Source organism: Tachysurus fulvidraco, chromosome 17 (genome assembly GCF_022655615.1).
Source record: "Tachysurus fulvidraco isolate hzauxx_2018 chromosome 17, HZAU_PFXX_2.0, whole genome shotgun sequence".
Classification (NCBI taxonomy): Eukaryota; Metazoa; Chordata; class Actinopteri; order Siluriformes; family Bagridae; genus Tachysurus; species Tachysurus fulvidraco.
In genome coordinates, this window is record NC_062534.1 from 17,646,142 (window position 1) to 17,715,756 (window position 69,615).

Below are 69,615 nucleotides of genomic sequence, written 5' to 3' on the forward strand. Positions count from 1 at the left end.
CTGTTTTGTCGAATGAACCCGAAGCCAGTCTTTTTCCATCACAGCTCCAAGCGACAGAGTGAACTTTCGCACTGTGTGCCGGGAACTCACGACTTTTGCTGTTGTTTTTGAAATTCTCGTGCATTTCATGATAATAAGAGGACGCCATACTGCCACCCGCTAGTCTGTAGTCAGTGTTCGGAAGGTTTAAATATAAACGTAAAGAAACAAAGACGCCACCTAGTGTCTAGGAGGACCGTGTAAAGCCTCCATACACGAGGCAGAGAGATTTACCTGAGCATCCTGTCACAGGTGAGGCATGTAAAGGTGACCTTACCTGCTCTGAAAACAAGGACATTTAGGACCTTTAGGAATCTGGCTCCTAGTAATTCACACACGAATTAAACAAAAATGATCTGACAATATATATGTCAAACATTTCAAACATGAAATTTCTAAACAAAAAAAAAATCGAGTACCACCCATACTAAATTGATGCTTCATAACAATAACCATGTTATTGTGTTTGTGTATCTCGTCTCATTCTAATTTGAACAAAGTATAAATCTGTGTAAACATCCAGAGAATTATTTCAGTGTTGAACAGACATGAATGTTCATCTTTTTTTCTTTTCTTTTTTTTTTTTTTACAAGACAGGAGCATTTTGTAGAATGATTCTGACCTTGTTTTTAGTTGTAGCCATTAAATGATGAAAATGACAAAAGAAAGAAAACAAGTACACTGTCATCTTTTATTTATCTTTAATAAATTGTATACTTATACTGAGTAGTGGGATAAGTAGGATAAGTAGGAGTAGGATGAAACCTTTCGGTCGCTTACTTAAATGCTCTCAGAAATGTTTCTTTGGGGTCCACTAAATAACTCCATAAACGAGTTCTTCCTTCTAACAGGGAATATGCTATTGTAGGGTTGAAGTGTTCGAGATTTGACACCCCCCGCAATTTGCATGTAGAATTGCATAGAAGCCTTTATTATCGCCACATATACATTACAGCGGAATTCTTTTCTTCACACATCCTAAATGAGGAGGTTGGGGTCAGAGTGGGTTAAGGGACTTGCTCAAGGGCCCAAAGTGGCAGCTTGGCAGTGCTGGGGCTTGAACACTGATCCTCTGATCAACAACACAGAGTCTTAACCACTTGAGCCACCACTGTACAGAAATAATTCCATTTTTGGGCAAAGCACTTGCCTATTTATTGCTTTCTGCAATCAACTGTCTACACACCATAACATCATCCTGCATTACTGTGAATCTACAGCCACTACAAGCTACACACCACAGCTTTAAACACTTTGCAGTGTTTTAGTTTTCATATTTGATCTGTTCATGCTAGAATAAACTTTTTAGTTTGACTCATTCCAGAAAAAGTATACTGATAGGTGGAGAGCCTGTAATCAGAAAAAGCCTGTAGTCACTTTTTCTAATACACATCAAATCTGGTTTAATGCTAGAATAGAAACATTTCAATTCACAAATGGTCTATATCAAACTATTATCATTTTATGAAGCTTTATTGATTTCTTTAACTTAAAAAATGTGCTGGCACATTTATCATGATCTGAGTCAAGTCATTTCATACTGTATTAAAAAAGCCTTCTCAGTGTATCTTCATTTTTATTCAGTCTTGTTTAAATGTTACAGTGCAGAATGACATAGTTTCAGATGAAAAGGTGCACTCGTTTTAAAAATACACACACGCACACACACGTTATATAATCACAACAGTCAGATAATCTAAATTCCTTGTATCCTACAAAGTTAAACCAATAAGGCTGAAGAGGAACAAATGGTGTTCACAATAAGGCCAATAAACATTCCAAAGGTACTGACTAATTACTAGGTCAGTTCATTTATCCAGAAGAATGTAACCTATAATGGTTTGAGAGCAATGTTTTACTCTGCAATATATATTAGGGTTAGTTTTCAAAGGGTGTAGAAACAAAGACAAAAGTCCAACAGGCAACTTATTTTACACATGATACAGTAACAATTTTCAAGGATTAATATCTTGAGGATGGGTCACAGACTAAACCACAGTGCCTCTGATGGAAAAAAAGTGACTCAAGGTGCATTAGGTCCAGTGCACACCAATACAATTTGCAGATGTTACTGCATTGTCTGTGGAGGCTACAAACCTCAGCACACCTAGCTCTACCTTTAAACTGTATTAAAGCATAACTGTTCAAATACAGTACCCTTTTAACAGTACGTCCATTACAGTGCAAAAAGTTGGATGGCACAGGTGGAAGACATAAGAGGAAACCACTTCGGTCCTTGAGGGTGTTTGCGTTTTGTGATGTAGAGAAGCTGTACAATTAAAGATAGCTAGGAGGTGAGTTTGTCCTATAGGAGGTAGAGTGAACGGACCTTCACTTTTCTCCTTCATGCTTATCCACATCAGAGTGAGCTCTTACATGGCTTATGTTTGCATCTCAAGAGGGTAGTTCACAGAGTGAACCAAAAAACCTCAGAAAGGAAAACAAAAGTGTCTTGATGTGCAGTATTGTTCTCAGACTGGTTCAGAATTTAGTGCATTGTAATCAATGATCTTTCCTGTTCACTTTTCCAATATAGCACTGTTGTTGTTCATGACAAAGCCTGTGAAAGCCTGAGAAACCAGTTATGGTCACAGATGGTTTTATGTGTTTTTTTTTCAGTGTGTAGTGTTTATCAGGACAAATATCATTACAGTCAAAATCACAATATTATTTTCGGATTATTTTATATTGTGCAGCACTAATTAAACTGGTTTTGGGGAAAGAAGAAGTTTTGTTGTATGACCAAAAATAAGATCAATTTCAACTCATAATAAAATAATAAAAATAATAACTCATAATAAAATCGCTTAAATGTCCCCAAACACTCTACTGATGTAGATTCAGGAGAATTAATGTTCCCTATGAAATGAAATTGCTTAGGAATGCATTTCATATGTTGTTTTTTTTTAAGAAATTGTTCATTGTACTCATTGTGGCTGTTCCTAGGTTGCAAATATAATTACAATTGTATCAAATGAAAATATCAGAACAGGAAATAAGCCTGTTCCCGGTTATGTCTCAAAATGCAATTCTAACAAAAGGGTAAATATTGATGCATTCCATAAGTGGACAGAAAGTAACTAGAACTAAAGAACATATCTGGACTTTGGAATAAAAAAACTGGGAAAAAACAAAAAAACAAGATTCTGTGCAAATGTTGCAGATGTCCTGCTAGTGCCATTCAGTGCTGTTAACACTCAGCATCCATGCTGCTGTTTGCTGCGTCGTTATTGTCTGCCGAGGAGCTGATGGTCACCTGTGGGTCCTCATGCTGCGCTGGGTGGCTAAGGCCACTGTGCTGTTTACTTTTCTCCTGCTCTTCATCCTTAAGCTCTCTGAAACACATGAAAGGCCATGGAAAGGTTCAGTGTGGATCTAACTGCAGAGTGAAACCCCTGCTTGCTTATTAATAACTGGGCACACAGGGCTTATATACAAGTAAGATGTCAGTTTAGGAAAGGGTTTTAGGTTTGTTTGGTGCACTTAAACCCATAACCAGGACTCATACTGGAAATCTCTGCACTCAGAGGTGTGAGCTCCACCACCATCAAAGAGGCAGGAAAAACAAAAGAAAGACACCAAAATGGTGTTGACAAAATTTATGAATAGGGCACATATAAAACACCAAAATGGAAAAATGGTTAAAAAATAATGGCTGCCACAGCTGAGTATCACTAGACACATTTATTTTTCAAAAATACTTTTTATTTGTTAGTTCCCGCATTTTTTCTGCTGTCATGACTTTGTCTCATTTCTTTTTCATTAGTAACTTTGTTTTATCATTACATATTGCTTTCTAATTCTTTTTCATTTTCATTAGTTTATTTTCCTTTTACAGCTACCTCTGAACTCCTGACATACCACAACCCTCTACAAAGGTGCACCAAAGTGCTGCACTAAAGGCTATCCTTAAGTATCCTTAAGATGGCTCTGTCCTGCTGCCCTCTATCTGTGAAGAGACATTATTTCACTTACAAAATACAGAAGATGTTGATCGTTGATATTTGTTGTTTGATAAAAGAGATCTGTGCCACCAAATCATTGTATTGTATTCTAAAAAGTGGCACAGAGTACTCTATGTACTGCAATTTCTATAATGACGGCATATACAGCTATATAGTGTGTATGAGTGTGTAAATATATCACCATTTTCCTCCAAATTACTGAAAACAAAAACAGCATCTTAAAGCTAAATTTTCTAAATGAAGCGATGACAGAATAAGTCACTTTACCGTGCAGAAGAGCCACTGATGACCAGTTCAGAGGGCTCATTCTCTGAGAGAGATGTACGAATAGCAGCAGTTTGCTTGCTAAGATTTGGTACAGTGCCCAAATCAGAACTGCTCCTGGGGCTGGAATCACTCCCTGAGAGAGAGCTGCTGCTTGGCCTGTCTGTGTCTTTTCCTGAGTCTGAACTGTGCCGGCCATTCAGACTATCAAACGAAGACACTTTGCTGATCTGACCTTCCACATCATCTGTAAAGGTATGAGAAAAGTTCGATTCAGCTTAAGGTTTATAAAAAATAATAAAAGGAAGCACATTTAAGAGTTCAAAGAGCAATGAAAAAAAAATAACATCAGACTAACCAGATGAAGATGGTTCACAGGCCTGTTTACGTCTCCTCCTGAGAATCACTTCCAGTTCACTGTCCTTCTTAAGAGGTAATGTTTCCTGGAAGCCACGACTTGGACTCTTTTTTACTGCATCCTGAGAAATCAAACAAAAACCTTCATGCATGTCCATGGTCATACATAATTGTATTAAAGTCATACAGAGTATAGGGAGAAAAGTACCAGGATGCCTTTTAGTTCCTCCATAGCACTCTCCTGGTGTTTCTCTTCACTAGCTGGGCTTGGCTGTTAAACAGAAAGTACATGGAGTACTGTATAGTACTTTTTAGAATACAATACAATACAATACAATTCAATACAATACAATGATTTGGTGGCACAGATCACTATTAGGTTATAAAACAACAAATATTCCCTAACGAAGTTTTCTATATTTTATAAATTACTGATATATAAGAACAACACAAAGTCTTTGGCACTTAAAACACTGAACATATTGTATATATGAAAATCCAGACCATGGGTCCAACCTACTGACCATGGGTCCAACCTACAATCCTTAGTGAGAAAGAGTGTTGTCATGGAGTCTTAGTCAATCAATGGCAAACACAGTCAGTTTACTCTCTCCATACGAGATGTCCACCCACAACATAAGCGCAATTGATTATTCCTCTGGGAGCATAATCAGATACTCGTTTTTTTATATGAGCTTCATTCATCAGTCTTACCACTTACCTTTGCAACAAATCTCTGCAGATGTGCCAATCGATTCAGCAGGACATATGCAGAACAAATATAAGATTGTGAATCATGGATCAGAACATACAGTCACAAACAAAGCATTGAACAACAATCCACATAACTAATACCAAGCATCACCTTTGTATCCTGTCCTTTAACAGGTCTAAGAACCACCCCATGTTTGATCCGTTCCATCATTTCATTCACAGCCTTTACTTTGACATCATCTGCAGCTTCTGGCACTGCACAGAAAGAAGAGAGTATTTGTCAGGTCAAGTCAGAACAAGACAAGTAAGGGCTACAAAGAATCTTGTGCTCTTTGGACTGCTGGAGTCAAACATAAAGTCACCTGGAGCCTGCTCTAATTTTGGAGAGCCTTTTCCAGACTTGGACGATTTCCTCATGATTGCAATGAGGGAGCTGTAAAGCAAGGAGTTTAGATTTGTGTCATCAAACCACCACTGAAATGTATGTTTATTACTAACACTGACAGAATAGAAATGAATAACCACTCACCATCCACTTTATAAGTACACCTGCTCATTTATGCCATTATCCATGTCTTTGGTTTTTGGATATTTTATACAGAAATATAGTAACTCTAGAGATGTGTGTTAAATTACCAGATCATCCATTTCTAAATCTACTATCAATAACAATGCCATGATCAAATTGATTTTTTTTCTTCATTCTAATGTTTGTTCTGAAACATTACACAAAGCTCTTGCTTGACCTTATGCACTAAGCTGCTGACACATGATTGGCTAATATGATAACTGCATGAATATACAAATGGACAATGGCTGTTCCTAATAACGTGGATGTTGAGAATAGTGTAATTTAAGCATGTTTGTGGACTAACAGCGATGAAGACTACAGTCTTTGTATGGCCCAGCCGAAACATTACCTGAGGGGGTTGCAGCGGGAGGGAGGTGGTGGAGGAGGAGGAGGAGGAGGAGGAGGAGGAGGAGGGGGAGGTGGAGGGGGCTGAGGAGGAGGAGCAGGGGGAGGTGCAGTCCCAGGAGATGGAGCTGGAGCTGATTCAGTTTTCCTCTGAGACTCCTGCAGCTCTTTCACTGCGGAAAACAGAAAGGCGTTACTGCAGCAGCTTTTTCCGAACACATTTGGACAGTGTTAAAAATAATGGTTCATGCTTCTCTGGTAGGTATACATCAAGACTCTGTTCTGTTCTGGCACCGAAGTGATGGAACGAACCTCCCCTAAGTGTCTGAACAACCGAGTTACTATCTTGAAACGACGAGTGAAGACCTGCCTCATCCTGAAACACGTAAACTAGCACTTATTTTCCCTGTCTGTAATCTATTGAACTAATCTTAATTTTAGAAAATACTACTCATACCTGGAGCAACAGCTGTATATAAAAACCGAGAATGTTGTGTGTAAAATTATATCATCCCAGATCCAACCAAAGATCCTCCTGTCTGTCATATGTCACTGTGCAATCTTAAAATACTAGTGCCTATAATCAGTCTATACTTATTTCCACTTCTGGATAAAAACTCTGGCTACAGAAATGCAACCTACATGAGTCAAGAATAAAGTAAATTCACTAAAATTGACAATAGTTATATGTTATATGGCAGCAAAACAACATTTACCGATTTTTATCTCATCTTCATAAACAACCTCGAGCTAGTAAGCCTGGTCTCTTCAGTTATCTCTAGCATGTCTCTGATGAAGAGGCGGCTATGTTCTATAGATATAAATGTTGTAATCTAACCATCAACCAGGCCTGATGATGGAGGGCCAATTGAAACTTGAAACTTACCTCTTCTCTCCAAGTCAGCACACTTTTTCACCTCCTGCTGGAGACGTTCTTCTGTGTCCTTTTTCTCCTCATCCAGTAACTCTAGCTGCTTCTGCAGCTCTTCTAGCTGCTTTCGCAAGGCACTCTCGTCCAGTTCAACCTCCAAAGCCTTCACCTACATAGAAAGATGAGAATGTAACATGTAGGAGCTACAAAGACATTTTGCTGGGAATCAAAGATTACAGTATTCCAGCTCCGACATGTCAACCTTTGGAAGATGTACAGTAACTAACAACAATCCATCAGCACATTCAGAATCAGATTATACAGTAAAGTAACTTATAGTGAACAAATCAAACCAACAACAAAACACTTTGTTAAGTGTACATTTACTATACAGCAAATTCTCAATGAATTATTTAGATAACACCCTCTTCAAAGCTTAACCTTTTTCAAAACCGCAGTTCTGTGGTTTAACATTGTAGGTGCTGTCATTATTGCAGAATATTGATTTAACCTTGCCCAAAATTTGCATGCAAGCCCTGGGCTGCTGCGGATTTATTGATGTCCCACAAGCTGTACTTCATCCTGCACCTGTCTGCTTGTAACCGCAGTTCTGTCAGCAATGCTGCAGTCCATCATTAAATTGGGTTCAGCAAATTAATTTTTTCTCATCAATGCATGTCACCTGGCCTACAACGCTTTAAACATGTGAGCAGGTTATGAGCTGCATCTGTGTCATTGCCAGTGGATTTCAGCACTTTCTGTATGCTTTTCTGTATATTACTGGAGGGATGCTGGACATCACCTCTGATCTGCTGGAGCTGTATTTAATGCAGTGCAGATGTGAAGGGAAGTCAAGCCTCTACCTTGCATCCACTTACAGTATTTGTTATTGCACCTCAAGGACATGATCAATCTGCTGACCCTGCAAACACAATGCGACTGAGGTTTTTCTGAAGCAAAATACTCTCAAACCAGGTCTAGAAGGCTTAGTGCGCATCTGGGACATTAATTCATTCATTCATTTATTTTCGACTGCTTATCCAAACTTCTCGGGTCACAGGAAGCCTGTGCCTATCTCAGGTGTCTTTGGGCATCAAGGCAGGATACACCCTAGACGAAGTGCCAACCCATCGCAGGGCACACACACACTCTCATTCACTCACACACTACGGACAATTTTCCAGAGATGCCAATCAACCTACCATGCATGTCTTTGGACCGGGGGAAGAAACCAGAGTACCCGGAGGAAACCCCCGAGGCACGGGGAGAACATGCAAACTCCACACACACAAGGCGGAGGCGGCGAATCAAACCCCACAACCCTGGAGGTATGAGGCAAACGTGCTAACCACTAAGCCACCGTGCCCCTGCATCTGGGACACTGTCTCTTAATTAATTTTTTTCAGTCCTTTGTTAAACTGTAGCTTTTTACTCTTCTAATTTACCGTACGATAGCACATGGAAATGATAAAGTTTATATATGTACCCCTTATTTAAGATTCACTCATGGTTGCACTTGTCAACATGGCAATATAATATTACAATCACAAGATATGACATCACAGTGTGCTTCTTGAACGAACTGTAGGTATCATCATCAGTACTTTTGCAACACTGACCATCTCTGTTGCCATGTTACTGTATGTAGTGAGTAACTAAATAAAACTTAAATAACTGTTTCCATTTTTGTTTCAGTTGCACAGTCTTTCCTTTTACTTTAAGTAGTATACTTTTTTAGATAACAGGGAGCATTTTAAATGAGACTCTGATATTTGCTAACCCTATATATTAAAAATACATATCATTGTGGGAGTGGAGGCATGGTCTAGTGCCACTTGTGAATAGAGGGCAGTCTGGGAGAAGGAGTAGGCAATTTCATGAATGAGCATACACCATGCTCTATTTATACGCTGTGTCTTGCAGTAAGACACTACAGTACATGCCAAGTAGAGAAAGCTGGTTTTGCACTGACACACAAATTCTCCCAACTGTGTCCTGCTGAGCCTGTGTGCATGTGTGAAATTTGAAAGTTTTTTGTTGTTGTTGTTGTTGTTGGTCAAAAGATTGAATGCTGAAAAGCACAGGCAGAAAACCCATAATAATAATGGTCTACCATAGTAATAATGGTCTACCTTTTCTTGGTGTTGCAGTCGTTCCTGCTCCAGGGTTTTGGTTATATTTGCTACATCCTCTAGTGCTTTGAGCAGCTGAACACTGGGGTCTGCCTGCTCCAGTAGAATCATACTCTGCCTGTTAGCTTCTTTTTGCTTCACCAACATCTAAAGGAGAAAAACAAGACCATTTGAGCTTAAACCGAAATCCAAAAAAACAATTGCGTTTATATAGAGACATCTGTCCTTAAAACATCGGATCAGTTACAACAAATAATGACAAAATCCATGGTGACAGAACTTATGACGTGTCTTATGTCTTATTTAGAGAATTTGTTCTATAATAGTAAATAATAAATCCTAATAAATACACAGTAATACTAGAGCTGAATGTACTAGATGTCGGAATATGACATCTTTTAGCATACTTCATGTGCATAGGTCTCTGCCTTCTGCCTCAGGCTCTGTTCCAGATCCAACTGTTCCTTCAGTCCTTCATATTCGTTAGCAGCCATCATGGACACTGAGAAGAGAAACATTATGTGAATGGTAACACAGTTTTGTTTTAAGTGCTGTACTGCTTTACTGTAGCTAATGGTTTTTATAATCAAAGTGAATACAAACACAGAGGGAGGGAGTTCAGAAGATATTTGATTCAATTACATTTCCCTAGTCAAAGCCAAAGGGATTTCCAGTGCTGGACCTCATCCTATTTAATTAAATCATGCTGTTTAATGGGGAAAAACAGGAAGCAAAACAACTCGCGCATGGTGATGTCATGCATAGAAAATTGAATGCGTGGCTCCACAGTATGAAAGAAAAGGCCACATAACTGACAGTACCTCATCATATTTAAATAGAACAGCATTAGTTATCTCATAATAATAAAAAACTGTGGGTACAAGAGTACAGCTCACCTCTGTTGAATCTCTTGATGGTCTTGCTTTGCTGTTCAGTGGTCTTATAAAGCTCCTTCATCTCTGCTTGCTCTTTTTCAGTCTAGTAAATGATAAAAAGTGTTTAAAACACATACCATACAGGTCACATAAAACAATATTAAAATTAAAAAATATATTCTGAAAATATTAAGTAACAAAATTCATTGAAATAGTATTTATGTCTCCCATATCACTTGTTGACAGATTCTGAAGGATACTATGAGGCTTCGTTACTAATTAATTTATTATTCAATAGGTTCAGGTATGTCAGGATCCCCAAGTCCCCCACACAGCTCTGTTAAGCACGAGTTAACTCGCTCTCTTATGACAAAACCAGTAGGTACTTACAAGCACTGTCAGCTCCTCGATTTGTCTTTGCTGCTCCTGTAACTGACAGGCTAACTGCTTTTTTTCCACAAGTAAAGTGCTGACTGTTTCCTGAAGATCTACAGAAACAAGTAGTGCTTGAAAATAAAGTGGTTCTCTTTATATATCCTAATTTAAGAGTTTTTTCTTACTGTGTACCTTTGACCTGCTGCTGGTACTGGGTGTAGGGGTCCGGGCTGTGCTCCTGGGGATCGCTTTCCTCCTCTAGAGAGATGCAGTCTGATATGCTGGGCAGGAGCTCATCCAGACACGGTCGAGATGACAGGCTTAAATACTTAAGCTTCTTGTTCTCACAGTTCAGCTGTCAAAGTATTATTATTCCAGATAAACCACAATTGCACATCACATGGAAATTCAGCTTAGTGGCACAACCTAAGCAGAATAATCGTATGTAAAGTATGTAAAGGATGCTTACCTTGGTGGCCAGTGCTTCAGCATTTTCCCGACAGGACTTCTCAATCTCAAGCTGAGTCTGCAGCACATTCACCTCCTCAATTACCATTTGGGAAACTAAACAAAAAAACAACAATTTTAAAACAGCATAAATTGCTAATCTTACACTTTCAGAATTAAACAGACATTATTTAACATTAGATTGTAAGTAAAATAACAACCAGAAACATGCCTATATTTTTTCTAGCATGTAAGAGGAACCACCTAAATGCTTATCTGTTACATGTTCACAATGAAGAGCCTCTCAACAGTTTTGACAACACAAATACCCTGACACAGAATCTTACTAGAGTAACAATACACCATGTGGAAGCCTTACAATGGCAGATCAGGTGTCATAGCATTATAGCAAAGTCAAGCAAGTTCACATCTAAATGCTTGCTCAGTAGGGTACCACTGTTTGTGCAAGGAATTTGATTGTTTCTTCTTCTTCATCACTGTGCATTAGAAAAAGAAGAAAATGTAGCAATGCATGGGCATTATTTTGCAAAAAAACAAAAAAAAAAAAACAACAACAAAAAAAAACCAACAAAACATGGAAATCAATCAACCAAATTCTACATACTGTATGATTCACCTGGGGTTTTATGCGGCCGAATGAAGAATCAATTCTTTTAGAAAGCAGCAAGTGAATAATGCATGCAGTCAGAGTAGAATATATCATCAGCCTGCATAATGGCTGCTGAATACCTTTATCTTTCAGCAAACATTTTTCACACTGAAGTCAACTGAGCACACCATGAGATTGTGATGCATTGTGTTTCCATTTGATCCTCAGATACTTGCTCTTGGATAACAGAAGTGGAACCTGATGTGATGTGGTCTTCTACTATTGTAGCTCATCAACCACAAGGTTTGATGTATTGTGCATTCTAAAATGCTTTTTTGTTCACCACAGTTGTAAAGAGTGAATAGATTTCCTATATTTAGTCATTCATATTTATGGTATTTGGCAAAGGACTTGCAAAAGTGTTTTGTAGTCTCTATAGATAAATATGTTACTGGTTAACTAGGTCACAGAGCAATAATACCACCAGTCCTTTTTTTTTTATATTTCAAGTGCCATTCAGCTCAGACTAGTCTTGTCATGTTTCTCTGATCTGCCCCAAAAACTAGCTGTTTTGTCCTGCAGACCCTTCACTCACACGATGTTTTTGGTTTGTTATTTGTGTGAAAATCTCAAAAGATCAGCAGTTTCTGAAACACTCAGTCCATCCAATCTGGCACTAACAACCAAGACACAGAGATCACACCTTTCCCCCTATCCTGATATGAACATTAACTGAAACTCTTGACCTGAAGCTGCACGATTTTATGCAAATAAGCAAGAGCACAAGTGTTCATATTAAAGTTGATGGTGAGTTTACATGTAAGGTGGAGAGTGATATAAATAATTAAAAGATGCTGATGCAGGTATTAAGCAGCTAGATGCAATTGTGCAAAATATTATTGCAGAACTGTATTGCAGATTTCACTAAGGACGTTTTGTCTGGGAAAGACACATCGCCTCAAGCTCATCTTGGCGGCGTTTGATATTTTGCACTTTTTTCTGTTTGGATATCACCTCTGCAAAACTTCTATGATAAATTGTGCTTGGCATATAAGCAGAACCTTCCAGAAACCCATTACTAAATCTGTTTATATCTTTTCATGAATAAAGACTCGTCTCAATATGCTACCAACAATCAGTTTTATCAAAAGTAACATATAATGCAGTAACTAATTTAATATTGTATGATTTAGAGCAGTTTTAGTGCAAAATGCTCTGTTGTAATATGATGCAATGTGATTCAATATTGTGCACAAAGTTTGCCCTGAGCACAGTTCATTCATACCTTCTAATTTATTCATCAGAGTGAGATAGGATGTACAGGCTGGTGGTAATGAACATTCAGCTGGCCTGTGGTTTCACTCTCTAAAAAGGTCAAGGCTCTCTGTCCTACAAAGCCCTCTGGACATTAGCTCTACTCTTTTAGCTTCCTAATGACTAACTGAGCTTGGCCATTCAGATTCTAGGTCAGTGACTGTGTTGTGCTGTGTGAGAACAATATGGCTCATGATTCATGTACTAACACAGTCTGCTGGTGTTAAGCTAATATTAGTCAGAATGAACACTGAGCACCCCTTTAGATTACAGTGATTAAGCTCTACTGATAAATCTGAACAGTCACTTGTTAATAAGTGTGCAAATGGTTGAAGAACTTCGGTTGAAGACCTAATTGCATGGTTGCAGACTTACTGAAGACATACTTCTGTTTGTTGTACGTGTGTATTTTAAAAAAAATAAAATAAAATAAATAAATAAAAGATCCTGAGCCGACACCCCTAATAAAATGCTAACTGAATTTATTATTTAAAAAAAAATTAAAAGCAGCTAACAGCTGCCCAGGAACATCCTATTAGAAATGATTTTTATTCATCTGGAACAATTGTCATATTAAATGCAGTCAAGGTGTACAATCAGTGACTTAATCAAAAAACAATAATGTATATAGTGACTCCGTTTTACTCGGTAGATGGTGAGGGAACATTAACTAATACTCGCTGAAGCATCTTTAAAATAGAGATTGGAAGCAGTTATTTTGCCATATTCTGCCTTTTATATACTTCAGTGGTTTCTCAAGCACAGCCAATGTTAATATAGCATTTGAACCAATCACAAGCAGTCAGCACAAACCCACTGCATGTCAGAAACTAGGCCAAATTATACTGACATTCATGTTAGGTACTGCAGAAAACTATGCTAATGTTAGTGTCAGTGTATACTGTGCACTGGCTTCAAGATGCTATGTCATATACATAAACAATTTTGTACATTTGTACATGAAAAACATGTCAAATTTATTTTCAACATAAGCTGCAAGAAAGTCCAATCAGAAAAAATCTTGTGACAACAGAGGCACTTTCAATTATTCAATAATTCATAGTTGTAGTTTTAAATGATTCAAAGGATGAGTACAGTAATTGTCAGAGTCTATTTAACCCTCCACTGGGAATGGTGGTAGCTCCAGGAGAAAGCTTTGATTGTTTTAGAGTCTGGAGCTTCATCTGACTGAGCTCTATTGATCCATACAGCATGTCTTGATGAACCATGTACTATATACATGTTAGAAAAAAACAAATAAGAGTTTCTATTAAACTTAAAAGCAGGGTAATGCATGAACTTGCCATTCCCATTTTTCCTTTTTAATATAAAAACAATATAAAATATTTTTAGTTAAAATGACCAGACAAGATGACATGCATTTATGGCATAAAAAAGATGGAACTGGAAAATATGTCCAATACAATCCAACACAAACAATGTCGGATTGCTGTATCACCTCAAGCAGTAAAATAAGTCATGCCAACTTCCGCAGCTCACTGTGCATGATAAAACTAAGACATCTATACGTCTAATGTACTATCACTACATCTAGAAACTCAAAAAGGCTGTTAATTAATGCCTTTTTTAAAAATGAAACACACATGCACATATAACTCAATACTTATAGAGAACATGCTAAATATCACATTATAATAATCAAATAATAATTATTGTAAAAGGATAGCTACAAACACATGTACCATCATAACTGATGGTAGCTCATAAACTGCATTAATAGAAACCCTAGAAATTAATATAACCCTAGAAAAAAGCAGAAGTAACCACATGGAACACATAAAACGTTAGGAAGAGAAATATAGCAACCTGCTCACCTGACTCTATGATCCAAAAGATGGTTTACAAGCAACAAAACCTAAAGGTGACTATGTATCCTTACGTGGCATTAATTGCAACTAAGATGCACTTTACGGTGGCTCATTCAGAAGACAGCTTGGAGGCAGTGTGATAATGAGATGGGTTAGAGGGAAGGTGACATCAAACATACAGCCAATACACCAGGTGTCAGATTAAGGGAATAATGAAGTGAGTGACTCCTACAGAACCCTCATGGGAAAGCGGATGCTGATGGAGTATCGTGTAGTTTAATACGTGACCTACAGCATCTAAATACATGCAGTGGCCTGAGAGAACACACCAGATGTTGCAAGATCTTTTTTGAGATATAAAATTATCCATATGAAATGATCCATATCACCCAGAACTACATGAAGGTAAAATAAGGCAGTCTACCTAATGATGCCTAAAACCTAATGAGTGTTATTATCACACACAGTGAGTGAATACCACTGTTTGTTCAAGTTGTTGCATAGCAGGGGTGAAAACGACATAAGCCTAATTAGGCTTCAGATTGTAATTAGACACCAGCTGTCAAAATGTCCACCTACTCTGCCAATATAATGAAATCTTAAAATACAGTTTGCTTCTGTTTCACTTCTGGATGCAACTGCTTTGGTAAATGATAACAAATCAACAGTAATGTCAAAATTTCACCATATGAAGGATTTTCCCATCCCAGGACACATATACTGTGTAAATGTAAACGAGAGCAAGTGGAGGATGCTGACTCTGCACAATACAAGTCTCACTCAGCATCCTTCAAATGAAGCTGGCTAAGCCTGGATGCTGATGATGAATAAAATCTACAGTTTCCCTGACCCATTTAAGAAAAACACACGGCCTGAAAAACCCAAGAAATTAGGAAGGTAAAGAATATGCTAGAAAAAATAGGGTTCCTCATAGGTTCCATCTGTTCTGGTGTTCTTCATATAAAATATAAACCTGAATCCTTCACATTTTTCTATATAAGTATATCAGATTATTAAACACTTGTCTTTTGAAGGTATTTTTTCAAGATGTTTATTCAAGTTGTTCACACTTCAGGAGTTACTATTCATTCTTGAGAAAAGCCTTTAACCCCTAATTACTCAACTCTACGCCTGTATTGGTGTCAGCCAAATAAATATATTTCTGTACTTTTCCTATAAAGTACTTCTCCTTTATTTATCATATCACCGAGCATTTTTACAGCTGATTTAAACAATCAAAATAATCCAGTTATTAAAAGACTACTAGCATTATAGCACTTGCTCACCTCAAACAGCTTTCAGGTGAACTTACCTCTCTTTATGTGCTTAAGCTGTCTTTCGGCTGCATCTCTCTCTTCAGTCAGTCTCAGGCACTGAAGAATTTATAAAAGGGGATGACAATCACTTACTGTGACACTCTATTACTTTGTGTAAGATGTGTTTTATTTCTATATTTAATATTTACATTTCCAGCATTTAGCAGACACACTTATCCAGAGTGACTTACATTTTTATATCAAATTATACGACTATAAATTTGAGGGTTAAGGGCCTTGCTCTGGGGCCCAACAGTGGCAGCTTGGTGGACCTGGGATTCAAACATATAGCCTTCCGATCCATAGCCCAACACCATTAGGCTACCACATGCCCATATATAATATAATATAATATAATATAATATAATATAATATAATATAATATAATATAATATAAGATGTCTTTCTATACAAATATTAATTTGCATGATCTGCTAAAGAGGCAATGCACCAGAAATTCTTTAGCTAATTTTCCCAGTATGTATTAAGTAATTATGTTTGTATGTTGATGAATATATATATATATATATAGCATCGCTTCTTATATACTTAGGTAAGTCTACTGTATCCAGGTGAGATCATTCACTAAAGAACGAGTGAGTCATGTGTGCGATTTATTTTATATTTGTATATTTTACCTGGCAAAGTGCACATGGTTTTAGCTTCTCGAGTACCTTTTGGTCCTTAAGGTCCAATTATGCACCTTAAAATTTTTGAGGTTTTATATATATATATATATATATATATATATATATATATATATATATATATATATATATATATATATATATATATATCACCGTACTATTGTGTTCAGTGAAATGTAACCATCTGTGCATGAAATTAAATGATGCACAAACAATTCAGCTGCAACTGGGTGTGTGCCACTGTGGCCTGAATAAATCACAATGCCGTGTATGTGTCTTAACCCAAAGAAACTCCATATTACGCTCCATGCACGTCTTATAATCACACCCTATTCCTAATGCACTTTATTTAGTTTTAGAACCAGAGCATCATTTACCTCGGTCTTGGCTCTGTGAGCCTCTCCCTGCTCGTCTCCTCCACCGGCCTCCATCGTTTCTGAAATGATGCACAAGGTAACAAGGCGCGCGCGCACAATAACCCGTTACAAACGGACACTGGGTCCGTTCAACATTATTTAAAAACTCGGTACCCGATTAAAAACTGTTCAATGAAAAGATATGAAGCGTGATATTACCATTACCAGACAACCGCCTCGCATCCATAACCCTTCAGCAGACGGTCTGCGGTTCCACCCGGCAGGATGAGAGACTCTCCGGTGCGTGCGCGCGCAGCCAGCACCGAGACCAGAGCACGCGCGCCGCGCAATGATGCCAGTTCACACATAACGCTTATAGATCGCTCCGCCCCTTAAATATGCAAATTACAGGATAATGTATTCAACACCGCCTGACCAATTACGTGTACGGAATAAAAATAAATCAGAATTTACCGTTATCGTGGTAAAATTTAGTGAATTTAATCTCCTAAAGTTAGACGAGCACGTGACCGACCTGAGCCAGACGAAGCTCCGCCCACAGAATGCATTTTCCATCATAGGCAGCTTTTTGTTATCAATACAAACCACAGAATTAGACTTTACTTTGTTTAAGGGATATTAAAACAACCTAAAACGAGCCATAAATGTAAAATTTAGAAGTTCCGACATAATGACAAAAAATATTAATAGTGATTTGTATTGTTTAAAAATATATATATATTTTTTTTGTTTATTTGTTTTGTTTAATCCTGTAAAAATGTGTTTATTTGCTTCATAATCAGAAATTAGTAATTGCATAAAAATATGAAATCTAAGATTTAGTACATCAAATGTGGCTTATAAAAAGCTTAAATAACTTGATAACATGACATGCTAACTCTCTTTCCAAACAGTCAATTATAGAAAAAATTCTGGTGTGTAAAATTTTCTGTTACCAAAAATACTTGGCATACTTACCAATTTGTGGGACGCTAAGAGATTTTTGACTAAAGAAATGAACTTGAACTACAAAAAAAAAAACCTGACAGAATATAAGCAATGTAGAAGGAAATTATGTTTAGTTAAAATATCTTCCATTTATTTAAAAATGCATGTGGTACTATCAAAATACAAAAAATAAAAATAAAAAAATAACTCTAATCAAATACAAAACAGTAAACAAAGACAATGCAGGAAACAATAGCAATAAAAAAGGGTTTGTGGCAATAATGAAAGTGATGCAATATTAAAGTACTTCTTCCACTTGCATTTTAGAGTGAACATGAACATGAACACGTCTGATAGTAATCTCAGTTGTTAAAAGAGAATGAAAATGTAGTAGATCCACATATTGATAAAATATTTGTTGAAAACTGGATACCATAAAAGAATACAGGATGTTTTCATTCTAACAAATATTCTTTATAAATTAGTCTTCATAAACATCCTTAATAAACACTGGCCCTGAAAGAATGAAAAAGGACGAGAATCAGACTTTCAAACAACAAAGATTAAAATGTAAAACCAATATAAACATAAACGTCGTTGCATTCATACTAACCAGATATTGCATAAATACTAACCTAACACTCCTCCAAATGAATGAATTTTTTTAATTACATAGTAATCTAGCTAGTCAAGGTTAAATATTGTGCAAACATGCTTTTGTCTGTCAAATATAATAGATGCCAAATACACAAACATTATAAAATGTACCTGGAAAAAACTGCAATGGTTATTAGAGCCAGAACTAGCTCCAGAGCATAGAAGCAGAGTAAGATTGCATTAAGGATAAATTCAAGACGCAGTATAAATGTTTGCAGTAGAAGATAGTAGACACTTAGTACTGTGCAGGGCACCAAGACACCGACACTAACAATGAGCATTAGGGAGCGCTCACACAGGTTTCCCTTCGAGCCTGAGAAAGAAAAAAAAAGGATTTCAGTCACAATGTTATCAACTACATTCAGACTCACTACAAAACGTAAAATGCTAAAATGTAAAATGATATACACGGACCATAAAATAGTCGCAAAGCTTCCAAACCAAGGTATAGAAGCAACAGAACAATATCCAGGATAAGATTAGCCTGAGGGTATGGCAGCAATATTCCTGAAGAGGTGATTAATCATAAATATAATGAATATTAATAATTTTTTACATTTTAATTGCTCAAATCAACAGAAAACTGATTATATGCATGCAATAAAATTTCCAATTTACTAAAAATTCCTATCTTGTAGATATGCCCACTGGCCATTTTATCTGTTACATCTATGAAATTTATATCTTACAGTATAACAGTAGTCCATCTGTCACCCTGCACAATTTGTAGTGAGTGGCATTGTAGTGTTTGATGTACTAAACACAGAAGTGTTGCAGGGGTTTCTAAACACTGTGTACTCTCATGTCCTACTTTGTTATACAGATCAACCATGTAAATGTACAGTTCAAAACTGTAGCCTTTTTTCCATGTAAATTTGGGTTGTGTCCTCTAGTGTCCCTTACTGTTGCTTCTTATGAACTCATTCCACATCACTACCGTGTCATGCTCACCGCTGAGAATTATCCTAAAAAGGGCAGCAGTAGCCTTATGTTCATACCCCTGGATGGGGTAAAGGCTAATGAATAAAACACACAAAGTAAGTATACCTAAAAAACTGCCAAACCAAGTGTCTTGCTAACTTCACTTTTAACTTGAGAAATAAGAAATCTTGACCATTTACCTTTATAGATAAACATCAGAATTTCAGCTATAAAGAAGGCAGAAAAATACCAGCTGTTCAAATAAAACAGGACCTGCAGGGGCATGGAGGACAACTGATATATTGTTAAGAAGGCTAATATCAAACTAGTGTTCATTTGAAACAATCTAGACGTTGATTTAACAAAACAACAAAAGAATACAGAAAGAGAAACAGGAGATAATATAATATTGAGAGGATACAATGGAGTGCCGTCCTAGAAAAAGAAAAAGAAAGAAAGAAATGGTTATAACTCATATTATCTGTCACATTAACTGGTGGTTTATATACTGAAATAATTAATAAACTACAGCGGTTACACTAATCGTTAGTTGGAACAATTTTAAAACAGAATAGTTTCATAATCCCCACATAAATGAACTGCTTGTTTTGCTTGTTTTAAGTATTTCCCTTCATAAACAGAAGGAAAAAACAAATTATAATTACATTAGCAAAAGTAAGTAAAATAATAACAGAGTCTATGCTCATTTCTTTAAAAAAATAAAATACTAAACCTATGCTTCATAGGTATCCATTATAAACGTATGTGCAGACGACAGCCTTTGTTTAATTTTGTTAGCCAAACATTACACCAAGTAATTTAAAAATGCAATTCTTTGCAAGCGTCTTACCGTGGGCCGCCATATTGGAACGCCATGGCGACGGCGTCGTATTGCGAGGGCAACAGTTGCTTCTCCTCCAATAAGAATTCGCCAGATATAAACGTGACAGCAGCCGAATCATACGTCAGGTGATGGGCATGCGCATTAAAATGTTTACATAAACCTGGTTAAAGGAGTATAGATAGGGCTTCTCTCATTAGTTCATGACCTTTCGTACACCTTGTATCATTACTTAAACTTTCACGTGAAGCAATCGACACATTTATTACATTTTAACATAAATTTTGTGCACTAATGAATGAATCAGTGAACTTATCATTATTAACTTATTCATAATTATACATATTCCACATATAGGGCAATATACAGTCTTATAAAGTATATTACAATGTTACCTTTAAATGTTTAATATATATAAAGCACATTTGGCATTTGAGAATGAAAGCCACAATGTTTTCTAAATAGATATATTATCTATGTATGTGTGTGATCATCTGGTACCCTTTCATGACAGTTCAGTCATTCGTTCCTTCTTTAATTCATCAGTATTGAAGCATAAATCAGGTGGAAGAAACCCAGAGAACCCATAGGAAACTTACCAGGTACACCAAGAGAAGAGGGATAGTAATTAAAGCTCAGGATCAAACCATGGAGCATTGTGACTGCCATGCTTGTGAAATGCCATGCATGTGAAAAGCTACCTCCAGTGCACCTCGCTACCTCAAAACTACTAGCACTGCTTGAATGGTCCCACCATCTCTCAGGGTAAAAGGGAGGTATAAAGCAAGACTCTTTTCTGTTCTGGCACCAAGGTAGTGGAATGAATTTCTCCTAGATGTCTGAACAGCTGAGTTCCAGGTTTCAACATCTTCAAATAACATGTGAAGAACTACCTCTTCCTGAAATACGTGAACTAGCAATTTCCCCTGTTTTGTGTGTGCATATTTATAAAAAAACAAAAAAACAAACAAAACCCAAACAACAAAAAAACCTTTTTAGGTTGATGGTATGCTAAATCTGTAACATAGTGAACCAGTATTAATGTATTCATTGATAGAGACTTAAAAGCACAGTTTTACATCACTCTGGATAAATTTAAATCACCACACCCTCCATATAGGATTCTAAATAACATTTAACATTTTTCACAAAACAGAACGAAATGTGCACATAGTTAAATAGTCAGACATAGTTTAATAATTAAAAAAATCGATTTCATCTATAAAATATTTTAACAATATGTATTAAGTTGGACATTGTTTAAGCATTTCAACAACCACCCATGGCATACGATTAATAAAATGGACAAACACATTAAACACAAGTATAGTACAAGTCAGTATATGATGATGACAAGATGGTAAGGCTGACACCAGTCTATATTTTTCTGTGCTCATAGGGATAACTGGAAGCCTTTCCCTTCAGGGCCCAGGACAGTTTTCTTCTGGCACAGGGGGGCTGTCGAATCAACCTCCTTGAAAGCTTCGTCTCACGGCATTATTATAAAGCACACATCACTTTCTGTTTTTCACAGAGCCACATTTTTCCTTGTGTTCCTAAGATAGAACAGGAAAAGTTATATTGAACCAGTATAAACAAGTTAAAAATCTTTGCTAAGAAAAATCAAAGGAAAACAATGAAACAAACACCAAAACATTTACCTTCACTTTCTCACGATGTGAAGGACTTTTGCAGTGTCCGTCTTTTGCTTCCTCTTCAGTGGCATAGATGACATTGCACAGGTTACAGAAGTAGCCCACTACAGGCCGGACAAACTCAGTTCCTGTGGACAAAACACCAGAATTTGTTCCTAAGAAGTAGCACACACCATTTTCCAACAATTATACAGCATAATATGCAGTCGCATAAAACCATACTGTACCACTTACCTACTGGCTCATCTGTTTTGAGAGTTTCATTTGAAGAATCTGTGTTACCATTTAGCTCATCACTTTGCTGCTTATTATTGGACTCCTACAACAAGAACATAAAATGCATTAATATTTCTATATTTGTAGTAATACATTTATTAGGAATTAAATAAGAGTTTCGGTAGCGATAAAGGAATTACAGAGTTTCAACAACTTAATCATCTGGACACATTATTTATAATTGTTTCATTTATTCATACATTTACCAAGCCCACTGATCTGAAGTGTTTTCTTCCATACATACAGTTAATTTCTAAGAAACATTTGTAGTCTAAGTGCATACTGTATGGTTATGACTAAACAAAGAAAATCCAGCCTGTAGCAACTCTGCAATGTGGCAGTGAAAATGTTGAAATAATGCTTGTTCAATTCTTTTTCCCTTGTTTTCCAGCTTGGATAGGATGAATACTGCCTTCCTCATAACCAGTGGGTTTAAAAAGTATTCACTTCCTTTAAAAATAATTGTATACCCTTGTTTTTTTTGGTCTTTGGACTTGGAACATGTCAGACCTAAAACCAAATCAATTGTTCCGGACAAACAAACATGAAGAAAGCTACTGATTTTATTTTAAATGAAATCTATAAACATAGTTAAGGGACTGAATCCTCAAAATTCAACATAGGTTACTTATTGTTCTACATCATGTGTCTTCAGCAAGGATCTTTACTCACCTTAGATATGTCTTCATCATCAGAATCAGAACCATCATTATTACACCTAGAGAAAGAAAAGAACAAGCAAGACAAATTTCTTATAAGGAGATAAGGTAAGATGTGCTAAGACGGTTCCATTGAATTTATTTATTTTAAATGCACTGTAAGGTTGAAAGTCATTTAATAAAACAGTGTAAAACATCTCATGAATACTGCTTACACAGTTAATAGATAGAAATACTTTAAAAGGATTACCCATCTTCTGGCAGATGGCAGTAGTTTTCAGATACTTTAATCTTCAAGACTTTACCACGTAGTGCAATATCTCGATTTTTCGAATCCGCTGCGACTCTCTCGGCATCAGATGTGAGAGCCATCTCTACAAACCCCTATAAGAAATGTTAAACAACCAACTTATAGTCCTGAAAATAAAGATAGCCCTTTTCAACAAAGCAAATTATTTTTATTCCTTTTATTATTATCCCTAAACATTATAGCTGTTAAAAATTCTCTAGCTGTTATAAATCCAGATTTTATTTCATTTATTTCTAACAGCTCCAAATCCATAAAATATAATCAGAAACAGAGGTAGTGTAATCAAACGTAGACCCAGTGCTAGCTTCCCATTTTTCTCACCCCTAGCACAGCTCAGAACAGAGGTATTCGGAGCGGTTGTGATGGTAGCCGACAACACTGGCACCATCTTAAGTGCCATCAATACTTAATTATAAATGAAATGAAATGAAATGAAATGAAAAAGGTCTAATATCTAAATATCTAGAATGGGGAGAATTTTTTTACTTTTTTGCAACTTCGAAAGAGCACATGGTGGATGACGTCTCCATATCGCTTTATGATGTTCAGAAAATCCAAGTCTGTATAGTCTTCAGCACTTGGTAGATTTCTGACCTCAAGAACTTTGCCAAAGTTTTCCTGAAACATTACAGAGAAAATTATTTCTAGATCTAATAATAATTCATGAAGAAATCATATTCTGAATTCTTAATGGAATTACATGCATAAAAATGAGAGTGGAACAGGTATGTTTACCTTGTCTTCATCTGTCAATACCTCAGTTTCATGTTCCTCTTTAAGCTGAAAAGCAGCTTCTTCTAGGATCTCTGAGGTGTGGGGTTCTGCAGTTGTTTTGCTGGTACCTTCTGTAGGTAACTCAGGTTCCGCTGTGGGTAACTCAGGTTCTGCTGTGGGTGATTCAGTTTCTTCTGTGAGTAATTCAGGTTCTTCCGTGGGTGATTCAGGTTCTTCTGTGAGTGATTCAGGTTCTTCTGTGGGTGATTCAGGTTCTTCTGTGGGTGATTTAGGTTCTTCTGTGGGTGATTCAGGTTCTGCTGTGAGTGATTCAGGTTCTTCTGTGGGTGATTCAGGTTCTTCTGTGGGTGATTCAGGTTCTGCTGTGAGTGATTCAGGTTCTGCTGTGAGTGATTCAGGTTCTGCTGTGAGTGATTCAGGTTCTTCTGTGAGTGATTCAGGTTCTGCTGTGAGTGATTCAGGTTCTGCTGCGAGTGATTCAGGTTCTTCTGTGGGCGATTCAGGTTCTGCTGCGAGTGATTCAGGTTCTTCTGTGGGCGATTCAGGTTCTGCTGCGAGTGATTCAGGTTCTTCTGTGGGCGATTCAGGTTCACTTTGCTTTGAATAGGAGACAGGATTTGTGGATTTGGTTACAACTTCTGATGATTCCTTAAATAGTAAAAACAAACAATTTTTTTTCCATTTATTTGTGTGTGTGTGTGTGTGTGTGTGTGTGTGTGTGTGTGTGTGTGTGTGCGTGTGTGTGTGATTATATCTATATTATATATATAGAGTCAAGAACTAATCTTCCCTCACTAACCTGTGTTTGAAGGATTGAGTGTTTTGCTTCATCCGATTCTGAAATTCAAATAAGGAGTTATTTACAAATATATACACCTACTTTATAAGAGCTAAAAAAGAAAAAAAGCTTCCATGTTCTGACAGATTTGAAAAGATGACCTTGACAATCTGAAAAATCTTCTTCTGTGAATTCATCCAAGGTCACACAATTTTCAAGTATCTTGGGGATATCATGGTCCTCCTGTGAAAAGCAAAGCAATTGAAGAAACAAGATATTAAATTTGTATTAAAATACATTTAAAAATGTATCTACATTCACTTGCTTTATTAGGAACACCTTCTCATTCGTGCACTTATCCATTCGAGTGATGGCAGTACAATGCGTGCGATCTCATACAGATGCAGATACAGATTAAGAGACTGAATGCATCTTCACATCGAACATCACAATGGAGATAAATGTGATCTCACTGCCTTTAACTGTGGCTTGGTTGCTCGTACTGGAGTTCAGAAGCTGCTGGACTACTAGGATTTTTATGGACAACACACAAAATTTTAAACACATCAATAAAATTCACATGGAATGGTGCAAAAAAAAACAACAACAAAAAAAACATCTGTTGAGCAGCAGATGAAAAATGCCTTGCTAATGTAAAGTCTCTGTAAGGTGACTGTAATGTCAGAGGGGAATCCACAGACTGGGTCTGTTGAGTGAACAGGAAAGTTATGGTGATTTAAAAAGAAATAAACTCTCTTTACTACTGTGTTGAGCAGAAAGGCATTTCAGAACATAAAACACAGTGCACCTTAAGGCAGAACTACAATAGCCTAGCCAGGGCCATTCACCTTTAACCTCTCTCAGCAACAACATGATTCTGTCCACAAAACTGCAGCTTATTTTTCACACCATTCTATGTCACTGTGTGTGAAAATAGCAGATCAGCATTTGTGAAAAACTCAAATCAGCTTATCTACCATCAACAACCTTGCTCAAGTCACTCAGACCACATTTTGGAGAGAACCCCATTCTGATGTTAGATGTCAACATTGATTGAAACTATTGAAGTGTATCTGGATGATTTTATGCTTTGCTCTGCTGCCATGTCTTAGATAACTGCATGAATGAATAAGTGTTTGGTTCTTAATAACATGACCAGTCAATATATGCATGATTTGAGAATGTCACAGTTTCAGTAAAGTACCTCCTTAATTTCCTGTTCTTTATGTTTGTGTAACTTTTGGCCCTCCTTTACACAGTTTGATGTCTCTGATGTATCAGAATGTGGAGAATTTTCTCCAGTGTTTAATTCTTCCTCTGTATGAATGTCTGTAACATCCATTGGGTCTGACGATAAATTCTCCTGGTCACTTCTTGTAGGCTCATAATCATCAATGTCATGCGCCAGTTCTTCACCATCATCTGCTATTACTTCTAACCCTTCAAGGTCACTGTCTGAATCCATGCTTCCAACATTGTTGTTGCTTACACTTTTCCTTTCTTCTGCATCTGCATTTGATTTTGAAGTTTCAGCTTTAACAACAGGGCTTAAAGAATGGCATGAATTTGATGAGGAACTAGCGCTCTCCATGAATTGTAGGAAATCTTCTCCCTCTTTTACGTGGCGACTCCTACTAGAGTGGGTCTTCTCTGGTGAATGCCTTCTTTTTGGGCTAGTATGAGTCCTCTCCGCTGAACGTTTTCTCTTGGTGCTAGAATGAGTTCTCTCGGCCGAAGGTTTTCTCTTGGTGCCAGAATGAGTCCTCTCTGATGAGTGTCTTCTGTTGGGGCTAGAGCGAGTCCTCTCTGATGAGTGTCTTCTGTTGGGGCTAGAGCGAGTCCTCTCTGATGAGAGTCTTCTGTTGGTGCTAGAATGAGTCCTCTCTGATGAGAGTCTTCTGTTGGTGCTAGAATGAGTCCTCTCTGATGAGAGTCTTCTGTTGGTGCTAGAATGAGTCCTCTCTGATGAGAGTCTTCTGTTGGGGCTAGAGCGAGTCCTCTCTGATGAGTGTCTTCTCTTAGGGCTAGAGCGAGTCCTATCTGAGGAGTGTCTTCTCCTGGGACAAGAAGAGTCTCTCTGAATGCTGCGAATGCCTGGGCTAGACCTCCTTTGCTTGTGAGAGCGCCTGGATTGCTTTATGTCATTAGCTTCTGTCTCTCTGGGCCATTAGAAATGATAAAGAAGTTATAATTATAAAAACTGCATACAACTGATAAGCAAATCAGCAAAGGCTACAAAATGCATGAAGACCACCTATATTTATATAAATGCATGAAAACTACTTGCCTTAGTGAATTATATTCATAAGAGTAGGCGACCTGAATTAATTTTCCTTTTAATTTCAGTTGATTGACTGAGTAGTGCTCAACCACCTTCTTGGCTTCTGCTAAACAAGTCATTTCTACATAACCCTGTGGAAGAGATGACACGAAGTATTAATAAAGCACAGGTGAGTTTGGGGGTGAAAATGTACGCCTGACAGTTTGTTTGGGAACTACAGTTTAGCATTAACTGCCCCAAAAAATTCCATTCTGATGTTTGTTTTTTTGGGTTTAGGTGATTTTTATTTTATTTTTTTTATCATATGCAATTTTTAAATTACATAATACATTCAAATGAGCAGGAGCTTTTATCTTACAATCGAACCACATATGCAATGAACTTGGTACCTGGTTTGGCAGAAACAAGGATTTTTTGACAGATCCAAAACGTTTAGCAATGGCTGTCAACTCTGCAGTGATGCCATCTCCAACAGGTAACGGTTTGAAGCTCACAATTCGAGAACCCGGCTAAAAAGAATCAAACTGAATTAAACTAGAGAATTTAAAAATATTTTGCAATGAATAATAACAAACAACCTACTTCATCGTTCGCTTGCGGTGACATCATGTCTGAGGTTTTTCCTTTTGAGGTTCCATCTTGTACAAAATATAACAATTACTACATGATATTATTGAATTTTTATCATATCATTTAATATTTTTAACATACTCAGAAAAGGAGGAGTTCTTTTACCTCGCATGTCAGTTGAGGTGTTACCATCATTTCTAAAAGAAAATGACAAGAATTATTCTACAAAATAATTATATTTAAACTTTAATACTTGCATTTCCAATTCTTAATCAGAGTACCTTCTAGAAGATCGAACAGTCCCATCCCACACTGGGTACCTAAAAGAATATAAATCACTGTTAAATTCATATGCAATCTAATGTACACTTTAGATATCAAAATATGTTGTTCTTGTTTACATTTAACAGCTGTAGGCGAAGGAGATACGTCATGAATGCTGAATTCTTTACAACATAGTTTTTGGGTATAGGTTTAAAGCCAGTTGAGTTCAAGTCTGTTGTGTTCGGTCAGCTCTAGATATATCTTAGTAGTAATAGGAATAATTACAGCCTACAATGCATATTATGCACCATGTTTACAGCTAAAACTACTCGATAGAATAAAATGTAAAATCTGTTTCAGAGCTAAACACGGAATCAGTACAACCTGTAATAGGTGCTGAAATGATTGACTTACTTTGCCATGAGGTCAAGCTGGCTCTGTGCATGCTGACCACCTGTAACATGTGCAGACCAGTCCTACAAAAAAAAAAAAAAAAAAAAGATACTGCATACATCAGATAGCACAGAATCACAGCAGTGTCTATCATATCAATCACATGAAGCTTAAGTAAAAACATAATGCAATGTATGCAAGTGTATATGTACCTAACAACATGATCTAGTTATAAATCTAGGACTGAAATGTTCAGATTCGACCACATAAAGCAAAATATTCTTAGCTTAATCAGTGTTCATGCTGCCTACTTACCTTTTCAGAAAAGACAGTGATGTTGCAGAGAACACACAAGTAAGGAAAAACTGGGGGAACGACGCCATTGAAGTCTGAGGCCTCCTTTCTGGTTGGTACTTTGTAAACTTTCAGGATATTAAAATAAATTAATACATTAAGACGCACAATTATTTCAAAAGACAGCAACAACTGTCACGGTAAAGTTTGTGAGGCCTTGGTATTGTCTACATTCCTGCATAAATGGCTTAATAACAAACACAGTATTTCACATCATTTGTTTTATTTAATAATTTCATATTTGGCACATGCAACATTGTATGAATGCAGAAGCTATGCAGAGGCATCCTGTGTGCATGTAGACAGTACAACCCCTGTATGAAATGTACAGCACCATTAAACATAAGATTATATGATGGTTTAACAAGTTCCAGAAGAGAAATAGACTTTTACCTTCGAAGCTTTCCTTCCTGAAATTACAAGAATATAAAAGTTGTATATTTCTATTTCTGAAACAGGATAACAATTCAACAGATAAAAATAAAAAAAAAACACTATTAAAAATAGTATAAACTATAAAACTACACTATAAAATATAAAATTAGCGCTAAATAAAATGTATTCATTCATGTTTAACAGTATAATACAAATAAATATGAATGGGCCAATGAAGCAGATATCGGTGTAATTTTATAATTATGGTCCCAAGTTTTGTCCAATACACATTGTTTCAAAACAGTGTGGTGGTTTTACTCTATATATTGAAACCTGTTCTGAATCTGTTCTGTTCAAATCAACTGGACTGTGATTAAAGTTATTTATACAATATTAATTTACCTTGAAGATTCAACAGTCTGATCCCACTTTGGGTACCTACAGAAAGAATTTAAATTAATGAATTATCTAACAATGCAAACTCTATAAAAAAAACCCATTAAACAACATATTTGAACAATGATGCATTTAATTAAATTTAATGAAATAATAAAACATAATAAAGTGAAAGTTATTGGTATGGTCAAGCACTGGTTTCTGAATGGAGATTGGAGCCAGGAAACATGAGTGGTAAGGATTTACATCTTTAAAGAATTTCTCCAAGTGTTCTGTCTTTCAGTGAGCAGCAACAAAGCTGATTGATGAGAGCCATGGAAGAGAGAGCTGTGCAGAACAGTGCAGAGTGTGTGTAAGATAAAAATAGCTGAAAAGCAAGGTAGTATTTTGAGTTGTTCCAAGCCTGCCTCACGTCTCCTCATTTCTGGCCCAAACTGTGAGTGTATCACACTGGTGCTGAAACCCAGGTAATTAAAAAAAAAAAAAAAAACACCATCATGGAGTCCTCTCCCATTGAGGAGACCCTTGCCAGCATCCAACAGACACAAAAGCAGGCCATCCTTGTGCTGCACCCAGAGCTTCTTCAAGCTCAGACAGAGGTAGAAGCGGCAGAGGTAGACGCAACAAAGTCTGGTCCAGCTAACATTTGGGGCTGAACAGATTAATAGTAGGTGGTCCGTTTGCTGCCACTACTGTCAGGGGAAACTCGGCATACAGCCCAACAGTGTTTGGTAGTGAATCTGCCGGAGTACCCAAACCTAAAGCAGCAGTTTGTTTGGATTTGCCCAAGCGCTCTGAGATTTTTGAAAGTGGCTACTGGTAGATGAACATTGCCTCGAAAATGAACCCAGTGGCGCTGGAGCAGTTCGTCTCCTGGATACCGGAGGAGACTGCAGAATGGGCCCAATGTCACTGTCTGGCACAGGCAGTACAACTCGCAGAGGACCATTAAGGAGCAGATGACCCCTCCCACCCAATATTTTAACCAAGATGTCATTTTTGTTCTGCAAGTGATTTAGAAGGGGGCATTGGTCCTGGTCTTAAGATACAAGAACAGTGTATTCCCTAAAGAGCTAGGAGCATTCACAGGGGTAAATAACATGCATTGTTGGATTCAGACTGTAACCAAACCTCAATTCACTAATGCCTGTTTGAGACATTGGGAATAGCACAGTGGCTGAAGGTGAAAGTGTGTGCATGAGGATGTGCACAAATATCCCCTGCTGACCAGAAATATTTATTTCTGGGGAGGAAAACAGGAATTTTAGTTCCTGCCTGATCCATCCACTAATTTTGGGAACAAATCGGCTGGCATTTCAGGTGCTGTGCACAGTATTGGCTAGGGAAGTGAATGGGCCATTGACGTCAGCTCCTTGAAAAGAAAACATAGAGGGTGAAAACTCCTCACATTCATGCAATCAACACAAGAGAATTTTCAGCTGTATAAAACAGTCTCTTTGCCAGAGGTATTTTCACCGGTGCTTGTATCCCACAGTGATCTCCAATTTGCTTGTCAAGTGGCAATGCCCTTTGAGGTCACAATGCACTGGGGAATACTGACTATAAAGGTAGCATAAAATGAATAGAGGCATGGCGCAGCAGACATATCACCTTAATGTCCTTAAGTCATGGAGACAGGTGGTCATCTTGGCTTTAGAAGTGGCTATTCCAGAGAGAGGAGCCAAGACCGGATGTGAATCCAAGTTGCAGGTGGAATATTCAGAACTATTTTTGTCTCTACCTGGCCACACTCATATTAGTGGTATACAACTGCCCCATTTGCACGAACAGAAAAAACATGTTGTACAGGAGTAGCTCAAGGTGAAGCTCAATATAAAGGTAACACATGAGTCTTAGAGTGACTAGGAGCAGTGTCCAGTGGTCCTGGTTCCCAGGGTAGATTGTTTGGTCCAGATCTGTGTGGACTATAGAAAAGTCGACATGGTCTCTAAATTTGTTGCATACCCAATGCTCGTCATTGACAAACTGCTCATTTGGTCAGGTGCAGTTCACTATAAAGAGCCAAGAGAGGTGTGTGTGTGTGTGTGTGTGTGTGTGTGTGTGTGTGTGTGTGTGTGTGTGTGTGTGTGTGTGTGTGTAAGAAAAAAAATTGTTAAAAAAACAAAACAAATAAAGAGCATGTTTGATTTGTCTCAAACCTGCCTCCCATCTCCTCGTTTCAAAAGCAAACCGAAAAATTGTCACTATAATATATAATATAATAATATGTAATATAATATAAACCACATAGGTTTCATGGCTAAGGCACACACTTACTTTTTCACAAGTTCAAGCTGACTTTTAGCATGCTCACTACCTCGAACATGAAAAAACCAGTCCTAAAAAAATACAAAAAAACAAACAAAAATACATCCATGTTGCATAGAATTAGATGTAGCTCCAACAAATACAATACAGTAAGTATGTCTTGCAGCATGATTAGCCAGGTAATTAGCCTCACCACTAACTTTTTTCTTTCTTTTTTTGTGTCATACACCAAGGTTATTTTCCCTTAAAAAATGGTAAACCACTGCATAAATTAAAATGACCAAAAAATATTTGAAAATGACAAATAAACCTAAATTAAAATAAAAATATAAAATAAAAATAAACAAGATAAAACACAATGTAGGCAACATTATTTTCATTTCATTTCATTTCAAATCTCTGCCTACAGAACTAAAAACATAACTAAAACACAAAACTAAAATATAGATAAGATGAATAAGAAAGAACTGAATGAACCTGTTACAAAAATAAGATTAAACTGCCAATGGAAACATACATCAAATAAAAATAAAAAAATATCTCACTCATGGGCTGAAGTACAAATATTACAGCACCAGTGTTTCAAAATAAACTTACCGAAGAGTCCAAAGCTGATATTAGTTTACATCTTTAGTTGGTTTGGTGACGAGGTGGTAATGATAGCGGTATAAAAACTCAATATGCTACTTACCCTTGTAGAATGGATAGAAATGTCACAGAGATGACACACATGAGGAAAAGCTGGGGGAACTTTGCAATTGAAGTCTGAGGCCACATTCTTAGTAGGTGTGATAACAGGAGGCTCTAATCTCAGAGAAAGTAAAGGCCTCGGTCCGGAATCGACGAAAGATTGTGATGAGGGCTCTGGTGATTCTGTGGTATTGCAATATGGGTCAGAGTCTGTGGAGAGGCTGTAGTCTGGAACAGTGCTGCTTTTACTGCTGGAACAGCTGATACTGGTGGTTAAAGTACTCGTTCGTCGAGGATTCCCCCAGCGATCCTGCCAGGTTTGAACTTGCTCTGGAGGAAGAGGGTACACTGGATGCACAGGTCGCGCGATTGGATATTCAACAGGGGTGGGGTTGCTGCTACCCTCAAAGGCACAAGCTGAGGTATCGTCAAGAGGCTGATTGGTGCTGGGCCGAGATGATGACAATTTACGTTCTTTGACCTGTAAAAGTAGTTTGGGAAGTGTCTCAACTGTGATGAGATGCTCTGGAAGTTCTGCAAGGAGGGCAAGGTCACTCGGGTCCAGGCCACAGCTGTGAAGAAATGACAAAGCCTTCCCAGGTAGGTGAACAGAAGAGTCTACAGTTCTGTTGGAAGATGTTGTAGAGCGTGTTTGCTCCTGAGATGAGGATCTACTGCTTGGCTTGTATGTATTAGACTGTCTCTGGTATGAGTCTGCATACATGTCTTGATGTGACAGAAAGTCATCACCTGTGTTTGTGTAGTGGTATTTCTGAGACATGTTGCAGAGTTGGAGATTTCCAGATGACAAATCTGTAGAGGAAGCAGCTGATCAGCAAGAGCAGTTTTCAAGGAAGAGTAGTTGATGCTGGTTGAGTTGCAGACTATCGTTCACCTGTCGATAAAGGTTGTAGATAAGTAAGTATAAGTCGCTCTGGATAAGGGAAGTCTGCCAAATGCGATAAATGTAAATGTAGATAAGAAGAAAATCATGCACTCATGGTCCTTCTCGTAGCCAAGTAACGACTCAAACTCGGACTTACCTCCAAGCATCATTGAGAAAAAAATCATTCAGATGCTGGTGCATTAGGCAATCATGTCTTACACACCATCACACAGGGATTCTGAAATAGGTATGCTGATAATTGCAAGTCTAGCTAGATGCCGTTTCCTGTTCATGAAGAAATTTTCAAGGCAGATGTGTATCTTCTTTTCACTGGTCTGTTTAAGGATTAACGTGCTTCTCAAAATAAAAAGGTGTGTTGCAGACTAGACTCCAGCTCCAATCAAGTCCAACAAATTGGAACACATTTTCTATCGTAATAAAGAAACAGCAGCTAAAATATCAACAGAGGCTTCTGTTCTGCATGCAAGTACATTCCAACATTCAGGGCTCTCTAGCTGGCTGGTTACTTCACTTAATTTATCTACATGTCAGGTTCCTACCCACAATGATAAGTCCGTATAAAGTCACATCACTGCCTGGACAGCTGAAATTCCTTAATGGTTCTGCAGTAATTACTGTATGAGAAGTGAAATATGAGAAATGTTCTACTCCAGCAAATATTCACTTATGCTACAGTAATGAATAACAGGTGATACTGTTGGGAATTACATTTACTGTTATGGAACTGGCACAAGATCCTGTTATCACTTACGTTACAACAGCTATAAACAGCTGCTCTCTCAGCACCCATTTTACAGAGCAGCCACAAAGCGTGAGCCACTCGGTCCTGAGGAAACATTACCATCCTTATAAAATGCTGACACTGAACAGTCAGTACATAAATGATAAATAAGCATCTACTTCAAAACAACTTTCACCAATCATACGAATAATGGGTACATTCACCATCCACTTTATCATCTGGCAGCAGCACAATGCACAAAATCATGCAGACAGGGTTCAAGAGTGATCTCCGTGACTTTGATTGTGGCTTGGATGTTGGTACTATAGGGGCCGGTTTTTTAAAAAATGCAGACATCCTCGGGAACTGTACACACGACAGACAACACCTCAAAACTTTCAATGGGCTACAACAGCAGAAAACCTCATCAGGTTCCACTTCAATAAGCCATGATCAAGAACATGAAGCTATAATGAGCACAGACTTGGAGCACAGCCAAAATTGGAAAGCTGCAAACCAGAAAGAGACCAGTTTATTTTCTTTTCTATGTTTATGACATTTGGCAGACACCCTTATACACTGTGACCTACATTTATATCTAATTTTTTATACAACTCAGCAATTAAGGGCCTTACTCAGGGGCCCAGAAGTGGCAGCTTGGTGGACCTGGGATTCAAACTCACAACCTTACAATTAGTAGTCCAACGCCTTAATCCAACACCCCGTTTGAACGTCACACGTTTGTGTAAAAATCCCAGATGATCAGTAGTTTCAAAAGTACTCAAACCAACTCTAGTATCAACAACAATGCTGCATATATCACATTTTCCCCCTATTCCAATGATTGATGTAAATTTACTGAAGCTCTTGACAGGTATCTGCAAGATTTTCAGCACCGTGCCGCTGCTGCCATAGGATTAGTTGATTGGATAACTACATAAATGTGCAGGTGTATGAGCTGGTGTTCCTTACTGAAGTCGATGGTGATTGTATATGGTAAGATTGTACATTATTATAAACCTGAGATGTGAAATACACCCAGAAGTAGATGGGTATTTAACAGAACAGTGGTGTTACTATCTTTACTATTGTTGGAGTGTAATCCATACACTGCTGTTCTGGGAAGGTCCCCCAGTCAGTTCAGCAGTACTTCTTTACTAGTACTGATGAACAACGTCAGGGGAATGACACAGCTGGGTAACAGTGATTAATATACCTATAAAGTGACCTATATTGTAGGTATATGAACCTGTTGGTCCAGGATCAGTACCCAAGTGTCTCCTTTTGGTGTTGATATTATTGACAAGTTTACATTTGCTTTGTGATGACAATATTTACCTTACAATAACAAAGGTTTATACTCATATTTCTTACAAATAAACATATATGTGGAAACTTTTAATAAACAGTGTGGGTTAATAGGGATACATTTAAACATTGTCAAGAAAATTATTTTCAGTTCCATCCCTTCAATGTACCACCTAGCTAGCTAGCCAGCTAACTAGCTAATTTTTACACTTTTGACTGAAGAATATTGGATGTTATGTACCTTTCGATTAAACAACCAAATCTGAACCGTCGATAGAAACAAACTAAATTCTAACAGAACAAATTCAGACAAATATAACACACCTTTTGCTGAATTTAGTGAATGTAGCGTAGCAGCCCAGCTAATGGAAATTCCTCCCGCAGAAAACGGAACATGGGGCAAAATAAAAGCCTCCGCATTACATGAATTAAAAATAAATAACATTATACTTATCCCCGAAGGTTTGCAATTCACTACAAGAAAGCTGTGATTTTAATTAATTAATTAATTAATTTGTTTATTTTGCACATTTTATTCCATAAAACATTCACTATATGGAAGATTATAAAATTAGAGCAGGTATTTTTTCCACATATTATGTAAACACTACTGAAAGTGAAAGCGACGTGACATACGGCTAAGTACGGTGAAACATACTCAGAATTCGTTCTCTGCATTTAACCCATCCAAAGTGCACACACACACAGCAGTGAACACACACACCGTGAACACACATTTATGCTGTGGCGCCCACTGCTGGGGAGCAGTTGGGGGGTTCGGTGCCTTGCTCAAGGGCACCTCACCCGTGGCCGGCCCGAGACTCGAACCCACAACATTAGGATTACGAGTCAGACTCTCTAACCATTAGGCCACGACTTATCACACCGTTGGGACTTCACACACAAAAAACTAAAACAAATAAAAATGTTAATATGGCGTTTTGATTTCATTCATTCATCTTCAGTCATTTCTAAAACGACAGCTAACAAGTATGTTCTCAGAATATTTACTTTTTCAGTTCCCCTTTATACGTGCAACATTTTACACAACCAGGGCTTTCAAGTTTTGAAGACAGTCAAGAGTGACCTCTCTGCATCAGCATTAAAATGTGGAAGCATTAAAACCTCTATTACTCAGCTGTTTTCTGGCACCATCTCAGGGCCCCCAGTTTGAGAACTAGGGGCCTAGACTACTTGTTCTGAGCAGGTGTTGTCAGTGAACCGGGGCCCCCGGCACCATCTCAGGGCCCCCAGTTTGAGAACCACTGGCCTAGACTACTTGTTCTGAGCAGGTGTTGTTAGTAAACCGGGGCCCCCTGGCACCATCTCAGGGGCCCCAGTTTGAGAACCACTGGCCTGGACTACTTGTTCTGAACAGGTGTTATCAGTGAACCGGGGCCCCCTGAGACAGCAGTGTGGACAGATACATTTTGGGCGCTGCGGCATATTAAATATATGACAAATATTAAGATTTTCTGCGTGACAAATACAATGTGTGGCGGGAGAGCGTGACAAAAGACCCAAATGAGTGACTTATTATACTGGTTAGTGCGCTCCCTTGTTTCTGAGTGCGGACCTTTACACATTAACATTTTTTTAGTTGTATTCATCGTTTCAGGGTTACAGACCTAGGCAGTATCTTTGAAACGATGAATAAATCTAAAATAGTATATATTTTTAAAAATGATAATTATGTACAGTGATGTTAATTATGTATAATGATATTAAAGGACAACTTAAATTAAAAAACTTATGATAGGAGACATGAAATCTTTACAATGAGGACAACACCAGGAAAAAGTCGGTGTGAGGAATGTTTTAATGTTGAACACAACAAAAAATCACACAAAGCAATCAGTCCTAAAAGGGTTCTAATCTTATACTGAGAATATAGAACATTTCTAATACGCAGGTAAGAGAATCAATAAATGGGTAAATAACAGAAATAACCTAATATGACACCAAAATCAATCCTCTGAAAGGATAGACTTATCAAACTATGCACACCCATATACTGTACAGGCCAATGACACTCCTTCATATTCAGTTTTTCTTACGATTACTCTGGGCTTTGGTCTTCTCCTTTTCCAAGTGTTTCTAGAAAGTACAAAAAAACAAGTAACATTTGAATAAATACAGCCTGCATTTGTACAATATTTCTGTCTTTAATACAGATTTATAACATATTATGACACATTTATCATATATGAAATTACCTTGAGTTTCTCGTAGTGTGCTTGGCTACTGCAGTGAACCTTTTTGGCATTGTCTTCATTGGAGTAAAAAAGGAAGCACACTCTACAGTAGTAGCCCATTTTCAGAAACTCCACACCTAATAAAAAATAGTGCAATGTTGTCAGTCATTAATCAGCACAACTTTGTTATGCCTAAAATGAGGAAAAAACTGTAGTTCAGGCACATCTTCAGCTAATATTTTTCCACATTCGAAACCAGAGTAAAACTGATATTCTTTTCTTATTTTGCATTTTAAATATTTTTCAATTTTCTAATTTTGTATATATTTATTAAATCCATTTAAATTCTAGGTTTAAAAACTAGAACTTCGAGAAGTTCAAGCGGGTGAATACTTATGCAAGGCACTGTAGTAATCCATAATCAGGCCCTCATTTAGATATTTCTTATGATTTAGAAACGATGACTTACCCACTGGGACATTTGGCTCGTATGGACCAAGAACATCTGTAGTGGTTTCAAGCATTTTGACCGAACCAGTTGGAGGTGTGGAGGCTTTAGTCGGCTCTTGGCTCTTTACAGACACATCAGCAGAGGATGCATCAGATGAAGACGCGGTAGGAGGACCATCGATGTCACTCTCAACCTTCTGTTCAATGCAGAGAGATAAAGGTAAAGACAAAACTAACTAAAACATGAACAATTTCCAAACTTTGAAAACGGAAATTTAAAAAAGACTCAACACTGACCACTGTTTTGAGCTGCACATTCTGAGATTCTTTTGTATCTGTGTTGTTTCTCTTTGGGTGCTCTTTGTTTAATTCATCCGTGTTCTCACAAAACTCAGCTTTAACCTCGACCCCATCCTTCCGCTTCTCCTCCTTCTGTGGGAGACTCAAAGATTTTTCCTCACTAGGCTTCTCCTCGTTAGTGTTTATGGACTGGGGTTCCTCTTCTATATAGTCTTTAGCACTTGGTAGATTTCTAACCTCAAGGACATTGCTGAAGGTTTCCTGAAATATTTTATAGAATAATGTTATGCTACTTCTTATTAAAATCATTCTTATATTACTGAATTTATTCATTTTAATATTACTACTACTGTTACTACTACTACTACTACTACTAATAATAATAATGATAAATTATCCACAGACTAGTCTTTAGGGCCAAGACCCAATACAAAATCTGAAAAAAGACTAACCGTTTTGGGTATTAAGGCCTTTCCATCATTTGATTCTGAAATTCATAAAAGTACAGTTTATTTATAAGTCTATACACCTGCCTAACAAGAGCTAAGCAAACAAGAAAAATCCATGTTCTAACAGATGTGAAAAAAAAAGACCTTGACAATCTGAAGAATCTTCTTCCATTAATTCATCTAAGGTCACACAGTTTTCAAGAATCTTAGGGGAGTCTTGGTCCTCCTGTTAAAAATAAACCAAAGATAGGATTGAACAGGAATGTAAATGTATATACATTTACATACATTCAGGCCTCTTTATTAGTAACACTTTACACCTGATCATTCATGCAATTACAGCAGTGCAGTGTATGAAATCAAGCAGATACAGGTCAAGGGATTCAAATATTGTTCATCAAAAATCAGAATGGAGAAAAATTTTGTTGGTTATTTCAGAAAACACTGATCTAGGATATTTTCTTTTTACACACAACAGTCACCTAACTCTTCCTTAAGTACTTAAATTAACACTTTACTATATTACCTTCCCAACATTTTTTAAACTGATATTCTCCTAACCGAGTAAACCGGGGTAAATCAGGGTGAATCAGGGGTAAATCAGGGTGTAAAATTTAGTGATAGAGACTACAAAGCACTTTTGTTAGTCACTCTGGATAAGGGTGTCTGCCAAACACTGTAAATGGTCATGTATTATAAAATGCCACAGGATTGTCTGATTAGATACATGAATCGGCAGGTGTATTAATAACATGGCCGGTGTATATAATAAACCATACTTTCATTTAAAGTACCTCCTTTATTTCCTGTTCTTTATGTTCATGTAACCTTTGTCCCTCCTTCAGACAGTTTGATGTCTCTGATGTATCAGAATGTGGAAAATTTTCTCCATTGTTTAATTTTTCCTCTGTATGAATGCCTGTAACATCCATTGGTTCTGACGGTAAATTCTCCTGGTTACTTGTAGGCTCATAATCATCAATGGCATGCGGCAGTTCTTCACCTTCACCTGCTATTACTTCAAAACCTTCGAGGTCACTGTCAGTTTCAGCTTTAACAGCAGGGTTTGAGGATGTTCTAGTGCTTCCCTTGGATTTTTGAGAATCTTCTCCATCTTTTAATTGGTGACTCCTAGAAGAGTGGGTCTTCTCTGATGAGCGTCTTCTCTTAGGGCTAGAATGAGTCGTCTCTGATGAGTGTTGTCGTTTGGGGCTAGTGCGAGTTCTATCTGACGAGTGTCTTCTTTTAGGGCTACAGTGGGTCTTCTCTGACGAACGTCTTCTCTTGGGACTAGGAGAGTCCTGTTGAATGTTGTCTGGGCTAAATTTCTTTTGGGTGTGAGAGCACCTGGATTGTGGTTTGTCATTAACCTCTGCCTCTCTGGACCATAAACAAAGAAAGGAAAAACATTGTAAAAACTGAAGACAACTGAAAAGCTACAAAGGCTACAAAATGCATGAAGACCACCTATATTTATATAAACTTGCCTTAGTGAATTATATTCATAGGAGTAGGCGACCTGAATTAATTTGCCTTTTAATTTCAGTTGATTGACTGAGTAGTGCTCAACCACCTTCTTGGCTTCTGCTAAACAAGTCATTTCTACATAACCCTGTGGAAGAGATGACACGAAGTATTAATAAAGCACAGGTGAGTTTGGGGGGGAAAGGAACACCTGACATTTATTTGCTTCCAGGCTAAAGTTAACAACTGAGAATTAAGTCCTGTTTTGACGTTTCCTTTTTTTAGGGTTTAGATCAGATATACTAATGGATATTGAACATCCACATATGCAATGAGATCATTACCCGGTTTGGTAGAAACAAGGATTTTTTGACAGATCCAAAACGTTTAGCAATAGCTGTCAACTCTGCAGTGATGCCATCTCCAACAGGTAATGGTGTGAAGCTCACAACTCGAGAACACAGCTTAAAAAAAAAAACACCAGTGGGGATGATAAAACTTGTCAATTGCAGAATTAAGCATAGACAGACAGACAGACAGACAGACAGACAGACAGACAGACAGACAGACAGACAGACAGACAGACAGACAGACAGACAGACAGACAGATAGATAGATAGATAGATAGATAGATAGATAGATAGATAGATAGATAGATAGATAGATAGATGGGCAAAAATGGCAACACTCAACCCACTTCATTTTTCTCCTCTGGCATCTTCATGTCTGAAGTATTTTCTTTTGACGTCCCACCTAGTACAAGAATATGGCAGAATTACTACAAGATACAGTATTATAACAAATGTTATTTTTTTACATGCTCAGGAAAAGATAAGGACTTTTACCACTAATGCCAGTAGGGTTGTGGCCATCATTTCTGATTAAAAAAAAAAAGTAATTACAATTAAAAGTTTACAAATTAAGTGTATTTTAGAACTTTGTGTAATAACAGCATATCCAATTCTGGACCAGATTTGTTTACCTTCTAGAAGACTGAACAGTCCCATCCCACTCTGGGTACCTACAAAAATGCAATCACTTTTACATGCATATATGAAGTATTTTAATAAATACACTCCCACAGACTACTGATCCTGTTTCTCTAAATTTCACAGCTAAATCTCAGTAGAGTACAGTTTGGTGCTGAATTCTCTGTAACCTAGTCCTTAAGGTACAGATACAGCCAGGAAGTTGAGCCTGTGGAGTCTGTTCTCTAAACACAAACACTGACAGGAAACACGAACCTACAGTGCATAATACGTCATTTTTACAGCTCCCAACTGAAGTATTTTATTCTAGTGTAAAATGTTTAAAGCAGAGGAAAAATATATTTACTATCAATAATAGGCGCTGAAATGACTGAATGATTGACTTACTTTGCCATAAGGTCAAGTTGGCTCTGAGCATGCTGACCACCTGTAACATGTGCAGACCAGTCCTACAAAAAAATTTCATGCATTAGATATCACAGTATTTGAGCACCTTAGTTGGCACTCTAGGTATAAAAATATGATAAAAAAAAATTATAATGTTGGGTAATAATGCTGTCTCTATCACGACCAATTACCTTTTCAGAAAAGACAGTGATGTTGCAGAGAACACACAAGTAAGGAAAAACTGGGGGAACGACGCCATTGAAGTCTGAGGCCTCTGTCCTAGTTGGCACTTTGTAAACTTCCAAGACATTGAAATAAATGAATACATTAAAAAAAAAAAAACACAGTGATTGGCACAATAATGCACTTTCTAAAACTATTTTGCAGGAACATTCTGTTCTATCATCTTTGCAGGCCCTTCTATTTAAGACAGTATTCCACCAATCACATTAGCACTGTTAATACATTTACACAAGCACTGTTGACACACTGAATGAATGTATGCCTAGCCATCTTTTGTGCACATAGTGTAAAGCCAGGACAACCCCAGGCTGAGTGATACAGCATCATCACAACAGGAAATTACATTACGTTTCAACAAGTTCCAAAAGAGATGAAGACATTTACCTTCAGAGCTTTCAGTCCTGAAATGACAAAAATATAACATTAGAACTTTTATTTTACAAGTGTAGGATAGGAGGACACATTAAAAAAAGAGAAACACGCAATGGCAAAGTTAAAGGAAAGGACATTGTTAATGCTTACAATTATAACAACATAACAGTAATAAAAATAAATGGGCCAAAGCAGATGTCTGTGATTAATTCACAATCCTAATCCCAGGTTTTGTCCAATGCACATTGTTTTAAATCATTTATTAGTCATTTTATTAAACGGCGAATAAGAAATACTCTTATTTTGTTCAAATCAGAGAAAACAAGTGAATTAAAGTGTTTGTTTACCTTTTTTCAAAATCAACTGTCTGTGCCCACTTTGGGTACCTACATAAAGAATTTATGATAAAATGTCAAAATTAATAACTATGCTTTATAATATAATATAATATAAATATAATGTAATATAACATAATATAATATAATCCACACAGTTTAGGTACAAACTTACTACATACTTTTTCAGAAGTTCAAGCTGACTTCTAACATGATGATTACCTCGAACATGAGAAAACCAGTCCTACAAAAAGCAGGTAGGGAAGTTCAAGTTCAAGTTCACTTTATTTATATAGCACATTTAAAACAACCATAGGACTGACCAAAGTGCTGTACAATAAAAGAAAGTGTTAGTAAAAGCACACAGAAAAAAGTATACTAATTATAAAAAAAATTATACTTATACTAAGAGATAATGAAAGCAAAATAGAATTAAACAATATAATAATACACACTAAAACAAGAAATAATAAGAGCAATTAAAGAACAATAAGAAGAATTAAAATGAAAGGGAAAACTATGGATATGATAAGGAAAACAGATACGTTTTTAAAAGGGAGTTAAAAATGGACAGAGAGGGTGCTAATGGGCAAATACAAAACTGTGGCCCAGTCACTGACAAGGTTCGATCCCCTCTACGCTTAAGAAAAAACAAAAATATATCGTTATTGCCATACCAACTGAAAACCAAAACATTAGTTTACTGAAAAAAGAAGCTTGTGGTCTGGTTGTATTTATAACTACAACTATTGCACTACAGGAAATGAATAAATCCAGACCAAAACATAAAACTAATTGAAATTCATTCATTTTCTACAGCTTATCCGAACTTCTTGGGTCACAGGGAGCCTGTGCCTATCTCAGGCGTCATTGGGCATCAAGGCAGGATACACCCTGGACAGAGTGCCAACCCATCGTAGGGCACACACACTCTCATTCACTCACACACACACACACACACACTACGGACAATTTTCCAGAGATGCCAATCAACCTACCATGCATGTCTTTGGAACGGGGCAGGAAACCAGAGTGCCCGGAGGAAACCCCCGAGGCACGGGGACACACACAAGGCGGAGGCGGGAATCAAACTCCCAACCCTGGAGGTGTGAGGCGAACGTGCTAACCACTAAGCCACCATGCCCCCCCAGTGGAAACATATATTAAATAAAATTAAAAACACTCATAGGCTGCAGTAGAGATACTATATAGCAACAGGTTTCCCAATAAACTTACCAAATTGTCCAAAGCTGATATTAATTTTCATCATTAGTTGGTTTGGTTACAAGGTGGTAATGATAGCTGATTGAAAACTCAATACTGTACTTACCTTTGTAGAACGGACAGAAATGTCACAGAGACGACACACGTGAGGAAAAGCTGGGGGAATTTTGCAATCGAAGTCTGAGGCCTCCTTTCTAGAAGGCCCAACAACAGGTGGCTCTAATTTCAGAGAAAGCAAAGGTTTTGGTCTGGAATCAACAAAAGAGCGTGATGACGCCTCTGGTGATTGTATGTTATTGTGATATCTGTTGGTGTCCTTGGAAACACTGTAATCTGGACCACTACTGCTTTTACGGCTGGCCTTTTGTCGAGGATTCCCCCAGCGGTCTTGCCAGGTTTGAACTTGCTCTGGAGGAAGAGGGTACACTGGAAGTGCAGGTCGATCAATTGGATACTCAACAGTTGTGTTGTGGCTGCCACCCTCCCAGGCATTAGTCGAGCTATTTTCAAAAGTTAGACTTGTGCTGGGCCTAGATGATGACGTGCTGGACAATTTCCGTTCTTTGATCTGTAAAAGCAGGCTGGAAAGGGTGTCAACTGTGAAGAGATGCTCAGGAATCTCTGCAAGGTGGGCAATGTCGCTAGAGTCCAGGCCACAGCTGTGAAGAAATGACAAAGCATTCCCAGGTACGTGGACAGGAGATTCTGCAGTTCTGTTGGAAAACGTTGTAGAGCGTGTTTGCTCCTGAGACGAGGGTCTAACGCTTGGGCGGTGTGTGTTGGATTGTCTCCGGTACGAGTTTGCATACATGTCTTGATGTGACAGAAAGTCATCCCCCCTGTTTTTGTAGGGGTATTTCTGAGACATGGTGCAGGGTTTGAGATTTCCAAATGACAAAAATATAGAGAAAGCAGCTGATCAGCAAGAGCGTTTTTCAAGGAAGAGGAGTTGATGTTGGTCAATTTGAATCATTTACCTGTTGATAAAGGTTGTAGATAAGAGGAAAATCATGCACTAATGGTCCTTCTCGTAGCCAAGTAACGAGTCAACAAACTCAGACTTACCTCCAAGCATCAGTGAGACACATTCATTCAGATGATGCATTATTCAATCATGTCTGACGTAATTCACACAGGGATTCTGAAATAGGTGTGTTGATCATTGTGAGCTAGATGCTTTTTCCTGTTGTGGAAGAAATTCTCAAGGCAGGTGTGAATTTAGTAAAGATCTGCAATCCAAGGTCTTCTCTTCATTGGTTGGTCTGTCATAACCAAAAGCAATGCTGCAGACTAGATTTCAGCTGTCAAACAAACAAGTCCACCAAACTAGAAAAAATTCTCCAAACAAATAGCATCTACAATAACAATAGAGGCTATAATTTTACATGCAAAGTCATTCCAACATCTGAGGCTCTAAAGATGGCTGGCTAATTAACTCGACTGATCTACATGTCAGGCGGATCCTACCCACAGTCATATGACTCTAACATCACTACTGAGACTGAACAAATACTTTATTGGCACTGCAGTGATTATGCCTACTCTATTAAAAATAAAACATGCACTGTTTGAGCAAATAATCAACAATGTGGTGGTATGTAATAAAAGTTCATTATTCTTTTAAACCTTCTGAAATGTTTTTCAACTTAGACCACAGCAATTTGTCAGATTTATGTTACAAGTTATAAACAGTTGCTCCACATCACTTTTTTTTATTATTTACTTTTACTTAAAAGTTATTTAGCCAATATGCAGTTAGAAATTTTACAGAGAAACCATAAAGCATGAACTCTTCAGTATTGAGGACTCTCCTATAATGGAAAACGTGGGATGTGGTATCCTAGTGGTTAAGGTGCCAATCGGGAGGTTGTGAGTTCAATTTCCATGTCCACCAACCTGCCACTGTTGGGCCCATTTCCATGAATGTGAACATGAACAGCCTCCTTTTTCGTATCAATTATAAACCTGTGACTTGAACTTACACCCAGAATTATATATTTTACAGCACTGTGGTATTAACTATCTCTACTATTACTGGACTCCATTGTAACACATAGACTGCTGTTCTGGGAGCAATAATAATCACTGGTAAACAAACAGAGAGTGATGAGACAGCTGTGTAACAGCTGGGCACTTGTCAGTAATTATATATCTATAAAATTTACCTATATTGTAGGTGTGTGTGTGTGAGAGAGAGAGAGAGTGTGAGTGGGTTTGGTACAGTATCAGTGTACTAAATGGCCTTAAGTGTCTCTTGCAGTTAAAACTGTAACACTGTAGTTTGTTATCCACGTAATCTCACTGAAGGCCCTCAACAGCAATGAAGGCAAATAATATTAGCCACAAGTCATTTAGAGATGTTTAATCTATGTTGTTTTCCTATAAATATACATACATGTGGAAACTATTCGTGAACCAGATAAATATCGACATTTTCAATAATATCAGACGAGCCTTATGCATTAGCTTAGCACACCCCTTTAGCGTACCACTTGGCTAGCTAGCTAGCTAGATCATTTTTACACTTTTGATTAAAAGCCGTGTGTTGTTGTTTTTTTTTTTGCGTCTGCAGCAACGTACAAAAACTGAACAGTGACAAAAAATATAAACAAAACAAAAGAAACAAACAATATAACATACCTTTTGTTGAATTTAATAAATGCAGCTTAGCAGGAGGGCTAATAAAATTTCAGAAGAAAATGGAAAATGGAACATGAGGCAAAGTAAAAGTCTCTAAAAATATTATTACATAAAATACATAATATACTCAAATTATCCAAAATAATTTGGTCTCATATTATTTGTTTTTTTAAATATTTATTTTCAATAATACTTTATTTATTCGGAGCCTATCCTTTCTCCCTGCTGCTATTAGACTTTACAATCAGAGCTGCTCCCAGTGAACCAGCCACCATAATACAGTTATTACTGTTTCACTGCAATAATAAACAATAAACAAAGCATTTTAAACATGTGCAATATTATCTATGCGCAAGATAGTGCTTCAGTGTAACCACTACTCTTTTATACATTTTTGTATATACTGTATATTATGTTTTTTTTCTTTTTATATATTTTTTGATGCTGTAACAAAGAAATTTCCCCATTGGACGAATAAAGGAATATCTTATCTATCCAAAAACCCAACTAACAATAATGTTCTAAGATCTTTTGATTTTGTTTCCCTCAACAATTCCCATTTGGTTTATCCTTCAGATTTTGTATACTAAAATATCCTTTCAACCCCTTAAATGATTTGAGCCTCCTCTTTATGCAATGTTTTCATCAGTATATTTGTGAAACTGTTTCCTTAACCTGATATACAAACTTACCTCAGGATAAGGAGCCAGTAAACATTCAAGGCTGGATAAATTATCATCATTATAACTCACCAAAGTCATTTTTGTCAAATTGGTGAAAGCAGATATTAAATTATATAATATTCAGAAACACTAAAGCATCAATGGGATTTCTTGTGTTTTCCCATGTTTTTCCTAAAATTAATAAATGTTTTAGACACCTAAAGATCTGTTCCCAGCTCCACACACTGTTGATCTATGGAGACTAAGACACTAGCACCAGCTGAACTTAATACAGAGAAAGGGAACAAATGTGTATTTAGACAGGAATGATATAAACCTTCTTCACTGCAGATGGGTAACAATATATTTGCAATATTCTGAAATTACATTTGTATTAAGACTACCCCAACCTGTGAACAAACTGAGAAACCCAACAATGGTTTGACGCAAAACCACGTGATACAAGTATATTTTTCTGCCCATAATTTACAAAGATACACCTAGATGTTGAAAACATTTTGACAGGTGTGGTGTCCCAAACTTGATATAAACTGAATTTTAGACTATTTTAGACTATTCTAACAATGTATTAACCATGCACAGACATGATAATACAACTAAAACAGTATCTTACAAAATATTTTTCCCCACACAAAATGTTAGTTGCTAATTATGTGTAGTGATATTGAATAAAGTAGGAAATGGCACCATTGAGTGAACAAATGTTCATCAGGATAAGTTACAGTAATCCTTTGCTGGAGTAAGGGCGGCTGTAGCAAACAAAGCTATTTACAAAGCTATTCGTCAGAGGGATAATATTCATTCTGCAATCATATACAACCAGTACTTCGAAGGAAAATGTGTATTTGTAAGACCAGAAAACCTTTCACACATTTTTCACATTAACACTTAAGAAGTTACCCATCATCTACTCTGCATTAGCAATACACACATTTATTAAATATATATTAAATATTATATATTAATTAATATATTAAAATAAACAAGGAAAAATTAATCAGAAACAGGAAACAGTGTGAGGAATGTTTTAATGTTAACAGAAGTTGAACATAACCCATCCAAAAAAAAATAATAATAAAAATAATTAAAAAATCACAACAAGCAAAAAAAAAAAAAAAGGGCTCTGTTCTACTAATAGGGCAACTTTTCTGATACATGGATAAGAAAAATAGTAAATGAGTAAATTAAAGAATGAACCTAAACATGATTCTAAAATCAGTCCAAAAGGAGAGACTTATCAAACTAATGCTCATGCACACCCATATACTGTACAGGACAAATGACACTCCTCCATATTTAGTTTTTCTCACGATTACTCTGTGCTTTATTCTTCTTCTTTTCCAAGTGTTTCTAGAAAGTAAAAAAAAAACAAGTTACATTTGAATATATACAGCCTGCAATATTTGTCTTTAATACAGACTTATGACACATTAAAACACATTTATCATATATGAAATTACCTTGAGTTTCTCGTAGTGTGCCTGGCTACCGCAGTGAACTTTTTTGGCAGTGTCTTCATTGGAGTAAAAAAGGAAGCACAGTCTACAGTAGTAGCCCATTCTTACAAACTCCACACCTAAAAAAATGTGCAATGTTGTCAGTCATTAATCAGCACAACTTTTATTTAATGTATAAAAAGAGGAAAAAGCTGTATTTCAGACACATGTTCATCTTATGTGTTTCCACATTCTAAATCTAAGGAGTAAAAACATAACCATTTTCTTTTGTGTTCTGTTTGGTCTAATGTAATTGTACCCTGCACACATTTAGAATAACCTTTTGCACTGAAAAATGATGAAAATAATCTAGGTGTTCTGAACATTAAAATAGAGACACCAGTGCCTATGTACAAGCATATTCATAAGAATTCATTCCAATGAACTTGTCTATGCTTGACATTATAACAGGGACTGTGTTTCAAGTTCAAGGGGTGAATACTTAATCAATCCGTAATTAATCCATAATCAGAATCATTTAGATTTCGCATTAGAAACGATGACTTACCCACAGGGACATTTGGCTCATAAGGACCAAGAGTGTCTGTTGTGGTTTCAGGCTTTTTGACCGACTCGGTTGGAGGTGTGGAGGTTTCAGTCGGCTCTTGGCTCTTCTCACAGACATCAACAGATGAAGACTCAGTAGGCGGAACATCGATGTCACTCTCATCCTTCTGCTCAATGCAGAGAGATAAAGGTAAAAGCAAAACTTATTGGAGCACGAACAATTTCCAAACTATGAAAACAATAATTTAAAAAGAGACTCAACACTGACCACCGTTTGGAGCTCCTCATTCTGAGATTCTGTTGTATCTGTGTTGTGCTCTTCTGTGTGCTCGTTGTTGACTTCATCTATGTTCTCACAAGACTCTTTGACCTCCTCCTCCTCCTTCTCCTCCTCTTTCTCCTCCTCCTGTGGTACATTCAGATCTTTGTCCTCGCTAGGCATCTCCTCTTTAGCTTTTTTTGATGGGGGTTCCTCTTCCATCACAGTGGTGGTTTTTGCTGTAGAGCTGCTCTGGATTTCCTCTCTCTCTTCAGAGTGCTCCCTCTTTGCTGGCCGTTTGTCTTCTGAAGTTGGGGGTCTGTGTCTACCATGTGAAAGTGTCAATCAGCAAAAAGTAGCTATGTAAGTACAATATTTATGTGCAATAGATTAAAAATGAGATGTGGTGAAGCTGGTGGCTAAAATGTGTTAGTTTTTGTGAAACGTTACTGATTCGGTAAAACAACAAAGAAAGCACTAACCCATGTTTGAGTTGTTTGTACTTTCTGCTGATGTAGACGAGCAAGCGTTTGCCTTCGAATTTGAGCGGGTTTAGCCGAGCAGACTCGACAAATCTCTCTGCATCCTCACCCCTCTCCATTTCAATGAAACACTACAAGAGAACACATGAAGCCAAAACATTATGCCAGAGTTCCAGTTAAAGAAACAACATGGTAATAAAACTATAGCGATTGGGCAGTTACCTCACAGCGTGACCGATTTAGATAATAACGTCTGACTTTTCCAAACGGCTCTGCGATTTTCAGAAATGAAGCGTCTGATGATTTAAACGGGGGGATGTGACCGATGTAGACGACTTTGCCACTCTGTAGTGTTTGGGGAAAAACATGTTTGACATTTTGGCTCTAATTAGACATTTCTCTCAATTAGATTAGCATTGTTTCATTGCACAGTAGTAAAATGTAGCTCACCTGGATGGTAGCGTAGGTCATCGAATGGTAGATTTTAACTGTTTTACCACACACGGATGGTATGACATTTCCGTTGTAAAAACGGACCATTGATCTGGCTTCTTGTTCACTGCTAAATTCCAGAAATGCCTTAACAACAAAATATGATACAAATTGTATAAGAAAACCTGTAAATATTCTGGGAAATAATGCTTGACATACAAGTCATTCAAGCAGGTAAGCAATATAGACATTTATTCTGATTTTATTCTATACGCATGTACACAGGTTATTATATTACACAAAGTGGGACAACATAAATGGCTGAGCACCAACCATCTTTGACCCATATACAGGGAATTGGACATAAAATGGTTTAGGATTTGGAAGTGTATATTAAACACACACACACACACACACATATATATATATGCACACACAATGTCTTAAATGTATACATGTGCATCACCTGGGCAGGAACATAACGAATTGAAGACATTAGTAAACAGAATGAACAACAAAAAAGTTACAAAAAAAATAAAAAGAAAAGAAAATTCACCTCAGGCCTGGAATGTAGAACCAAGTGCCGTACCACTTTCCCGAAAGGCTTCGCCAGAGCCAGAATCTCATCCAGATAACCATAGCCACGTTTAAATCCAACCACATTGACAACTCTCAAGCCCTGTAAATGACATTATAGAAGTTTCGTCAAGAAATTCACACACACAAGTATAAAAGCCAGTCCACTTTAACCTCCACAAAACCCTAATAACATTTACAACGATCATTACGTAAAATTCGGAAATAAATGGATGTCTAGAATTCTGTCCAGAAAGTTACATTTCTATACAATTCCCCTTAACCTAAATGCAGTCGGCTCTCCAGAGATGTTTTAAAAGGATGTTACAAGGTAAATTTTACCTTAACAAGGCAAGTTTAAGCATTTTGGTCTAAAACTAACAAGACATTAATTAGTCTTAACTTGACTTCTGAATATAGTTTAAGGCAGTGTGAAATACAGTATCCAGCTATAAAGATGTAAAAAGTCAGTCACACAGCAATAATTAGGAAGCTGGAATAATTCTGAGCACACAGACTGCCTTAACTCTGATATTTTTTGATAATTTTATTAAAAGATATAACATATCTTTGACTACAAGCATGTTAACATAACTTTGCATTACTAAAAAAAGCACAAACAGATATGAAGACCAGACATTTCATGGAGACCAGATAAATTTCATACAAGAGATAAAACAACCCTAAACCTTAATATTTGTTGACCAAACCATTTTTAACAGTCAAATGCAACACTTATTATTGTGCTTCTCTTGACAAATCTTTAAGTGAAGCAAATAAGCTAACATATGAAGTTAAAATATAAATACTTACTCCACCGTCTCTGGATCTACCTAAAAGCAGATAAAAAAAAGTGTGTTACAATTTGGAAGTAGCTCTTATCAATATTCCAATGTTTTATACATTTCTATTATTTATACAGACTACTAATAAAATAATGATTGAAAATGTGACATTAAAAATCACACATTGCCTGTTGGAAACCTAAACATTTCTGCAACTGATATCTGCTGTGCAAACAAAACATCTAAAAGCAGAACCTGCAGAAGGTCTATCTCTAGATCTCGAGTCATGAAGTTCAGACTCGTCCTCCTCCGCCAGCTCATCAAGTGTGACAAATTCATCGAAGTCTTCAGGGAAATCAGATTCTTCAGGTACCTCCTATTACCACAGAAACAGGGACAACATTATGTCAGTTAATTCTGTATCATTTAAGGACAAACAGAAAGACTGTACAATGTGTCGTGTGAACTGAGCTGCGTAGATGTGTGTTTATGGCCTGGTTTACACTTCTACTTTAATGCTAAATGATTCAGAGAACGGGATAGATAAAGGGTAGACGTTTCATGCAGAGAGGCATTCATTTGCATATGAAAACACTAATTAGCATTGACTAGTCATGAGGTGGATGCTGATATTCTGCTGTTAAGGATCCTGAAAACATTCTTGTGAAGTTGAATTTAGACTTAACCACTCTGCACAGAACAATGATAATTTGGGCTTTTTTAAAAGAAACAATTTAACTCATTTTCACTCACCTGCTCCAGAGAATCGTCTGCAGCGCCCTCGTCTTGCTCTATATCATCCTGTCCGTCTGTTTCTTTAGGTTCTGCATTGTCCTCCTGCTCCTGATCTTCCGCATGCTCAACTGGTTGCTCTGTTTGATGCTTCTGTTCAAATGCTTCCTCTTCTGGAGTCCCTGTGTCCTCACCATCATGTGCATTTTCCTCCTCCTCTTCTACTTCTGGTTCCATAGCGGAATCCTCAAACTCCATGGCAGCTTCCTGATCTGCCTGTGCGGCCACAGAGTCCTCAGTCACCAGATCTTCATCGAGGGCCTTTTCCTCTTCATCATGAGCTTCCACAACACCTTGGACTTCATCACCAGAGCCTGCATCAGACGGGACCTCCACTTCCCCCTCCTTAGACTTTGATTCTTGTGCCTTCTCGGATGAGCTCTCTTTTGGTCGGGAACTTGAGCTTCTCTGAGGTTTGGATGAGCTTTTGGAACTTGTTCTACTGCTGCTGCTGTTCTTCTGACCAGATTCTTCCAGCTCCTCTTTTAACTGTTCTCCTTTTCCAGGTACAACCCTAAAACACATTCCATAAATTAGGATTTTTTCCCCCTTTTCTCAGTTAATTAGTTATAGATGCAGCTACATTAAACAGATATTTTACTTACGTTAAAGTCTTGTACTTGGTGCAGATGTTCATATGGATGGTCCTGCGACTAATGGTCAGTGGATGGATGGTGTAATACTTCACTAACATCTCTGCATCCTCAGCGTTGCCCATTTGCACAAATGCCTGTGACAAGAAAAGCAAACAGTTTTGTGTCCATTGACAAAAGTCTGACAACAAGAATCATCACACTGAAGCGTAAACAACCGACCAAACGAAGACAGGACTTATGGTAGATTTTACCTGATCATTCAAAAAAAGATGGTTCACAACGGTGCCAAATCTGCGGGCTACTGTAAGCAGCTCTGCTTTCTTCTCAGTCTCTCTTGGCAAATTGGAAAAGAACACCACTGGGCCGCTATCTCTGTTTCTGTTCTCTCTATCTGGTCTTTCGTTTTTCTAGAGTGAAACGTAGTTTTGCATTTACAGTCAATATTTGAAAAGAATGCATCATGTAGTCTTCACATTTGGGGTAGAGGGACTGTATAAGAACAGTTACTTTATTATAATTTTAGACATGTTATGTCTTTATAAACTATTAAACAAAAAGCTGTACATAGCTGTAGCTACTAAAATACAATGTGTGCGCTCACTCAAATGAAAAAGAAATGCATTTTCCCCCTTTAACTAGTTTAAATTGTGGACTTACCTCAATCACCAGCAGATCCTTAGACAAGTAAATCTTCACTTCTCTCCCATGCAAAGTTGCAGGCTTATTCTGGTAGTGGTTAGTCATTGCAAGTGCTTCCTCATGTGTTGCCAGCTCCAGAAAGGCCTACCAGAGAAAAAGCAGAAACAAAGTTGGAGCAAACATATAAGCAAAATACTTGCACAAGAACTTGCAAAATATTCACCAAGAAAAAAATATTCATGGCACAGAATTATTCCTGAATACCTATTAAAAGATCTTGAAAATCCATGAAACATTAGATTCAACTAAACAGACACACACACACACACACACAATCTTCTATAGTATCAGAGAGGTATTTGAATCAAATAACGTAGATAAACCCATTCATTCAAAGTTACTCAAAGTGAATTACCTTATTCTTGAGTACGAGGTGTTCACGGATGGCACCAAAACGACTGGCTAACGCAAACAGGGCAGATAACTTGGGCTTCTCATCATATTTTACCACCACTACCCTGCTTCTGATCTGAAATACAAAAACAACAACAACAAAATAAATAAAAGATGAAAATAAGTTATTTTAAAACAAGTAGCATAAAATAGTAATTACGTTCAATTCATTCAAATAATTTGTAATCATTTTCAATGGCGTTTGATGGTTTTATCTCAACAGTGATTTGTAAAGCATTATTACCTTTGATGTCGAAGAATATGAGGATTTGTTCGACAAACTCATGCTAGAAGAAGATCCTTTAAAAAAAAAAATACAAAAAAAAAACCCCCAACAACCCAGAAATCATTAGTTAATGCTTAGAGTTTAACTAATACTTACAAACCACAAAACATGAGTCAGGAGCCATACACATCTTGTCTACACCTACAATTAATTTCTGGATGAATAATGCCATAATGCTCTCTGACAAATCATTGTAATCCTTTCCACCCAAAAAAAATTTGAAATACTGTTAAAGTTGGTACAGCTCATGTATTAAGATTTATTTTCTTTCAATTTTATGAAAAATGTATTATTGTATAGTCTTATATGTTCATAAGATGACAACTTGAAGTATATATAATTTAAAAAAAGCAATAAACAACAAAACCAAAGCTTTATACAGTCTAATTACCCCAGTTTGAACCCATGCTTGTCCGTTGCCTCATAGAAGATGGAGCGACACCCAGTAGTCCGTCTGATCGGTTCTTTGAGCTCATAGAGAGAGTGTCTGACCTGAGAGAGACAATGTAAATACTCTGAATGTTGGAAGAATTTGATCTGTACTGAAAATATGTATGCTACCTCACAGACTGGTGACATATTAAAGGAAAAACTCAATGAGCTGTTTTAGTAAGATGTTGGTCCATATAGTATAGCTTCAGTACATCCAGGCACAAATTAGACACCTCTGAATGTGTAGTGTAAAGATGACTATCGCTCTCCAAAAAGACATGTGTAGAGTGTGTAGAACACGTGAACAATCTCTCATAGATAATCAGCGAGTTCTTATGCCCTGTGAACGGGGAATGGGCCAGTCTGAAAAAGCTCATTCCCTTCAAGATTTTTTTTTTAAAGATTTGATGTGACATTTAACTTAAAGATTTAAACCATAGCAGCATGTTTTCCTTTAATTTGTCACTAATCTAACACACACACACACACACACACACACACACACACACACTCAAAGTAGGAATTACATACATTCGGCCAGAGGGCATCTGAGGATCCCAATCTGGATACCTACAAACAGGGGGAAAAACAGAGTTGTGTTCTAGGGTGAAAGTTAATTAAACATTTATGAAAGGTGACAATACACTGCTCAAAAAATAAAAGAAACATTAAAATTGTCTGCTGGATCTCAATGAAAGAAATATTCAAGCTGAAAATCTTTACTTATATACATTGTGTAATTTGTTGACAAAATGACGGGGGCAATGGAAACAACAATCAATCATCGGCCTACAGAGGACTGGATTTAAAATGACACATGTATATACAGTGTGCATATTTGTGGGAAATGTGTGAGACTTTCTTAAAAACAAAAAACACGGAGGCACTTTGGCTCCCAAATAAACAAACTTCAAATCTCTTGAATGTGGCATAAGCAGAATTTAATTGTACCCAGTCAAGTGAGGGTTGTGTAGTAATTGACACAAACCATCAAGCTACTGGTAGAATACTTACTTGACACGACTTGAAAGGAAGCTTAATATAAATGGTATAGATAGCAGACTACTAAACAAATTGAAGGAAAATGAAAATATAAGGACATTGTAGTGGACGTACAATTGTAGAAGGACCCTCCGGTTTTCTGCGTGCCGCATCCCAGTTGTGTGCTGAGTCCATTCCTGCAAATATACCAAAAATATATGTCTTTTTTTTTTGCTTTTAAATTAAATTCTAATGCTGTCCAGCTGATTACATTTAACTGTCTGTACCTCAACAATAAGAGATACTTAAAATGTGCCCTGATACATGTTGACCTCCCAAACAAGACAAGCGATTTAAATTAAAGTAGCTATGAAGAACTTTTAACCCAATGATCATTTATTTTAAAATTCTAATATTTACATTGACTTTATTCACTGTAGCCAAAATCTGGAGTGAATACGGACTACTGTAGATGCTAAATGGGGACCACCCACTAAACACACTGGACAAACACCAATGCACTGATGGGCACAACGGTTTTGGACACAGGTGTTCTCCACCATATGGCTGATATGTTCAGGAGGGGGGAAAAGTTGATATGTGAAAGAAACTGTGTTAAACTACTCACCATGGAAGAATGCACATCAAAGTCACAAAGGGAGCACACATGGGGAAACATGTGTGGCATAACCCCCAAGAAATCCTGAATTTTGCCCTGAGATGGGTATCCCATCCTTCGCTGCATAAAGAGATCATCAGATGCTGAAGATGAGGTCGTGCCTAAGCCACGATAGCGGTCACTGGAAAGCTCAGAATACTGGCGATCCCGACTGCTGCCACTGCTCCCGTAATCAAGCATATCGTAGCTGCGAGAGGATAAATCTTGAGTAGAACTGTAGCCAAAATCAGACTGAGAAGTGCGGCTCTGACTTGTAGAAGCTGTGGAACGGTCCAGGCGTCCTCCTTGCATATCTCCCCACTTGTCTCGACCTCCTCTGTATGAGCGGTCTGGGGAGAGTGATTGAGATAGCAGGTCACTGGACAGATGACGACTGGCTTCAGCCTTTCGGTTCTTTAGCTGCATGATAAGATGTGGTAGAGTTTCTACACTGATGTTCTCCTCAGGCACTTGGGCCAGCGCATCCAAGTCATTGGGAGAGAGACCAAGGCTAGCAAAAAGCTTCATGGTATTGCCAAGATGGTTGCCGACACGACGGGTGGCCAGTTGGGAATCCTGGCTCTCTACGCCACCCAATCCCATCAACCCTCCATGCTGCTGGGATGAGGAACCATAGGGATCTTGCCGAGACTCGTTCATGCTAAAGTTCAGAGTCTCAGCAGCGGCTAAGAGCCCCCGGCCTACGGCAAAGCCTTTTTGAGCACTGTCTTGCGTCAGCTTCTGAGACATGGCTTCAAAATGACAGGGAGAGGCGACACAACCTCAGACAGGCAACAAAAGTAAAGAACGATGTAGGTGATTGGTTTGTCCCAAAGTAGGACTATCCGTGGATAAAATTCCAAATGTCAAAAGATAAGCCAACGGTGAGAATGGACAGATCCTCTTCTAGGACAGAATGAAACAGGTCTGCAGAAAGACAACGGAGCAATGATTTCTATTCTTTTCTATTCGTTAGCAGTGCCACAGCTTAACAAGTCAGTGAAATTTAGACAGTGAAAAGAAGTAACAACTGACAATACAATACATTGCAACATGCCGCAAAATATCAAGATTTACAGAAAAGTTTAAATGGATTTTATGACAGAGTTGAACAAAAGATCATTGTAAAGAACTGTTAAGATACAGTATTACATACATCCTTAAAATGACCACGAATGAAAGAAAGCACTGCATAATCACAGCCAGGACAGGAAAACCATGAAGGCATGAACCAGCTTTTTTGTTTTGTTTTTAAATATTAGAATCGCAGTAGAAACAACTGTCTTCAATTGGGTAGAAATGCGTCAGAAGATGACAGAACAATGTAACTTGTTTTACATGCTTTGACTCCAGGAGGGGTGTCCTTTTAGTTGAACAAGAGGGTCTGTGATATTTTAAATCATCCCTAAATAGATGATTTAGACGCGGCATGAGAAAGAAGCAAATGAAATTACTTTACTAGATCAAAATCCAATTAGATGTCTTCGCCCAGAGGAAGCAAGTGACCTTGTAAATTCCTTAAAATTAATAGCAAAAGAACAGTGTTCACATTGGGGGAATGATTTAGAATTATTTAGAATCTTAGTACAAACTGAACTGGAAAAATGGCAAGAACAAAAATCGCAGAATTCAGCTTCTTTGTCTAGCTGCAGAAAAACTACGGAAGACATGGCTTTGGGCAAACTGGCTGAGCAACTGGATCTCATCCACTGGGAAATGAAGTTGATAATGTTCATTAATTGAAGTGACAGTTTCCACAACGTTTGAATGTGTGACAAACTGCATGTTAATGACTATGTGCACATTTCACCCCACCGGCAGAATACTGACAAGAGGTGTTGGGTGAAGTTCAGATGAGATCAAATGCTTCCAAAGAATTAAAAGTAACTGCAACAGATTATCAGACAAACTGAAATGTGAAACAGCAATAAACAAACAACCTATTGTACATGCACGAAATATGTGCTAGTACTCTATTCATCTTTCTCCTTCACCTTAGGCAGAACCGTTTAAGCCTAACTGTTTCTGAGGTGAACCAGCAGTTCTGTTCCTCATTTCTTTATGTAAGCAATGTTTTTCTGGCTTCTTTTCACTGCCAAAAAGGACTACTAACATGTAAACTAACAAACAACATGATACTGATAGTGGTTTAATGGTGGAGTTTGACATGGTTAAGCTATCTAGGGTTAGAACGATAGTGCGCCAATGTAAACAAATTACAAATTATTTGTCAAATGGGGTAGTCTTCTCAACAATGAGTTTTGTGCCAGTTTACAGACCGACATCAAATCAACATGTTCTCAAAGTGGGGTCCAACGTCACCCAGAAATCCAAGAAGAATAGAAGAACAGCCAGTAAGTCCAAGACTTTTCTTTTTTGTTACAGTGGTGAAAATCACTACTTAATTTATTGGAACAACCAAGCACCATACTTAAACCAGACCAGTGTTGAATTTGGGGAATATCCAAGAATGTCAAGGTCACTAATAAATAATGTTAATGAAAAAAAAAATTCATACTGATGATTTACAATTAAAGGGGTGGCTTGTTAAATCTAAAACATTGACTATACAGGTCACCTTCGGAGGAGGAAAATGTACGTCAGTCGGTCAGTTAGCTGGCTTGCCTGTTGCTAACAAAAAACAAACATGGAATTTGAACATGCCGAAGTCAAAAACACCATTCCAGGTCAAATTGCAGCATAACTACTACTTAAAACATGAAGAACCTTCTGAATAGACAGGTGAATGAAGTACAGGCAAGTCGGCACACCACCTTGTCCTGAATGAGAAGAAAATCACAGAATATCTGACCAACATATCCAACAGGTTTTTTTTTTTGTCAGAAAACAAAAAAACAAACAAAAAAAAAACAGTAAAAGTGGAACGTCGAGTGAGTTTTGCAGTCGAAATTTAGCTTGATGTTAAACTGTTGTGCTCTTGAAACCTGGCAGTAAGGTTACATCCAGCAGTTTTTCTACACTTGTAAAATGTAATTTTTTTGAGTCTGCCCACTTTATGCAAAACTTGGATAGCAGTTTAACTTGAATTAGTAAGATATAACGTGTCTGTAAATGACTGACAGGAAAGCAATCTAAACACAGAGGTTTCCAGGTACACTTGCTTTAAGACAATGGTTTAATTTATTTAATGTTATTTAATTTTTTTTTTTTTACAATATCCGCGTAAATTTCGACATCACTTACACTAGCAAAAGACAAACGATAACAATAACTATAACAATAGATTTTTATGCTTCACAGATTGCCACTTAAAGCTGCATTAAATTCTCTTTCTGCTGCTATAAATCCATGCAAATCATGTCTGAAAGCCAAAAGCACTGAGTTTTGCTATTAAGAATGAACCAAATCTGGTCTGATATCGAAGTAAAAAAAAAAAAAAAAAAAGACAGAGGAGGTTAATGTTGTTTTGTGAGATGGTTTCAGTTGTAAAGCTGTAGCATGTGAAGAGAAACTCGTGTGTGTTTGTAGTGTGAAACTCCACACTTAAGCCAGGGAGAGATGACAATGTATAAAGCTGCTACGTGTTTGTATAAATCCCCACATATCAATAGTAGCAGCAGGACATGAACACGTTAGAGAAAGGCCTAAGCTAAGTAAATCTCACAGTTTAGCTACAAAATGATAACACTAACTAGCAAACTAATTACATCTAATTAATAAATGCCGCTAATTTATCTACACAATTATTAAGTGAAAAATGATCCATTATGAAGCGCGGTTTGTTATGCGTTACATAATGTAGCACTGCGACAATACCAGTGTTTTTAACCGGCTAAACAAACCTAGCATGCTAATGCTAATGCGAGAATTAGCACGCTAATGCGAGAAAAATGGCAAGTTTCCTGCAAAAGCAAAAACATAGCTACACTTTTATTTATTTATCAATTGTACTGCTAAACATTTAACCGTATGCTAAAATACGTACTTACTGTTTTAATATCCCGAATCGCTGCAAAACAGAAACGCTTTAGTTCGGGCTTGCAAACATCACCTGACTGACTGATTGACACACATCCGGTCACACAGCTTTCCTTTGCGAAACGATCAGAGACGCATACCGCCCCCTAGCGTACCGGATCCGTATTCAATTATTTTATTACTATAGTCATGTCTAGTTTTTTCATTTATACAATATTATGAGGCGACTAAATTGAATCCATTACATTATACGATTTTTATAGTAACTTCTAAGATGTAAGATGTAAGATGGCAGAGCATTGTTTATCAAAACTGCCAGACACAGGAACAGTTTCTTTTCCCAGAACAATCACCCTGATTAACAACTCACCATAATTATATTCCCTGCTTCATAGCCATAAGTACTGCATTATCAGAACCGTCAGTCATCACATCATCTGTATATATTACACACACTACTGCCGCTGCATATTGCACAAAAAAAGCATAATATTGCACAATATTGTTATTTGCACTTCTCACACTTTATGTACATAACTGATCAGTCATATATTCTGTATTTATATTTAATACTCGTACTGTCAATATTGTATCACATCTGCATTGTCTTGTATAGACTGTTTAGTCTTGTCTTGCATAGTATAGTGTTATTTATGTCTGTACTTTTGAGAGTCACAAACAGCTGGAACCAAATTCCTTGTGTGTGTAAACACATTTGGCCAATAAACCTGATTCTGATTCTGATGTAATTACAGAATGAAACAGCAGAGGGCAAACGAGAGCTTTAATTCAGTGCACAGTTGTGTAGAATAGTAATAGTTCATGACTAATTGCAAAAAAAAAATTACAATTGCAAAAATGGAAAAAAAAAATAAAATTCAGAATATTAGACACAGCAAAAAACTGTTTAGTTCTGGTACTTCTTACTGATCTTCTGAAAAAAACCCATCTCAAGCCCTTTCTTTAGCTGAAACAGTTTTAGCATCAATTCCTAGGATTAGTTGAAGCTCAGCTGGAGATTCTGAACAAAACATTGGAATGCTGTTCCAAAGGATCTTAAGAACGTAACTTCTTAATTCTTAATTGTTTTTGAATCCACATTAAAGACCTGACTGTTTACACTGGCTTAGTCATAGATCCTGCCATTAAACATGCCATGTGTTTTAAAAACATTGAAGAAGTTGTGATAAATCTACTGAGTTTTTAAATAATTACTATTTCTATTTGATTTATTAAATGCTGTTATTTACCAGCTGCTGTGTTCTAGTGAAATTCAGTGGTCATTTCCCATTTTTTTTCACTGTGAATTTGTTATTCATTTATTTTAAAATTCTTGTCGTTTTATCATTCAACACATTGTTTATGATTGTGAATTGTTCATTTTCATGTAATCAAAGATGATCCTGAAGATGAATTTGAAAAATGAAAGAAGAAGAAGAAGAAGAAGAAGAAGAAGAAGACGAAAGTGTTTAAAAAAAAGGTACAAGATTCAACAACATATTTAAGACTATGGTAAGTACATTTATAGAAATTTGAAATCTACAAAAAACAGACAACAAACAAACAAACAAACAAACAAACAAACAAACAAAAGCCTTTCAGAAGAGCCTCTCCAACCTGCTGACCCGTGAGGGTCATGTGGATTAGCTGGTGGAGGTGTTTATGATTGGCAGAAGAGGAAAAAGGAAAAGCAATTTAGTTGTCAAAACCCTTAACAAGTTCAGGCCTGAGGGATTTTCCTGTAGATTATTGTTTCTCCAGGCTTTTATCCTGTGTATCTAATATCTTAACACAAGTGCAAGTGGAAAGTCCAGGCTTTAAAAATAACACCTGCTGAAATCTGATGTGAAACCCTGGTGTCCATTCAATTAAACCTGGGTTTGATTAGAAATATTTACAGGTTACACCCCACATTAAAAAGACATGAAAATACCTATTTCGTTATGGATTTTATGTGCATGGATTGAGCTGATTTAGCTAAAGGTGAAGGACTACTCACTCACTCACTCACTCACTCACTCACTCATTCACTACCGCTTATCCGAACTTCTAGGGTCACGGGCAGCCTGTGCCTATCTCAGGCGTCATTGGGCATCAAGGCAGGATACACACTGGATGGAGTACCAACCCATCACAGGGCACACACACACTCTCATTCACTCACACACTACGGACAATTTTCCAGAGATGCCAATCAACCTACCTTGTCTTGGGACCGGGGGAGGAAACCGGAGTACCCAGAGGAAACTCCCGAGGTACCGGGATAACATGCAAACTCCACACACACAAGGCGGAGGCGGGAATCGAACCCCCAACCCTGGAGGTGTGAGGTGAACATGCTAACCACTAAGCCACTGTGCCCCCCTGAGGGATTACTGTAGATCAAATATTTATTCACCATCTACAATCAGTTCTCTAGGAAACATATGTCTTGTAGCAGACAGTTAAAAAAATTGGAATTATAATCATGATGCATTTCATTGATTAAATAGCAGACTTTAAAATGGTGGAAGTAAGATGTGGAAATAACAGCAGGCAGTCATGTATATGCTCACAGACTTTCCACAAATGTGCTTTCACCTCAGAACTGAAAATAATAGGTTTCTGGCTAGGTTGCCTGTAGGCCATGACAGCAGATTGCACAGTATACAACCTTGATGATCCTTGATCACCTTAAAAAAATTTTCCCCCTGAATGACTCATCAAATAACTACCACAAGGCCTGGTATTGATAGAGGAGAGTTGTGTGGGTGTCAATTAGCTCTACTTTCCTCTTTTCTCTGTTTAATAACAATGTCAAGAATGGTAACTGATCTATCAGACCTCAATACACATTTTCAGCAATTTCACACTGTAGATAGATAGATAGATAGATAGATAGATAGATAGATAGATAGATAGATAGATAGATAGATAGATAGATAGATAGATAGATAGATAGATAGATAGATAGATAGATAGTTTCGAATGACACAAATACACACACACACACACACAGAAACCAGGATACATCTTTTTCCACCTTTAATGTGAAATATCAACCAAGAAAAAAAACAGAAATGTTAAAAAAGAAGAGCATCAAATCACATGTGTGTACAATATTTTGTTTAAGCACCATTACTCCATATCTTGATTTAATCATTTTTTTCAACTCTTTCATGCAAAACTCCTCCAGATCCATCAAATGCAAGGGGTCTATTGTGCACAAGCCCTTAAATAATTTTACATGTTTTTGGATTGGATTTAGGCCTGGGCAAAATGTTGAGCTTCTTCTTCTAAAGTCACTCCTTTGTTGGCTTGGATTTGTGTTTTGGGTTGTTGTTATTACGCTTCATCTTCATCTATCTAACAGAGGGTTTGTGCTAAAATGGATTGATATTTGGAGCTATAAATGATTCTCTCTATTATGAAGAGTCCTAGTCCCAGCTGAAGAGAAGCAGTTCTATAGCATGCAGCCACCACCATGTTTCACTGGGTAATAAGCTGCATTGTATGTTATTTATGTAGAATTATTCCCAACAAGTTCTACATTGGTCTTTTCAAAACTTAACACATTTGTGACAATATTTTGCAAAATCTAGGCAGGTTTGGACAAGAAAGGGAAAAAAAGAAAGGATTTTGATGAGAAAGGCCTATTAATATTGCCATCCTCATTTATTAGTGTTCTTCTTTTTCTTTTCCTCTTGGTCAGTCTTTGTAAATTCACTGTGGTGTGCCATTTTCTCCAATTATCCATGATGGCCTTCACAGTGTTCCATGTTACATCGAATTTCAGGACATACAGTACCTCTCACCTGATCTTTGTCTCTCTTGACAAAGAAATACCTGCCTTGTAACATTAGAGTATCCCAGTCTAAGCATTATACAAGAGTGTTACCGCTTATGCAGCTCCTTCCTCCCCAACCCTTGTATTTGTTTTTCACTTGGATTTTGTTACTTGTTATATCACAAGAAAGATTTATCTTAGTTCTATTTTTTACACCTTAAAACCCTGCCCCACATTTTAACAGTGGGTGTCATGCACTGATGTCTGAACAAACAAGGGAAATTGTTGAGGAGATGAGATGCAAAAAGAAGAGCAGCTGGTTAAGGTGACGGATGAGTAATGGTACAGAGAAGAAGTGTAGAAGAGGTATGGAGAGATAAGGCCAGGCAGTAGGAAAAGCAGAATAGAGAGGAATGAGAAAAATAGGAAAAGAACTAAAAAAAAAAGATATTTCAAGTAAGACGAGGGTCGCTCTAATTGCTCATCAGAGACTGGACAGAGAGTTCTGCCTTTTGTAAGCAGATTCACAGTTGCTTTAATCATCTGAACATTTCAGAGAGAAAACAAGGGCTTTGACCTCTCCATTTTCCTCATGGTGATCTTTAACCTACAAAGAATTAATAAGAAGTATAAATTAAGCAGTAGACTAGAATACTGTCTTGGGACCAAACAACACAACATCACTTTCATCAATTTATCCATTTTCTCTACTGCTTATTCTACCCAGGGTTACAGGGAACCTGGAGGACTCTGGGCAGAAGGCGGGGGACACCTTGGATGAGGTGTCAACCTGTCTGTCGCAAGGCACAACTACACACTCACACACACATGCTAGAGACTTTTAGAGATGCCAGTCAGCCTACAACACATGTCTTTGGACTGGGGATCCAGCACCAGCATGTAGGTGAATTGACTCTCACAACATACTCTTCACAGATATAGTAGTAGTGGATAGAAGGTACAGTATACAAAACCCATATAGCAGATTAAGCCACAAAGGATTCGGGCAAGGTGCTTATTCCCAGGAAGAGGAAATACATCATGAGATGTAGATATGATTTTTCTGTCCTGAACTGAGAAATGAATGGCTTGAATGCCATTGAATGGCTTGTTCCTGTATGCAATTTTCTATCTTAAGTGCATATAACCGTTGAAATGTTTGGGATCACTTGGATCTCGTGTTTTCCAGTGCACCGGAGCCTCTGACTCCTTTTTCTGTTCTGGTAAAGGTAAAGTATATATAAATATATATATATATATACACGTATATACCTTTATATAGTGAGTGTCTGTGACTGTATTTATTACTTTAAAATAATTGATTTTTAATTTAGGGAAATATGCCATATTGATTAAAAAAATACAACAAAAACAGCAAACAAACAAAGAAACAGAGTAAATGAAAGGCACTTGCAGAGATGAAATGCAACCAGGAAGACTTGCAGTTCTAGACAAGTGATAATAATTGCAATGACGATTTGTCTTGTGACTAAAAAGGGGTCTGCTCAGTGTCGTAATTAGAAGTGATCACACTACACACAAAGCCTGTGATAACACTTGACATTTCAGTGGGAGAAATTAAGATTTTGGGCTTTTTTCACAGCAAAAGAAAAAGGCCAGAGGCTTTCAGAGTAAGACTGATGAGCGGGCACTTAACTCAGCAAGGCACACCAAATAGCAATCAGGAGGAAAGACATTTCTCAGCTCATTCACACAGAGGTACCTCTGAAACTCAGCACTTGGGATGTATGGAAGCCCAGAGGAATCAACTGGCAAGACCTGAGAATTTATATAATACAGTTAGCAGAAATAATACTGATGTTTTTCACACTGTGGGCTTGTATTTGAGCCATCAGCGGTCAGTAGTGGCTGCATTTGATGTTCTTTTCTAATTGTTAGAAGGTTATTCATTCAAATTTAAAGTCACAGCTAAATTCTCAACTTTGGGTTGGCATAAATTCATAATATAAATATCATCTAAATACTATATTTTACTTCTGTAATTCACAACTCAAGCTTGTGCTCAGGTCTTTATCAGGGAACATATGAAGATTTCAGCAGGAAGGAATTAGTGTAAAGGAGCTCCTGGATGCTTAATTCCACACAACTACAAATTGTTGTAGGAAGGACATTATTTACATTTATATTATTTACTGTCCAGTGTCACCCAAATGAGGATGGGATCCAGACTTGCTCATTAGGAATCCATGTTAAAGATAAATACAATTTTTATTTTGTTTCTTTGCTTCTGTAAAGCTGCTTTGAGACAATGACAATTGTTAGAAGCGCTGTAGCAGTAAATTGAAATTAAATTAAATTATCACATATTCACAGTGTTTGCAGTTATCTAGGTCAGACCTAAGACACCGTCCTTCTTTTAATGTTTTTATACTCAAACGTCTGATTAATTATTATATTAAACAATCCTTAGCTGTTCATCACTATATAGATTCTTAAACACCTTCTAAAATGACACGGACCTCTAAAGAACATTTCCGAATAAATCACTGTCACTCATAAATAAATTCAATCATACTCCACTGGTCTCGTCTGTTTCTGTCCACAAGCACAGAAAGTTGATGACTGAAACTATACAGACTGAATTAAACACAAGTAGCACCACTGATATGTGCACACAAACACACACATACACACAAACGAATGATGAGGACAGTACAGATTTTCTCATTTATCTTCAGCTCCACAGACAATGTTGTGTATAAATGAATGAATTTATATTCAACACATCTGTGTGGTCTAGCAGCTTCAACGTAGACTACAGCAGGACTGAAGAAAGGAGTGAAAGAGTGGTGACACGAGAGTGATCAGGAAGAGGAACGAACGAGAAAAACCTCAATAATAAGGATAAATAACAACAACAAAAAAAAGATAAAACTTCCTGGGTTTTCAGCTGCACGTTGTTTTGACTCCATCTCAATTGTGGCTTTGTATTTAGTCTGACGAGCACATGTTTAGGAAGCAAGTTGTGTCCACGTCCGTCAGCGTCTGCAAACACAAAGTGAAGCCATATGCGGAAGTCTTCAGCTCTTCCTGCACTCACCACCCTGCCATCCTTCAAATCAATCATCTTCTAAACAAAAAAAAAACAACAACAAATGTTCTGTGAAAGATTAGTGATGCAGTGATCAGCTGACCCAAACTTTCCATGTATACATCTGTGTATAAAATATCTTCTCATGGCTGAGTGGTGAGCGCTACATGATTGAGTGTAATGAGGGTAAATAACATGAAGGGGTGTATAAGATGAAGCAGCCGACACACATTGTACATTATATCCCATCATCTTTAATTATCATCATGTATTAGAGCTGTCACATAGCAACAGAAAAAGTAATCCACATAGCTCCCTGAAAGAGAAGCCTTACATGAAAAATATCAATCTTTATATCCACCAAAATAAATACTGAGTTTACAAAATTTTTTGTACAACTTATGGACAGATTTACAACACATTCATGTTTTAGAACTTCTGCCTTCAGGGTTTCATACACAGTGGTGTTTGTGTAAGTGTGTGTGTGAGAGCGAGTGAGAGAGAGTGGGAACAATATAACAATACAGAGAATGGGTCTTTAGGGCAAGGATACACAAAAGAAGTATCCTTGTTCATTCCTCATGCCTACGTGAGCTTTCATGTCACACTATAACATCGCTGTAATGCGTCACCCATAACAAGATCAGAGAGTCGGAGAATTACGAAGCACAGTTCAGTAAAACTGCATTGCTAACTCGCAATAGGTATTTGGCAGCCATTGTGGGAAAGCTTTCTACACACTTTCGGATGTGTCACTTCACGTCTGTGCCCGACACGCTGAGAGTCAAATGCATGCTCATCAGCAAACTTCACACTGACACTAGTAAAATTATGCAAGTGATTTGTTTTTTCTTTCATGATTGCATCTGCTACTAAAATTGCTGAGTGCTCAGTGACTCATGGTCAACGGGTGCTACATAATTAAAAAGCCCGAAGTATCAGAGTGGAACAGGAGCATTAAAATAATTTTCCAGACTGCTTGTTGTTAATTAACATCCTTCAAAATCACTTTTTAATACACAGCTGTCAAGCCTGCCTTGGTAATTCTGAAGTTGACGTTGCACCTACTTATCCTGAGTACCGTGAACCGAAGAGCGTACTTTAAAACTAAGCTGATTCCTATGTACATCTTGGGAAATTTTGTATTCTGTACCAAAATGCACTGGAAGAAGAAGAAAAAAAACGAATTAAACGCTTTACTACATTCTCATTAAATGAAAGTTCCAAGCTTCACAGTCAGTATGAAATTCTGTCTGGCAGTATTTTCTGAAGTTTTTAAAAAAAAAACAACTAAAACTTGTATGGGCACAAGGTGATTGTGAACGTCTAAGTGATCCTGAATATCTTAATATCTCTGTGGGATGTTGCGTACACTGTGCAGTCCAGCATTTATTCTAACTGTTAGAATAATCTCCAAGAATAATACCTCAGACTTGAAGCAAGGGTTCATAAAGATCACAACCAGATTCCTCGCATAAATTATTCCTATTTACAGCAAATTCAAAGCAGACTTACGTGCCAATCTCTGACCTTCAGAATATAAAGACCACCTGCTAAAAAAAACAACACAAAATTATACCTTTTGCTATCCACCTGTGAATGGTTTTTAGCTTTGTTGGCAAAAAAGGATAAAACACACTCTGAGGGTTTCCCCCTCCCCATCATGTACACATGTAGCTAGCTGTACAGGGCATATGCAGAGCACATGGAGCTGTTTGTTCACGAGCTTCCCTCTCTTTTTGGGATAAAACAACACCAGCACCACACTTAACACTTTAACAAACTGTCACATTTAAGGAATTTTCCTTGTTCTTCCTTTAAAAATTTGGTCTCAGTTAAAATATTAGCAACAAGAATACTGTATCTTTTATGAAAACTGTAGTCAATATCTTTTAAAAGTGCTATAAGTGCTTTAATTGCAGAAGAGATTATTATGTAGAAATAAAAACAAAGCATGATTGGAATAATTATTCTGAAGGGTTTTCCATTCGCTTTTTATGTATCTGGATGAAACAGTGACAGATCAACCTGTAAGTAAATAACCTGCGTCGATCCTGTGACAATTCTTTCATCGGAAGTTAAAGTCTCTGCTGAGGATAGCTGACACTGAACATTTTGCAGTTTTATGACATGATGTTTATGATGATCTCATTGGAGGCTCGGATGAAGACTGAAAAAAAACCCTAGTCTATAGGCTGCTTATTTCAGGATTGATAGAAGTAAAGGTTTTGCCAGATTTGTGATTAGCATGAATTTTAGGAAGACAATCGGACAACGTCTGAAGCACACGGATATGGTTTTGTTCTGCAGATTCATAAGAAATGATACATGTTGGATGCACGCATATCGGAGGCATCCAGGATTAAACCAGACAATGCACTAGATGACAATGACTGTATAAATAAATGTTAGGTGAGGT

The 69,615-nt window shown here is 37.3% G+C and overlaps 7 protein-coding genes across 21 annotated transcripts in view; all 7 read right to left on the reverse strand.

Moving 5' to 3' along the window:
* The window catches only part of thoc3 (THO complex 3), a 2,880-nt gene extending 2,684 nt beyond the window's left edge, over window positions 1-196 (reverse strand). Inside the window, exon 1 of the mRNA XM_027136198.2 lies at window positions 1-196. This exon is cut by the window's left edge and continues 32 nt beyond it. Coding sequence (XP_026991999.1) covers window positions 1-148 — 148 coding nt within the window. The 5' untranslated portion in view covers window positions 149-196.
* Window positions 197-1,540: 1,344 nt separating this feature from the next.
* shtn3 (shootin 3) lies at window positions 1,541-17,769 on the reverse strand. 3 transcript variants are annotated; one of them, XM_047802315.1, is made up of 19 exons: window positions 17,563-17,768; window positions 17,247-17,418; window positions 17,049-17,107; window positions 16,021-16,081; window positions 10,978-11,072; window positions 10,701-10,863; window positions 10,524-10,621; window positions 10,155-10,236; window positions 9,666-9,760; window positions 9,259-9,405; window positions 7,142-7,295; window positions 6,260-6,428; window positions 5,702-5,772; window positions 5,491-5,594; window positions 5,347-5,361; window positions 4,834-4,896; window positions 4,627-4,747; window positions 4,272-4,515; window positions 1,542-3,374 (listed from the first exon to the last, which is right to left on the reverse strand). In XM_047802315.1, exons 2-19 carry the CDS (start codon window positions 17,272-17,274, stop codon window positions 3,230-3,232), a joined length of 1,914 nt encoding a protein of 637 aa, XP_047658271.1. In that variant the 5' UTR covers window positions 17,275-17,418; window positions 17,563-17,768; the 3' UTR covers window positions 1,542-3,229. The 3 variants fall into 3 exon arrangements, with proteins under 3 accessions (XP_026991406.2, XP_047658271.1, XP_047658270.1); XM_027135605.2 differs by having other exon boundaries at window positions 1,541-3,374; window positions 17,253-17,769; XM_047802314.1 differs by having other exon boundaries at window positions 17,247-17,768.
* Window positions 17,770-18,099: 330 nt separating this feature from the next.
* On the reverse strand, window positions 18,100-20,546 carry tmem216 (transmembrane protein 216). 4 transcript variants are annotated; one of them, XM_047802319.1, is made up of 7 exons: window positions 20,404-20,544; window positions 19,975-19,988; window positions 19,754-19,847; window positions 19,536-19,648; window positions 19,047-19,139; window positions 18,744-18,945; window positions 18,100-18,491 (listed from the first exon to the last, which is right to left on the reverse strand). In XM_047802319.1, exons 4-7 carry the CDS (start codon window positions 19,561-19,563, stop codon window positions 18,476-18,478), a joined length of 339 nt encoding a protein of 112 aa, XP_047658275.1. In that variant the 5' UTR covers window positions 19,564-19,648; window positions 19,754-19,847; window positions 19,975-19,988; window positions 20,404-20,544; the 3' UTR covers window positions 18,100-18,475. The 4 variants fall into 4 exon arrangements, with proteins under 4 accessions (XP_047658275.1, XP_047658272.1, XP_047658274.1 ...); XM_047802316.1 differs by lacking the exon at window positions 19,536-19,648 and having other exon boundaries at window positions 20,404-20,543; XM_047802318.1 differs by lacking the exons at window positions 19,536-19,648; window positions 20,404-20,544 and adding an exon at window positions 20,287-20,399.
* A 1,022-nt stretch (window positions 20,547-21,568) lies between these two features.
* On the reverse strand, window positions 21,569-35,764 carry LOC113635885 (matrin-3-like). Of its 4 annotated transcripts, none has more exons than XM_047802312.1 (22): window positions 35,659-35,764; window positions 32,400-33,293; window positions 31,718-31,779; window positions 29,447-29,482; window positions 29,063-29,079; window positions 28,631-28,737; window positions 28,337-28,398; window positions 27,940-27,978; window positions 27,824-27,855; window positions 27,671-27,726; window positions 27,478-27,597; window positions 27,095-27,219; window positions 26,012-26,966; window positions 24,969-25,050; window positions 24,829-24,866; window positions 24,030-24,677; window positions 23,781-23,912; window positions 23,235-23,368; window positions 22,998-23,043; window positions 22,284-22,368; window positions 22,056-22,177; window positions 21,569-21,950 (listed from the first exon to the last, which is right to left on the reverse strand). In XM_047802312.1, the coding sequence occupies exons 2-22, from the start codon at window positions 33,177-33,179 to the stop codon at window positions 21,909-21,911; spliced, it is 3,720 nt and encodes a 1,239-aa protein (XP_047658268.1). In that variant the 5' UTR covers window positions 33,180-33,293; window positions 35,659-35,764; the 3' UTR covers window positions 21,569-21,908. The 4 variants fall into 4 exon arrangements, with proteins under 4 accessions (XP_047658268.1, XP_047658266.1, XP_047658267.1 ...); XM_047802310.1 differs by having other exon boundaries at window positions 32,400-33,211; window positions 35,659-35,725; XM_047802311.1 differs by having other exon boundaries at window positions 24,030-24,626; window positions 32,400-33,211; window positions 35,659-35,724.
* A 1,371-nt stretch (window positions 35,765-37,135) lies between these two features.
* On the reverse strand, window positions 37,136-46,439 carry LOC113635791 (RNA-binding protein 20-like). 4 transcript variants are annotated; one of them, XM_027135438.2, is made up of 20 exons: window positions 46,383-46,439; window positions 44,808-45,043; window positions 43,849-44,719; window positions 42,701-42,762; window positions 42,531-42,569; window positions 42,196-42,212; window positions 41,760-41,866; window positions 41,569-41,630; window positions 41,175-41,213; window positions 41,038-41,069; window positions 40,890-40,945; window positions 40,537-40,656; window positions 40,216-40,340; window positions 39,523-40,108; window positions 38,873-38,954; window positions 38,732-38,766; window positions 38,277-38,540; window positions 37,999-38,176; window positions 37,551-37,666; window positions 37,136-37,431 (listed from the first exon to the last, which is right to left on the reverse strand). In XM_027135438.2, exons 3-20 carry the CDS (start codon window positions 44,608-44,610, stop codon window positions 37,378-37,380), a joined length of 2,736 nt encoding a protein of 911 aa, XP_026991239.2. In that variant the 5' UTR covers window positions 44,611-44,719; window positions 44,808-45,043; window positions 46,383-46,439; the 3' UTR covers window positions 37,136-37,377. The 4 variants fall into 4 exon arrangements, with proteins under 4 accessions (XP_026991239.2, XP_026991240.2, XP_047658137.1 ...); XM_027135439.2 differs by having other exon boundaries at window positions 44,808-45,004; window positions 46,383-46,435; XM_047802181.1 differs by having other exon boundaries at window positions 44,808-44,883; window positions 46,383-46,414.
* A 1,637-nt stretch (window positions 46,440-48,076) lies between these two features.
* On the reverse strand, window positions 48,077-60,527 carry matr3l1.2 (matrin 3-like 1.2). Of its 2 annotated transcripts, none has more exons than XM_027135436.2 (21): window positions 60,390-60,527; window positions 56,410-57,366; window positions 55,917-55,978; window positions 55,332-55,370; window positions 54,760-54,860; window positions 54,327-54,382; window positions 54,045-54,158; window positions 53,648-53,773; window positions 53,242-53,397; window positions 53,000-53,124; window positions 52,356-52,908; window positions 51,858-51,978; window positions 51,631-51,650; window positions 50,798-50,920; window positions 50,260-50,388; window positions 50,032-50,154; window positions 49,810-49,940; window positions 49,337-49,652; window positions 49,070-49,235; window positions 48,526-48,641; window positions 48,077-48,415 (listed from the first exon to the last, which is right to left on the reverse strand). In XM_027135436.2, the coding sequence occupies exons 2-21, from the start codon at window positions 57,187-57,189 to the stop codon at window positions 48,362-48,364; spliced, it is 3,411 nt and encodes a 1,136-aa protein (XP_026991237.2). In that variant the 5' UTR covers window positions 57,190-57,366; window positions 60,390-60,527; the 3' UTR covers window positions 48,077-48,361. The 2 variants fall into 2 exon arrangements, with proteins under 2 accessions (XP_026991237.2, XP_026991238.2); XM_027135437.2 differs by having other exon boundaries at window positions 60,386-60,467.
* Window positions 60,528-67,430: 6,903 nt separating this feature from the next.
* Window positions 67,431-69,615, reverse strand: part of htr4 (5-hydroxytryptamine receptor 4) — a 73,742-nt gene continuing 71,557 nt past the window's right edge. For all 3 annotated transcript variants that reach the window (XM_027136006.2, XM_027136007.2, XM_027136008.2), the window contains one exon: window positions 67,431-69,615. This exon is cut by the window's right edge and continues 934 nt beyond it. The gene's annotated coding sequence lies outside the window, so the exon portion shown is untranslated.

Excerpts from the sequence above, each read along its gene's own strand:
- matr3l1.2 (XM_027135436.2), bottom strand. The coding sequence starts at position 57,189 with ATGTCTCAGAAGCTGACGCAAGACAGTGCTCAAAAAGGCTTTGCCGTA. Across the intron at positions 54,159-54,326 it reads CATATTCTTCGACATCAAAG|ATCAGAAGCAGGGTAGTGGT; the intron begins GTAATAATGCTT and ends TTTGTATTTCAG. Across the intron at positions 51,979-52,355 it reads CAGACGATTCTCTGGAGCAG|GAGGTACCTGAAGAATCTGA; the intron begins GTGAGTGAAAAT and ends CTGTGGTAATAG.
- LOC113635885 (XM_047802312.1), bottom strand. The coding sequence starts at position 33,179 with ATGTCTCAGAAATACCACTACACAAACACAGGTGATGACTTTCTGTCA. Across the intron at positions 31,780-32,399 it reads TTTCTATCCATTCTACAAGG|GACTGGTTTTTTCATGTTCG; the intron begins GTAAGTAGCATA and ends GTATTTTTTTAG. Across the intron at positions 27,598-27,670 it reads CACCGCAAGCGAACGATGAA|CCGGGTTCTCGAATTGTGAG; the intron begins GTAGGTTGTTTG and ends GATTCTTTTTAG.
- shtn3 (XM_047802315.1), bottom strand. The coding sequence starts at position 17,274 with ATGGATGCGAGGCGGTTGTCTGGTAATG. Across the intron at positions 9,406-9,665 it reads CAGAGACCTATGCACATGAA|ATGTTGGTGAAGCAAAAAGA; the intron begins GTATGCTAAAAG and ends TTTCTCCTTTAG. Across the intron at positions 5,773-6,259 it reads TCCCGCTGCAACCCCCTCAG|CTCCCTCATTGCAATCATGA; the intron begins GTAATGTTTCGG and ends CTTGCTTTACAG.
- LOC113635791 (XM_027135438.2), bottom strand. The coding sequence starts at position 44,610 with ATGTCTCAGAAATACCCCTACAAAAACAGGGGGGATGACTTTCTGTCA. Across the intron at positions 40,946-41,037 it reads CAACCCTACTGGCATTAGTG|GTGGGACGTCAAAAGAAAAT; the intron begins GTAAAAGTCCTT and ends TTCTTGTACTAG. Across the intron at positions 38,955-39,522 it reads AAGAACAGGAAATAAAGGAG|GAGGACCAAGACTCCCCTAA; the intron begins GTACTTTAAATG and ends TATTTTTAACAG.
- tmem216 (XM_047802316.1), bottom strand. The coding sequence starts at position 20,515 with ATGATTCGGCTGCTGTCACGTTTATATCTGGCGAATTCTTATTGGAGG. Across the intron at positions 19,140-19,753 it reads TCTGATGTTTATCTATAAAG|GAATATTGCTGCCATACCCT; the intron begins GTAAATGGTCAA and ends TCACCTCTTCAG. Across the intron at positions 18,946-19,046 it reads AGCTTTGCGACTATTTTATG|GCTCGAAGGGAAACCTGTGT; the intron begins GTCCGTGTATAT and ends TTTCTTTCTCAG.